Source organism: Felis catus, chromosome B3, assembly GCF_018350175.1.
Source record: "Felis catus isolate Fca126 chromosome B3, F.catus_Fca126_mat1.0, whole genome shotgun sequence".
NCBI classification, from domain to species: domain Eukaryota; kingdom Metazoa; phylum Chordata; class Mammalia; order Carnivora; family Felidae; genus Felis; species Felis catus.
In genome coordinates, this window is record NC_058373.1 from 7901016 (window position 1) to 7973104 (window position 72089).

Genomic DNA, 72089 nt, shown 5'->3' on the forward strand with positions numbered 1-72089 from the left:
GTGGGTGATAGCCAAAGTCAGGTCCTGGGGACCAAAGCAGTGTAGGATGGTTTTTCATAGCAGTGGGAAGAGGGAAAGGCCAGGGTGGATATAAGTCACGTCCTAGAGAGCTCCAAGGATGAAAACCACAGAAGTAAATGTGTGTATATATATATATATATATATATATATATATATATATATATATATATATAATATGTATGTATATATATTATGTATATATATAATCTTTATGTATATATAATATATATTATATATACATATATATACATATACATATATATACATATATATATATCAATGAAAAATCAACAGCTGGGAGGAAGTCCTGTAAGCAAGACCTAGTAGAATGGGTCTGAAATGCTTACAGCAGTGGTGTTGGGCTGGGGCTGGTCTCTGAAGAGTTTTCCCCAGTAGCCAACTAATTGGATGTGGGTGGATCAACCTTATCTATAGACCAGGATTGAAACAGGCAGCTATTAAACCATATGCTGGTTTCCCAGACTGTGTCTATTCCCCCAAAGCTTCATCTCCCTCCCTCTGCTGCTTGTTTCTGTGTTAGAAATTATACATTTTTTGTGGCATATTCATTAATATGGACTATCTTAGCAGGCTGTTGGCACATGGTATGCTTTTGAGAAATGTCTGTTATCTATCCATGTCAGCATTTCTCTGTCTCTTCGTCTTTCCTCTCTTCCTGGGTTTGCTTCTTAGGGAGAAGGGTCCTTCCTCCTTGCCAACACTTAGTCTTCCTTCCTCTTAAAGTCTTGTTCCCCTTCTCTCCCAACGATTTCTCCCTCTCTTTCTTGCCTCCTGTTTTGCTTGCGGATTTGCTTACGTGCCCCCATCCCAATAGGTACAGGAAAGGCCAACCTCCCTCAACAAGGGAAAATTATGCTTCTGTTTGGTTGTTTCCCTTTTCATTACCTTCAAACTTCTCAAAAGAGAGGGGAGTTCAGACTCCCATGTAAATATTGTGCACATGTTCAGGAAACTCTTTCTGGCTGTTGCCCTACCACTATTTTAAACCTGCTCTCCCAGGACCATCATAATGTTCACTTCCAGTGATTTTCCTCAGTGGACAGACTATTGGTTAATAATATAATAATCAAATAATGGTGATTGGAATTTGTTGAACCCTTTGCTGCATACACAGTGTTTTCACATACACAATCTCCTTTTAAAGCAAATAGTAGAAATCTTATTTGTTGGTGAAGATATGAATTCTGTAAGAGAATAAGAGACAAGGTACCCAGGATAACACCATCAGCTACTTTGATCCCAAACTTTACTCCCCTTGCCTCACTGCCCCACCATTCCCCTACAGAGCTTGCTTTATTCTGATTCTCCTCCTACTTTTCTGTGACATCTCCTTGCCCATTTCTTGGATTTCTTCTCTCTCTCTCTCTCTCTCTCTCTCTCTTTTTTTTTTTTTTTGCTCTTGGATTTTGTCCTCACACTCTTCTCTTGGGATAGGGCCATCAGTTCCCATGGCTTCAACTTCTGTTTCTATGGCATACTTTTAAGTCTCTGCTCTACCACTGTGTGTTTTTGGACTAGTTACTTATATTCTTTGAGTCTCAGATTCTTCATTTGAAATATAAGAGCTCTGTGGTCGATGTATGCTTTTCTCCTCAGCTCCAACTTCACATGAAATGAAGAATGTTAAAGTAATTTTTAAAGAAAAATCAACACAGAAGTATGAGATCTAATGAATAAGTTTAGCAAGGTTGTAAAGTCAAGACCGATATACAAAAATCAATTGTATTTCTATACACTAACAATGAGAAAACCAAAAATGAGGTTAAGGAAATAGTTCCTCTTACAATGTCATTAAAAATGATAAAATATTTAGGAATAAATATAACAAGAGAGGCATAAGACATATATTTAAGACTGTAAAACACTGTGAAAAGAAATTAAAGATGATGTAAATAAATGGAAAGACATCCTATCCTCATGGATCATAAGATTTAATATTGTTAGGATGGCATTATTTCCCAAACTAATCTACAAATTCAACAATCCTTATCAAAATCTCAACTGACTTTTTTTGGAAAAGATTGGTAAGCTGATTTTAAGATTCATACACAAGACCCAGGGTAGCCAAAACAATCTAGAAAAGGAAAAAAAAGCTGAAGGGCTCACACTTCTTGATTTCAAAACTTATTACAGAAATAAAAACAGTGTGATAGTGACATAAAAATCAATGAAATAGAATTGATAGTCTAGAAATAAACCCATACATCTATGGCCATTGATTTTTTTACAAGTCTGCCAAGACAATTCAGTGGGTGAAAGAATTGTCTTTTCAACAAATGGTATTGAAACAATCTGATATCCACATGCGGAAGAATGAACTTGGACCTGTACTTCATATGATAACAAAAATTAACTCAAAATACATAAAAAAAAAAATAAGTGCATGAGCTAAAACTGTAAAGATGTTAGAAGAAAACACAGAGCCCATCTCAGGGACCTTGGGTTAGGCAGCAAAGTATAGATACAACAGAAAAAGTATAAGCAACAAAAGAAAAAAATAAATTGAACTTTATAAAACTTAAAAGCTTTTGTATGAAACAACACTATCAAGAGTAAACACATAACCTACAGAAAGGAATAAAATATTTGTAAGCCATTTATCTGATAAGAGGCTTATGTTCAGAAAAAAGAATGTATATATAAATATAATATATATTATAATTCAAAAATAAAAGGTAACCTGAATCAAAATGGGTAAAGGGTCTGAACAGGCATTTCTCAAAAGAAGACATACAAAAGGCCAATAGGCACATCAAAAGATATCACCATCATTAGTCATTAGGGAAATGTGAATCAAAATCTTAATGAGATTCTATTTTACATCTATTAGGATGGCTTTAATAAAAAGACAAATTGTGGATGAAGATGTGGGAAAATTGGAATCCTCATACATTGCTAACGGGAACGTTAAATGGTGCAGCCTCTTTGGATAACAGTTTGGCAGTTTCTCAAAAAGCGAAACAGAGTTACCATATGATCCCCAGTTCCACTCCAAGGTAGTCAAGAGAAATGAAACCATATGTCCACATAAAAGACATTTATAAGTGTTCATAGCATTATTTACAATGGCCCAAAGTGGTAATAACCCAAATGTCCATTTACGGATGAATACACAAATGAAATATGATGTATCCAAAATGTGAATATTATTTGACAGTAAAAAGTAGTGACATCCTGATACATGTTACAATGTGGATGAATCTTGAAAATATGCTAAGTCGGGGTGCCTGGGTGGCTCAGTAGGTTAAGCGGCCGACTTTGGCTCAGGTCATGATCTCGCGGTCCATGGGTTCGAGCCCCACATCGGGCTCTGTGCTGATAGCTCGGAGCCGGGAGCCTGTTTCAGATTCTGTGTACCCCTCTCTCTGACCCTCCCCCGTTCATGCTCTGTCTCTCTCTGTCTCAAAAATAAATAAACGTTAAAAAAAATATTATGCTAAGTCAAAGATCCAGTCACAAAAGATGATCTATTATGTGATTCCATTTATGTGAAATGATCATAATAGGCACATCAATAAAGAGAGAGTAGATCAGTAGTTGCCTAGGTTGGAGGTTGTGGGAAAATGTGAAGTGACCACTCAGTATTTGTTTTGGGTGATGAAACTGTTCTAAACTTAGATTGTGGTCGTGGTCACAAAACTCTGCGGAAGTACAAACACTGATTTGTATGCTTTAAATGGGTGAATTGTATGGCATGGGAATTATATCTCATTGAAGCTCAAAAATCACTGTATAAAGATGATGGTTGATATCATTATTATTCAGACAATTATCCTCATGTGTATGTAATTTTGGAGTGAGAGGTATCTCTTCCTAGAAGTTAGTGGTTTGCCTGGGAATTATTTCTATGCACCGCCGAGAATACATGGTGCACAGTCACCACATCACAATATGTTCTAGAGCAAAAAGACCTGGGTTTAAATCTCCACTCTGCTACCCTCCAGCTGGGTGATACCAGACAATTTTGAGCCTTTCTGTGTCTCAATTTCCCTGCTTTCCACAAACAAAGACAACAATACTGTCTGAACAATGCTAAACCAAGGGATATACTTAGAACTGTTTTAACAAAAAGCCTGGGGTGTTATATCTGCACAATAAATGCCATTTCCATCTTTTGTTTCAGAAAAGCTCCCCCAGCTTTGCCACCCTGAATGGGGCAGATAATAACTACTGCCTGGGGTTATGTGGCCAAAGCTTTGGGTAGAGGAGAGGCTGGAATGGCCCAGATTTCCTCCTATGAGGTGTGTTCGTGTCTTTAAAGCTCTCCAGGAGTGATGAAAGATGCCATCAAGAGCTAAGAGCTTTCTCAACTGATTGCTTATTCTATAAAAAATTAATTAGGGGCGCCTGGGTGGCTTAGTCGGTTGAGTGTCCGACTTCGGCTCAGGTCACGATCTCACGGTTCGTGAGTTCGAGCCCCATGTCAGGCTCTGGGCTGATGGCTCAGAGCCTGGAGCCTGCTTCCAATTCTGTGTCTCCCTCTCTCTCTGCCCCTCCCCCATTCATGCTCTGTCTCTCTCTGTCTCAAAAATAAATAAACATTAAAAAAAATTTTTTTTAAATTAATTAAATGGACATCATGGAATCTTTTTCAAAGCCTGAAACTTTTCTTTTCAGAAGCTCTGGAGGGTTAGAACAAAGGGTTTTCCCAGGAGGAGTGTACAGGGTCAGAAGAGCCCAGGGGTGAGGTGCGCTCATTGACAAGCATTTTGTTCCTGACTTTGTTCCCTCAGTGACGTAATGTGGTCTGAAAGCAGTTATGTTGACCCTGGAGCTCAGTTTTCCTTTCTACTAAATGGGGATTCAACTTCCCCACAGCCTCTTTCCCTCTGGGAGAGTGACGCCGGGAAACCGTCTAAAAACACTCTGACCTGTTTGGAAAAAAGGCCTCACATGGAAGCAAGGTTTCATTAGCAGCATTACTGTTTTCTACCTCTAATTTCTGTAATTTGGTGGTACTGTATAATTATAGCATAAAGACATAATTATTTAGGCTTTGCCTGGCAAGTCACATGGCCATTCCATTTGGATATAAGTACAATATCATTGCATAACAACCCACAGAAATCTGCATTTAATTGTGGTGGCGACTTGTCTCTTGTCACCCCGCCCCTCTGTTCAGCCTGAACTCTGGTGGGGACCATTTCTCGGTCTCTCTGCTCCTGCTGTCTGGATGCCCAGGCTCCATGACCCCAGGGCTGTGGTGGGAAGGGCTGGATCTACACGAGGCACATGGATTAGAGCAAGCGTTGTAACTGTAGGCCCTGGGGTCAGAAGCTATCTGCACCTGCAAGGATTCGACAAAGACATACAAAGCTGCTGCTGTGCGATAGTGCTATTCCAGGCTCTGCGGATGCAGCCCCGGGGGCAAAAAAGTCAGAAACCCTCTTTCTCATGTATGCGTGTGAGGTATGGGGGAGTGGGATGGGGAGTCAGACAGGACACTCAATAGGAAGTCAAATGTATACTATGTTAGTGGCAATGAGTGCTAGGGAAAAAAATTAACTAGGGGAGGGAGATCGGGAAGCCTCATTGGAAAATCACATTTGACTGACAAGCGAAGGAAGTGAGGTTGCCACTCGAAGGAAATATGCCGAAAAGGGAAATACAGGCAGAAGGTCCGGAGACGAGGAGACCCTGGGATGCGAGCATTCTGGGGACCAGTGTGGCTATAGTGGAGTGAGCCGAGAGGTTGGTGGTAGGGATGAGACCAGGGAAGTGACAGGGGTAGGACTGAGGTTGTATGATGCAGGGATTGGTAAATTATGCACCACTGGCCTACTCTGACCTGCCAATTGTTTTCATAAGGAGAGTTTATGAGAACACAGCCACGCCCATTTGCTTGCATGTTCTTTAAGGCAGAGTGGTGACGTGGCCTGAAAAGCCTAAAACATTTACTGTGTGGCCCTTTGCAGAAGAGGTTTGCTGGTCCTTGGAATCGGGCCTTGCAGGCATAATACCCTATCTCCTCTGTGTCAGACAGTATACTTGGGATTCAGAGGTAAAAGAGTATAGTCCCTGCCCTCAGGGTGTCAACAGGGTAGGAGAGAGACAGGTGTCTACACGGGCAATTAAGACACAACTCCACACTGTCACGAAGTGGTGTAGAATGGGACAACTACTTTGAAAAAGTGTCTCCATCTACTGAAGCTAAATACAATTATGTACTATAACCCAACACTGCCGTTCCCGAGTTTATACCCAGGGCTTATGTCTACTAAATTGTACATTACATCTACCAGAAAGCGTATATGGGAAGTTCCCTTGAAATTTTATTTGTGACAGCCTCCAAATGGAAACACACCCGCAAATCCATCACCATTTGGATGGATAAATACACTGTGGTGTAGTGATACAATGGAATACTATACACCAATGAAAAAGAACCAATCTGCTACGCACAAATACATGAGGGAATTTCCCAAACCTAATGTTGGATGAAAACTTCAGACATGGAATCATACCTATTGAATGATTTCATTTCATGGATATGAATTCCAAAAATCAGGCCTGATGGATCTATTCAGGTAGAAGTCAGAATAGTGGTTATCTTTGGTTATCTAGCTGGGAGGAGCAGAAGGCAGACTTCTGGGAGGCTAAAAATCTTCTGTATTTTGACTTGAATGGTCACATGACTGTATACACACACACACACACATACACATATATAAATTTATTGAGCTCTGCACTTAAGATTTGTCTACTTCACCAAATGTAAATTATGCCTTAATTAGCACGTAAAAATATGCCTTAATTAATATGTTAAAAAGGAGTATACAGACCCACTGCCACAGAAGCTGGTACTAAGTGCTACAATTATGCAGGAAAATGAGGGGCTAAATGCCTGGCAGAGAGGTAGGAATGCTTCATACTGGAGTCGGAGTTTGAGCTCAAAGAGTTATGTTTTCCCAGGGCAGATCAGAGTGGAAAGAATGTCCTTGGGAGAGGAAATAGCATATGAAAAGTCTGCAAAAACAAAACTTATGCAGGGAACTTGTAGAAGGGCAGTGTTCCTAATCAAATACAAAACATTTCTGTCCCTCTAATCTTCTTCTTTTCCTCCTGCCCTCCTCTTCAACTTTCTCTTTGTTTGTTTGTATTTTATTTCCATTTCATTCAGTTGTACTTTCCCACTCAAGACTTTCTGTTTGATTCCGTTTTATATTTTTATAGAAATAGATTCACATGCCATGTCTCTCCTTCTCACAATTCAGTCATTTTAGTATATTCCCAAGCTTGTGCCCCCACCACCTCTTTCTAATTCCAAAATACTCTCACGCTTCAAAAACAAATCCTCTATTACTAGACACTCTCGGTTCTCTGCTCCCCCAGCTGTTGGCAACTACTAACCTGCTTTCTCCCTCTGGATTTGTCTATAGTAGACATTTCACATAAAGTGAATTATACAATATGTGACCTATTATGTCTGCTCCTTTTCAAGGCTCATGCGTGTTTTAACATGACTGGGTGGTATTCCATTTTAAAGATGTATCACCTTTTGTTTACCCGTCGTTGGGTGGTGGACCTTGGGTGGTGTCCACTGTTGGCCGTTGTGAATAATGCTGTTATGTGTACTTATGTACAAGTTCCTGTGTAGTCATATGTTTTTAATTCTTTGGCGTATGTGTCCAGGCGTGGAGTTACTATGTCATATGGTAATCCTATATTTAATTTATTGAGGAACTACCAAGCTTCTTTCCACAGTGGCTGTACAATGTACATTTCCATCAGCAATGCATGGGGCTCCAACTTCTCAAGATACTGCCAGGACTTATTATTGTCTGTCTTTTTTATTATATGCATCCTAGTGGATATGAAGTAGGATCTCCCTGTGGTTTTGATTTGCAGTTCCCTAATGACTAAAGATGTTGACCATCTTTTGATGTACTTATTGGCCATTTTTTATATCATCCTGGGAGAAATCTTTATTTGGGCCCTTTTCCAATTAATAAAAAAAGGGCTTTTTTGTCTTTTTATTGTTGAATTTTAAGAGTTCTTTGTATACTCCAGATACTAGACCTGAAGTAGATATGTATGTTGCAAATCTTTCTCCCATTTTGCAGGTTGTTTTTTCACTTTCTTTATTATGTCTCTTTATGCACAATAGTTTTTAATTTTGATGAAGTTCAATTTCTCTATTTTTTTTTTGTTATTGTTGTTCTGTGTGCTTGTAGTGTCACAGCTAAGAAAGCATGGCCTAACCCAAGGTTTCAGTGATTTACTCCTATGTTTTTTTCCTAAGGGCTTTACAGTTATAGCTCTTACTTTTAGGCCTTTGATTGATTTTGAGGTAATTTTTGTATATGGTGTGAGGTAGGGATCCGGGTTCATATTTTTGCACGTCGATTTCCATTTGCCTCAACATGGTTTGTTGAAAAGACTATTCTTTCCTCATGGAATTGTCTTAGAAGACTTGTAAAAAAATCAATGACCATAGATGTATGGGTTTATTTATTGACCATCCGTTATATTCCATTGATCTAATGTCTAGTTTTATGTCACTATTACACTGTTTTTATTCCTGTAATGTTTTAAAATTGGGAGATGCGTATCGTGTAAATTTATTCTTTTTCTAGATTGTTTTGGCTATTCTGGGTCCTTTGCAATTCTGTATAAATTTTAGAATCATCTTGTCAATTTCTATGAAATAAAAGTCATAAAAGTTGGATAAGCACCCAACTTCGGCTCAGGTCATGATCTCACAGTTTGTGGGTTCGAGCCCTGTGATGGGCTCTGTGCTGATAGCTTGGAGCCTGGAGCCTGGAGCCTGCTTTGGATTCTGTGTCTCCCTTTCTCTCTGCCCTTCCCCTGCTCACACACACACACTCTCTCTCTCAAAAATGAATAAACAAACATTAAAAAAAAAGTCATTTGGATTTTGATAAGACTTATGTTAAATTTGTAGATCAATTTGGTGAATAATGCCACCCTAACGTTGTTAAATCTCCTGATGCATGGCCATCAGATGTATCTCCATTTATTTAATTCTTCTTTAGTTTCTTTCCAGATATTTCTCTAGTTATCAGTGTACAAGTCTTATTTTGTTCAATCTATTCCTAAGTTATTCTTTTTGGTGATCTTACAATTGGAAGTCCTTTCTTAATTTCATTTACAGATTTTTCATTTCTAGAAACAAAACTGATTTTTGTCCTCAACACTTTGTCCTCACCAATAAATATTATAGCCTTTTACAGTTGTCTTTTAAATTATATAGGAAAAAAAGAATTACAAACATTGTGTAGTGCCCTTTCATTTCAGCTTGAAAGACTCACTCTAGTATTTCTTGTAAGTCAGATCTGTTAGCAGCAAATTCTCACAGTCTTGGTTTATCCAGTAATGTCTTAATTTATCCTTCACTTTTATAGAATAGTTTTGCTGGATATAGAATTCCTGGTTGACTTTTTTTTTTTTTTAATTTCAATACTTCAGATATGTTACCTCACTGTTTTCTGGCCTCCATGGTTTCTGACTAGAAATTGGGTGTTTCCCTCATTGAGGATGAGTCGTATGTTTCTCGTTGCTTTAAAAGTTTGTTCATTGTCTTTAAAAAAAAAACTTTGATTATGATATGTCTATGGATGGATATCTGAGTTTATTCTACCTGAAGTTACTTCAATATGTAGATTAGGCTTGCCTGGTTGGCTCAGTCGGCAGTGTATGCAATCCTTGATTTTGGGATTTTAAGTTCAATCAAGCCCCACATTGGATATAGAGATTACTTAAAAATAAAAAAAAAATCTTAAAAAAAAGAATAAGCTATGTAGAGTAAAATTTTTCATCATATTTCAGAAGTTTCAATGCGTCATTGCTTCAGATATTCTTTCTGTTTATTCCTTTCTCTCCTCTCTTTCTGGGACACCCATTATTCATGCGTTGATGTCCCAGATGTCTCTGAAACACTGTTAATTTCTTTCATTTTTTCCTTTCTGTTTCTCATATTGAATAATCTCAATGGACCTATTTTCAAGTTCTTTGTTTTTTGTTCTGCCAGCTAAAACCATTGTTTAAACTAGCGTGTACTTTCATTTCAGTTATTATACTTTTCAACTACAGAATTTGTTTCTTATAATTGCTATCTCTTTATTGATATTCTGTTAGATGAGATATTGTTTTTATACAATCTTTTAGTTCTTTACATATAGCTTCTTTTAACTCTTTAAAAATATTTATGGTAGCTGATTTGCAGTCTTTATCTGGCAAGTTCAATGGGCTTCCTCAGGGAGTTTCTATTGATTTTTTCCCCACCCCACCCCCCTGTCACCAATACAAGTGTATTATCTATGCATTCATGGTTTTTTTTCCTCTCATAATTTTTTCACTGAAAACTGGACATTTTAAATAACATAATGTGGTAATGCTGAAATCAGTTTGCCCTCCCCCCCCCCCCCAGGGTTTGCTGTTGCTGCTACTTTTTGTAGTTGGTATTGCTTCTTTGGTGACTTTTCTGAACTAATTCCATAAACTCTTTGTCATGTGTGGACACTTACATCTCTGCTTAGTTATCTTAGTGGTCAGCTAATGATTGGACAGAGGTTTCCTTAAATGCTGGAAACCAATCAATCTCTTAATTTTTGCATCGGGGCTCTGTGTGCATGTTGAGGCATGCCTTAAACACTCAGTCAGGTAGCTGAACACTCTGTGCCAGTCTCCAGTTCCTACTTGGGCAAGGTCTCAAGTTCAGTCAGAGACAAGAGCTTGGGTCCATCTCAGACCTTTCTTGATCCAGTTAATTGCTCTGGGCATGTGTACTTCCCTGGGCATGCACATGGCCTTCTAGATTCCAAGAACTATATCACTATATCAGACAATTTCAAAACCCTATGGACATTTTATTCCTGAGCTTTACCTTTTAAGTGTTTTGGTTCATCTGTTGTTTGCCCCAACTGTTTTCCACTGCCTCAGGCAGCTTCAAAGTTAATCACTTGCTTATAATTATTTTTTATAATCTCTCCTGGGGAAAAGTTTTCACAATTTTACATCTTTGAATCACATCAAATACAGACATCTTTGTGAGTAAGGTTTTTAAGGGAAATGACTGTACAGGTGATATAATAACTGTCCTCTGAGAATGAAGCTTTGAAAAAAACTAAAGACCCTTTTTCTCTCCTCATTTTGCTCCCCTCAGTGGCTTCTGGGCTATAGCTTTTCACTTGTCTCTGGTCAGTTATTCTTCAAACTGGCACAGAACTGGAAAGTGCAAAATGGGACTAGAATCAGAAGAAAAAAAATGCTAGAAACCAAATGTCCTTAGCGAGATTATGCCTTTTTTTGAAAAAAATTCATTTTGCATAAATATTCCCCAGATTGGTTCAAGTCTTTTATTAATTTCCAGAGTTCTGGAAAAGTTGATTTTTTCCCCAATTTTTGCTAGTTTTCCCATTGCTTTTATGGAAGACAGCATTTTCAGAGGGCTGTCCTCCACAAGTTTTTCTGGTGTCGTCAACTCGCCTGAACATATTTGTGGCACAGATGCTGAAACACGCCAATGGGAGCTTACGGTCTAGTTGGAGAGAGGAAGAATGTGTTTGAGTATTATAGATCAATGGAGAATGTTTTAGTGTCTTCCTACTAAATTGTTGTTCAAGGACCAGCATCACTGGTATCATTAGAAGCTTGTAAGAAATACAGAAACTCAGGTCCCTTTCCACATCTGTTGAATTTCAACATTGTAACAAGATCCTCAGATGATTCATATTCCCACTAAAGTTTGATAAACACTAATGTCATGGACTTCTTGTTAGGTTACATAATGCCAGCTGCTCCCAGAACACTCTACCCCAATCTTAGTAGCTTAGTATAACACTTTTATTTTTCACTCACACTATGTTCAGTGTGGATGGGTAGAGGCTGTCCCCATCTGGTGACACAAGGACTCAGGTTCTCTTCACTTTGCGACACCACCGTATAAACATGTGGCCTTCAAGGTTTTTACCCAAAGAAAGAAATGGAGCTAGCATGAGGTCTCTTAAATGCCGCAGCAAAGAAGTGACACGGAGAACTCACAGTCTGTTGGCATGAACTATTCACACAGCTCCAATCTAGTGGCAAGGAGGATGGAGGACGCAGAGATGGAGGGTGTGCAGTATTTTCACAGCACTGTCTCTGCCACTCACCTTCAGAGAAGTTCACATGGCTCAACAGGGAGTTTTGGAGGAAGAAAAAGACCATTTTTAGGAGAATCATAGAAATAGGCTATAAAGAAAGTCTATTTTTGGGTTGGGGCTTAGAAGATGGATTCAAGGTAACTGTTAAACCAGCAGAAAAAGATTGGATCTTAGACGAAGAACGAATGGAAAGTATTGGTTTAATACACACAATACAGTAGGAGAAGAACCGAGCACCAAAATTCATTCAGAGGGAAGGGTATGGTGGAGGTTTTCCATAAAATCATCTGCCCTCATTATAAACGTGAATAAAAAATGTTTCAGGACAGTTTCCTTGAGAGTTCGATTTGGGTGGATTCAATAATTAGAATTAGGAAGTCTGAAACTGTCTGCCATAATCAACTTACAGATCATTATAAGAATGAACATACATCCTTATCCATCTGCCCAGGGAAGAGCAATGGGATACAGAGTGGGCATTCAGAGACTATATTTCTAATCCCACCTCTGTTAGGCATTCAGTGTGTGATTTGGGGCCTGACTCTTAACCCTGCTGAAATTTAGGGGAGCATCAACCTAGAGTAGTTCATGGACCAGCGGTTTTCGATCTGGCTGAACATGAGAATCATTCATGAAGCTTTCAAAAAGTATGAGACCAAGTGAAACACTCTCTCGGGATGGGATCAAGACCCTTGCATAAAAGCTAGATTAAGAACCCCTGCCGTATCCTGATGGTCTTCAGACTTTAATGGGCATACAGATCACATGAAGATCTTGTTAACATGAAGATTATGAATCAGTGTGTCTGGGTGTGACCTGAGATCCTTCCTTCCTTCCTTCCTTTCTTTCTTTTCTTTCTTTCTTTCTTTCTTTCTTTCTTTCTTTCTTTCTTTCCTTCTTTCTTTTGTTCATTTTTTGAGAGAGAGAGAGAGAGACAAAGAGAGAGCATGAGCAGGGGAGGGGCAGAGAGAGAGGGAGAGAGAGAACCCTGAGAAGGCTCTGTGCTATCAGTGCAATGCCCAATGTGGGGCTTGAGTCCACAAATTGTGAGATCATGGCCTGAGCCAAAAGCAAGAGTCAGACGCCCAACTGACTGAGCCACCCAAGTGTCCCTGAGATTCTTTATTTCTGACAAGCTCGTAAGTGTTGCTGCTGTTGATAGCCCAGGATCCACCAAGGCCTGGATAATGTTTAGTAATTCATCAATTTTAGTCAAAAGACTGCTTTTCCCAACCTAACCGAATGGGCCAGTGATTTTTGCATTGTCTAAAAGCAAGCTGGGTGGGCTCAGGCAGGGGAGCCTCTGGAGGGAGAAGTGAAATGTTTGTACTCAGAGGCTAATCCATTGCCTGCTCCAGGGCATCGGCAAGATGTGTGAGCGGGCACCACCCCTCTCTCATGTCAACACCCCCCTTACACCGAGGGCAGGCAGTGCTGCCTCTGGGGACGCTAGTCAGACTGATGAAGGATCAGAAGGAGCCGCGGTTAGGCCATGAATCAACACAAGCTGTGCTGTGCCACTGGCAAATGAGGAAGGGAAGAAGGGGGAGAGTAGTAAAATCGCATGCAGTAAGCACCCAGGAATCCAGCCAGGCACTGCCTGTGCATTAAATCCTTTATTCTCTATGAAAATCCTCAAAGGCTGGCATTATTAACTGCATTTTCTAGATTAGAAATTGTGACTCAGAGAAGGTAAATTGCTTGTCAGCCTGGAAAGCATCTCCGTGACACCGAAATCTACCTTCCTTTCATTACAACACACTAAAGAGCATCTTATATTTTAAGTCATGCTGCTGGCGGGCAGAGGAACTGGGTGACATGTCTTCCATTTGTGAGTCAGTTTGTCATGGCCGTGATAGAAGTGTTGTCCATCTCGTGCTTCTCTGTAGCATTTTCCATCCTTTAGAGTTTATCTAAAGGTAAGAAGACAAGAAGAAACAACCTATAAATGGAGGTTGTGGGTAAGGAAGCAACGAAAGTTCAAGAATTGCTGGCACTTGTTTTCTGGGCTCTTCTCTTCCTCTGGTGTCTGTCATTATCAAGACCAGAGAAAAGAAAACCATATAATGCAATGCAATTTTGATAAATAAAATATTATGTATATTTTGTCTTACTCCTTGGCCCCCTCCATTCCAACTAGACTTTGCTAGCTAGAATTTTTTTTTTTACCCTTTCTTAAAAATGTTTATTTATTTTTGAGAGAGACAGAGCATGAGCAGGGGAGGGACAGAGAGAGAGAGGAGACGCAGAATCCAAAGCAGGCTCCAGGCTCTGAGCTGTCAGCACAGAGCCTGACATGGGGCTTGAACCCCCGGACCGCGAGATCATGACCTGAGCCAAAGTTGGACACTTAACCCCCTGAGCCACCCAGGTGCCCCACTAACTAGAATTTTTAAATAGGATAAACTGATTCCGTTGCTCAGGGCATTTATACTCTCTGTTCCCTCAGGTAATGCTATGTCTTTCTTTTCCCATCTTCCTTGGCCTTGATGACACCTCCTCAGAGAACATTTCTCTGACCAGATTGCCTGGAATGGTTTTCCCATGCCAGCCATCTCATGATTCTCAATCCTCTGACCTTGCTGTATTCGTATAGGATTCCTGACTCTTTGATCTTATATGTTATATCTTTTTATCTGATTACTACCTGTGCCACTCACCTGCTAGTACAATACTTGTCAAGCTTTTCCTTAAAGGGTCAAATTGGCCCTTCAGCCTTTGCATGCTGTCCAATCTCTGTTATAACTACTCAGGTCTGCTGTTGTGGAACCATCGGCAATTTGAGCATTGATTGGGTGTGGCTATGTTCCGCTAAAACGGCATTTACAAAAATAGGTAGTGGGCTAGACTTGGGCTGCATGCCACAGTTTGCTGATACCTGATCTAGAAAATAAGTTTCATGTAAACATTGTCTTTCTGGTCTCCCACAATGTGCCCAGTATTAAAACTCGGGGCTTAGCATCTAGTAGCATTTAAAATTTATTTTTGAATAAATGTGTGAATGCATGAGTGAACCCAATAGCTCAGGGAATGGGGGACACGTGGGAACTTAGACCACAAAATAAATAAATTACAGGATTTTAAAGCTGATATTCCCTCTCCTAAAGCAGGGTGATATCTCTGCTGCCATGACATGTCTTCATTCTTAAAAGAATAATTAAACAATTTTTTAAAGTAGGGTGAGAGCCAGATAACAATACAATTAATACTGGCATGATCTCTGTGAACGGGCTTTGCCCCCTGCCCCTTCTAAGCTGAGCATGACCAAGGGTTGGCGGGGAGGCGGGGTGTTGAGCAGAAATTCACAGAGAGCTTTGGGGATCTAAGAATAGAGCAGACCTGTTTCTCTGCCTCATCTGTACTTGAAGAGCTGAGGAAATGTCGAGCATGGCAAAGAAGGAATGAAGATGGAGATTGGATAGTGTGGTAGGGGGATTGTCATCCTTACAGAACTTGTACTTATGCCAACATGGCAGAGGTCAAGGATCAATGGCCACCATGCATCTAAAAGCAGCTTGACAGTGGTCTTGGGGTTGGACCTTTTAGATGTCAGCTAGGACCAATGATGTGTATCCTGGAGGGACTAAGACCTTCCTAGTAGATGTCGGCATACAGCAGATGCCTTTCCCCAGCCCAGTATCAAGGTGATATGAAAAACCTACCTCTTGGGCACACTATCTCTGCAATCTCACAGCATCATGCTTAGAAAGACCTCGTGCTTAGTTTAATGCAGTCTTGAAATTCTTAATAATTTTTTGAACGAGAGATTCCACATCTTCTTCTGGCATTGGGCACTGCAAACAACGTAGCTGGCCTGGCTTTGTGTAAATACACTAAACTTAGATCCAAATCCGAGGAGAGAAAGTGATGCTATTCTGTGATTGAATGGAGAAAACTTTTAATGGACTTGTTGAATTCAGTTTACCTTAAATTGTCGAAAGTTTAAAATTTTGTAAAGAAGGAGAATGCGATGACCTTGAAACAGATTCATTAAGATACAGAAAAATAAGTTGAAACTCTTGCCAAACGTGCATTTGTGGGCTAAGATTCTGGTCTCTATTGACAGGTAGAAAACGAACTAAACATAGATCATTTTCTAGCAGATTAATTAAAGTCCCCACTGGATTTTAATTCATTGTGAAAATACTAGGGAACTGAATTTTCAGTCTCCGAGAACCTTTTCCAGAACTATCCTGTTATCATGGGAGGGTTGTTTTGGAACACAGGGGAAATGGTCTAATTCTTATTCCTCACATAGTCCTTATGAATTAAGCAAAAGCCGTATATATTCAAGAACTCAAAGCTCTAGGTCTAAGATCAAAAATTAGCTTGTGTTGAATAAGCAGACTGCACAGTACAAGCTGCCTCCCAAGAGAGAGGAAATGAGAACAGTCTGGAGCCACGAGGAGGATGTAAGGATAAGGGGACAGGACCAGGGGCAGCTAGCAGATCATTTTATGTTGAGGGTAACTCTCATCCATGTCCACTCTGGCTGATCTCTGTCCATCTCTCTAGGTGACTGGAAAAGGGCATAGAAATAAAGTCAGGCCTTGTAATGATGCTATTTTTATGAGGCTATATAGTCCCCGCTCATGAGACTCACATCCACATAACAATTCAGTCACCAAGAATTCTGAAAAATCACAGACGCCTAACACATCTTTGTTTTCATGTAAAATAGGGGGATTTTCTTAGGCTCTTTCGATAGTACATCTTAGGGCTGTCATGATAATATGGCATTTATTTGTAGGAACACACCCTGTATCAAGGAAAGGGCATCTTGTGACATAATGATGTTCTTCCAAGTACAAGGAGTCTGTGGACCTGTACGGCCCTCTAGGAGCCTAGTATAAGCAAGGAAGGGCAGGTAGCGTATGTCATGGGCGAATGTCCACATTGAATTTCTGCAAATTAACTCTTGGAGGAATTGCTATAAGTTCTTCAAAAACAGTAATCTCTCTAAAATGCATACTTGATCTTGGCACGAGCTGATGCTGACCTTCAATGTTTCCTGGTTGAGTAATGTATCAATTTAGAGCCCTCAGCTTGGCCACTGGGCCCCACTGTGGCCCAACCCCCACTAATTCTCTACTTTCACCTCTCAGCTTGCTGTTTTCTGCCTCTCAACCTTTGCTTGTGCTGTTTTCTCTGCCTGAACTATCTCTCTCTCCTCTTTCTGCTTGTGATTATGTCTTCATTTTCTTCTCCTCTGTAAAATCCCACTAATGCCTCCAAGTAAAAGTGTTACCTCCCTCCTTTGGACCAACATTAAAGCCCATAAGGGCCTTTATTAGTGCCCTATTCTCACTCTGCTGTCTGGAGTACAATCTGGGAGCCCCTTCAGGGCAAGGACTGGGGAAGTTGTTCACCACCACCTGGTCTGTTGCATGATAAGCTCTTAATAAATATTTGTTGAATAAATGAATGAATGAGTGAGTGAGTGAATAAATGGACCCTTGCTAGACTGTGAGCTCTCAGCGGACAAAGGGCTATGCTTTTTCACTCATGCATTACCTGAATATTACGCAGTAGTTAGGAAAAGTGCAGTTATTGCTTATTTATAAAATAAATACGCCATTGAAAGGCAAATCTTTCTGATAGCAGAAGAGGCTGCACACTCAGTGGAGAGTAGCTGCTTTGGGAAGAAACACTGAGAAACCACAAGACAACACCCCCAACCAATGTGAACACAAGACCTTTTTGGAATTCCTTAATTCATCATCAGCCTTTAATTTCATAGAAAGAAATTTGTTATGGGTAGGGTGATTATACATCCTGTTAGCCTGGGGCCATATTGGTTAATGCGTGTCATCTTAGAGTAATTTTTGGTTGACCCCCTTTTATTCACCAAAGTGCCCTAGTTTGGAAGATAAATTATAGGGCCACCCTAGCTGTGTGCTAAGTAATATGCATACATTACAGGTCTCAGGTTATTAATGCTTCCATAAAGCCTAAAATGTGATACCATCTGAAGAAGCTTGCAGTGGAGTAAGAAGGATGAGGGAAATACTCACAAATTAAAATGCACCCAACACATCACTAGGTGAATTGAAGAGGTTGCACAATGAACAATATCCATGTGTTTGGCAGTTCTGGGAAAGGTTTATAAGAGAACTTGGCACTGGACAAAAGCCCTGAAGAATGAAGAAAGGGTCCTTCTTTCAGAAACGGAGGTCTCTTATATTTTCCTGGAAGCATCTAGAGCAATCTTGCCCTGGCTTGTACTGGTGTTTTCTCCTGCTCCCCCCCAACCCCAATTTTGCTGGCAGTTGCCCACACCTTCTAAAATGCCTTCCCTCCTTTTATGCACTTATCTGAGGGTTACTCATTCTTCATGACCCAAGTTGAGCCTGCACCATTCAGGGTATGCCCAATTCACCATGATTCCTACATATCTGAACTCCTATAGATCTTATGCTCTTCATCTCTTCCACTGATTTGCCATTTGCCATATGGTGTCTTCTAGAATTTCTTTCCATTTGAAGCATTTACCCTTAGCTCCAAGTAAAAGAGCAAACCTGCTGGTGAGAATCAGACAGGTTTGGCTGAAGGAGCAGAGACTGAAAGCCAGTCACCCTGGAGTGACTGTGGCAGAGGAAGGTAAGGGACTGAGTTCTAGGACCAGGTATCAGCCAAGAGGAGCAGAAACTGTCTGTGGGAAAACGTCTGCCTCAGCCTAGAGCAGTATGAGTGGCTCTTTACTTGGGACTTGGGACACAGGGATCCCTACAGATATATATGGAGAAGGGAAGAAGCAGCAAAAAGTTCAAAGGTAGACTTGTCCAGTCACTGGGGGTGAGCAGAGGTTGAGCAAGTGGCTCCAAATAATGGCGGAACAAGCCTCTTCCTGTTGGTGACATGGGTTCTTCCAGGTCTCGCTGATGCCTAAGCTTTGCCCAAGGTAGGGAGGTCTGGAGAGGATAGGCTGTCCACAAGGCACAGGGGCAGTCATGGAAGGAGCAGCGAGTAGACTTTTCAGGCTGTTGACAGATTTTAGGAGTAGGGCACTCTGTTTCCATGAGGCCCATGGATTCTTCAGGAAGCAAGAAACAAGCAGTAAGGGACAAGAGCACAACAACCTGGGACTGTAAGACCACACAGGACAGAAAGAAACACCTCAAGAATAATTTTCCTGTATTGATTCAGAAAGAATTTCTGTAGGAGCTGAGATACCAAATAATTGTGCTGAAAGAAATGAGCAAATTGATGTGAGTTCTAACCTGGTCATCTGGGAAACACCTAATACATGCCTTCCTTTACTATTTTTCTTTCGTCTTTCCTTCCTTCCCTTCCTTTCCTCCTTCCTTCCCTCCATTCTTAAGCACAGTATTTAGCCTGATGCCCTGAACCTGGAAGGTCATAAGTGCTTGATAAATATTATGACTGAATGACTGTTTAAGAATGTTCATGGAACATAGGCATTTGAATCACTCTTGAAACTCACATATCAGTCATTAGCAACGTCCTTGGCTACTTGGTTATTTATTTTGGAAATACCCTTTTAAGATCCATCCTGTGGGCACTATCTCTTGGTGTCTGTACGGTTCCATGCTCAGATAGTTTGACTTTAACGTTCTTAACCTGCTTGCTGAATTTGGGTAATGGTGGATGCCATAAGGAGGGGAAACAACATAACTAGAAGTCAAGTTCTGGAACCCAAATGGTCTGAACAGAGGAGAACAGCAAGAGCTATGATGCTGGTTGGGCACAGAATGGTTTACAGGAGCAGAGCACAGAATCCACAAGGTGATCATTGGCTCTCTGGCCAGCCCCAAAGTAGACAGTCCAGAAATTTAGAAGAAAAAGAATTAAGACAGGATAGCTCTTTGTGAAGTGGCTAAGGAATTTGCTGAGTCAGTAAGGGTCTCTACATTCTCTTGACTTTATTTTGTGCCTGAATTGGGGGATGGTGGCAGAAACTTCTGTTTGGGGTTCGGCTCATTCTCGCCCACTTTGACCAGTATCCAAACCTCTTCCTATTTCTGCTGCCTTTTGTAAGGCTCTCTCTCGTCACCGCATGCTCCATGATCCTCTCAGTTCAGCCCTTTAGGTGCTTTTCAAGTTCAGATGCAATCTTGGACTCCAGAAAGCACGAATATACAGATGGCCTGTCCTTTGTTTCTTTCTGACACTTCAATGTATGGAATTTCACACTTACCACAACTTTTGCCAAAGATTGGCTGACTTTTTCCACCCAAGAAAGGGTGGCCTTGGCTCAGAATTGCTGGTGGACCAAAATGCTGACTCTCAGGTCTGCGGGGCAGTGGAGCTTCTTGACTGATCTCCAGGGTCATGTTAGGAAGCATTTATATAAAGGTTTAGTTTAGGAGCAACATCCTTAGGAAACTCTAATCCCAAAGAGCCTGACATCTTTTTTTTTTCAAAAATGAAGAAGAAACGCACCAAACGACTCTTTTTCAGGGCTCCAGGAGACTGTCTGAGAAGCACTGCTTGCTCTGGACAAAGATTAACGCTGCACAAATCATCAATTACTCTTCAGGGCAATCATCATAAGCTCTTCTAATCCCCTTACTTGGCCACTCTTTGCCTGCCTTGATGTCTTTGCCTCTGTGTTTTTGAACTCCTGCTGCCCAGAAAGTTCTTCCTCCCCTGGATGACCTATCAAATGCCTAACTTGTCTTTCCAGAAGCACCCAGCTCAGAATCATCGCCTCTGAGAAGCCTTCCATGATTTCCCCAGGCAAATGTGGGAGCTGTTTGTGTGGGTCTACTAGATTACTTTCTATTACTCTATTTGAGTACTCAATTTCATAATAAAAAAAAATGATTGCCATAGGCCAAGAACTCTGCTCAGAACTGGGAAAAAATAGTAATAAAAGGTGGGTAGACATAGAATGTTCTCATCCAAATTCTTACACTCTGTCTCTTGTCACATTGGTGAAATGATGTGCTTGTATATGGGCTCTGTGCATACGGAAAGCACAGTCTCTGAAATAAAGCTGTCTGGGCTCATACCCTGGCTCTGCTAAGGTATCTAACCTTAGTTAGGGTATCTAACTAAGCTGTGGGACTGGGAGCACTCTAAATTCTCTGTGCCTCAGTTCCCTTATCTGTAAAATAGGGATATTAGTATTACCTCACAGGGTTATCATGAGAGGTACATGAATGAACATTTATAGAGTGCTTAGAACAGGGCTTGGAATTTAGCAAGCTCTCTTTAAATTGTAGTCATTATTTCACTAGACTCTTTTCCCTCTGGAGTAGGTCCCCAATTTTATTTTTTGTGTATTCTAAACATTTGATGTAATATGTAGCACACAATGAGTGCTTAATAAATATTTGTTGAATGAATGAACCATTATACAACAGATTAGTTTTAAAAAGAAAAGACTCTAATTCATACATCTCCTCCAAGGCAGAGAATTCACTATTTGTTCCCTTAAGACATTCAGCTTTGACAGCCATGCATGAAACCATATTAAGCCTGGAGAATTTTCCATCCGCTCTGGTGGCTGCTATTGATTTTACCTACTGAGATATTTGGTGCCTTCATAAAATGAAAAATTATTCACAAACAAAACAGGAAAACAGTCTTTAAATGCTTATATCTGCAATTCACATGTGATTTAACATTTTCCCTTTTGGAGAGGAATGAAAAATATCTCTCCGTTTTGGATGAGAGTAAAAAATGGCTCCAAATCAATTGATTATTTGGTCTATAGTCATTTCAGAAGATGTATGGGGAAACAGAAAGTAATTTTGTAAACTGATTTTGCCTGGAAACAGCAGAAGATCGGATTTCCTTTTTGGCTCAGCCAGAAACCGAGATTTTACGTACTGGAGTTTGTTGTGACGGAATCTGCCAGTTAAGTGGGTCAAACATTTATTTTGAATCACCTGTCTGCTCTGCCTAATGCTTACTTGAGTAAACTGGCTCGCCCAATTGTCCTTGTTTGGAATGGGAAGGGAGCTGTGGTACAAGAGCAATGCCACGCTTTGCAGGGACCTGGGTGCCCTCTCTGCCTTTTTATCAGGTAATTTTATTCCTTTTGGGATCAAAGTCTTTTGACAATCCAGTATAAGCCCGTCACTCTTCCAGTTTTCCCCCAAAGTTCACCAGGAGCCTGATCTGAGATCTAATATAGACTCATCCTTCCCTCTCCTCTTTATTAATGTCAAAGTATGTTACCAATTACTTACCACCTTTCACGTGTCAGGTTCTTTACGTGCATGATCTCCCCTAGTCCCCATAATGGTGGCACGTAATAGTCTTCGTGATGGTCTCAGTGGCTTCCCACACTACCGTTTTATGGTCTACCTCAGTCACATGCTTCCGGGGTCGTCTCCTTCAGTGTGATTTAGGATCCAGGCTTCATTGATCTGGTGACTGCCTCCCCCCCCTCCCAGGACATTGGAATGCTCCACTGGACCCTCTCCATCCATTGGGACACTGGAGAATAGTGTAATGGGATGAACTATGTCCTCCAAGAAGGCCTGTTCAAGTCTCAACTCCTTGGACCTGTGCATGTGACCTTATTTGGAAATAGGGTTTTCGCAGATATGATGAAGACATAAGTTAAGATGATGTCATTCTGGAGTAAGGCAGGTCCTACCTAAATCCAATGACTCGTGTCTTTGCAAGGGAAGAAATATTTGAAGACCCGGGGAAGAAGACCACATAGTGGTGTAGACAGAGACTGGAGTGATATGTCTATAAGCCGGGGGTTACTCTCAACCACCAGAAGCTAGGAGGGAAGCCTGGAACAGATTCTCCCTCAGAGATTCCAGCAGGAACCAACCCTACTGTCACCTTGGTTTCAGACTTCTGGCCGCCAGAACTGTGAGAGAGTAAATGTCAGTTGTTTTAAGCCACACAGTTTGTGGTAAGTTTTATAGTAGCCTTAGGAAACAAATACTCCAAAGTAGGAGAGTACACAGAAGTCTTCCTTACTGTGGATGCTTTTAGCACTTTAGATGTTGCTCCACTGGCTTCTTGCTGTTTCCAGTGAGAGAAATCTAGTGTCTGTTTTATTTTTGTTCTTTTGTACATGATGTGGCTTTCTCTGGCTGCTTTACAAATTTTCTTTTTGTCATTGGTTACATTTTTTTAACTTAAATCTGAGTTGGTTAACATATAGCGTCATACTGGTTTCAGGAGTAGAATTTAGTGGTTCATCACTTACATATAACACCCAGTGCTCATCCCAATAAGTGCTCTCCTTAATGCCCATCATCCATTTAGCCCATCTCCCCCCCAATATCCCTTCACAACTCCTAGTTTATTCTCTGTATTTGAGAGTCTCTATGAATTGCCTCCTTCTCTGTTTTTATCTTATTTTTGCTTCCCTTCCCCTATATTCATCTGTTGTGTTTATTAAATTACACATATGAGTGAAATCGTATGGTATTTGTTTTTCTCTGACCGACTTATTTCATTTCACCTAATACCCTCCAGTTCCATTCATGTTGTTGCAAATGGCAAGAATTCATTCTTTTTGATTGCCAAGTAATATTCCATTATGTATGTGTATAAATACACATATATACATATATATATATATATATATATATATATATATATATATATATAATATCTTCCTTATCCATTCATCAGTCGATGGGTATTTGGGTTCTTTCCATAATTTGGCTATTGTTGATAGTGTTTCTATAAACATTGGGGTTCATGTGCTCCTTCAAATTAGCATTTTTGTATCCTTTGGATCAATACCTAGTAGTGCAAATACTGGGTTATATGGTAGCTCTATTTTTAATTTTTTGAGGAACCTCCCTACTGTTCTCCAGACTGCACTAGTTTGCTTTCCCACAAACAGTGAACAAGTGTTCCCCTTTCTCTGCATCCTCGCCAACACCTGTTATTTCCTGAGTTGTTAATTTTAGCCATTCTGACAGGGGTGATGAGGTATCTCATTGTGGTTTTGATTTGTATTTCCCTGATGATGAGCAATGTTGAGCGTTTTTTCATGTGTCGGTTGGCCATCTGGATGTCTTCTTTGGAAAAGTCTGTTCATGTATTTTGCCCATTTCTCCACTGAGTTTTTTGGGTGTTGAGTTTGATAAGCTCTTTATAGATTTTGGATACTAACCCTTTATCTGATATGTCATTTGCGAGTATCTTCCCCCATTCCATCAGTTGCCTTTTAGTTTTGCTGATTGTTTCCTTTGCTGTGTGGAAGCTTTCGATCTTGATGAGGTCCTAATAATTCATTAAATTTTTTAAAATGTTTTTTGTTTATTTATTTGTTTATTTATTTATCTGAGAGATACAGAGAGAGAAAGCTGGGAAGGGGCAGAGAGAGATGGAGAGAGAAATCCCAAGCAGGCTCTGTGCTATTAGCACAGAGCCAGATGTAGGGCTTGAACTCATGAACCATGAGTTTATGACCTGAGCCAAAACCAAGAGTCAGACACTTAACAGACTGAGCCTCCTAATAGTTCATTTTTGTTTTTGTTCCCTTGCCTCTAGAGACATGTCTAGTAAGCAGCTGCTTAAGCTGAGGTCAAAGAAATTGCTGCCCGTTTTCTCTACTGTCAACACTGTTATTCCACATAGTACTGGAAGTCCTCGCATCAGCAATCAGACAACGAAAATAACTAAAAGGCATTCAAATTGGTAAGGGAGAAGTCCAATTTTCACTTGTCTCAGAGGACATGATACTCTACATGGAAAACCTTAAAGACCCCACCAAAGAACTGCAAAAACTGATACATGAATTCAGCAAGTCACAGGATGTAAAATGAAGCAGCAGAAGGAGAAATCAAGAAGTCAACCCCACTTACAATTGCACCAAGACCCATAAAATACCTAGGAATAAACCTAACCGAAGAGGTAAAAGATCTGTACCCTGAAAACTATGGAAAACTTATGAAAGAAATTGAAGAAGACACAAACAAGTGGAAAAACATCTCATGCTCATGAATTGGAAGAAGATATGTTGTTAAAATGTCTATACTATCCAAAGCACGCTACACATTCAATGCAATCCCTATCAAAATAAAACCAACACTCTTCACGGAGCTAGACAAACAATTCTTAAATTTGTATGGAACCAGAAACCAGAAACCAGACCCCTTTCCCTTGAAAAAGAAAACCAAAGCTGGAGGCATTACAATTCTGGACTTCAAGCTGTATTACAAAACTGTAGTTATCAAGACAGTATGGTATGGGCACAAAACAGACAGAGATCAATGGAACACAGTAGAGAACCCAGAAATGGATGCACAAGTGTATTGCCAACTACTTTTTGACAAAGCAGGAAAGAATATCCAATGGATAAAAGATAGGGTGCCTGGGTGGTTCAGTCAGTGAAGTGCTGACTTCAGCTCAGGTCATGATCTCTCAGTTCATGAGAGAGTTCAGTTGATGAGTTTGAGCCCTCTCTGTGCTGGCAGCTCAGAGCCTGGAACCTACTTCAGATTCTGTGTCTCCTCTCTCTGACCCTCCCCAACTTGTGCTCTGTCTCTGTCTCTCTGTCTCAAAAATAAATAAACTTAAAAAACATAAAAAAAAATTGATGGTCTCTTAAGCAAATGGTGTTGGGAAAACTTGACAGTGATATGTAGAAGAATGAACCTGGACCACTTTCTTACGCCATACACAAAAGTAAACTCAAAATGTATATAAGACCTAAATGTGAGACAGGAAACCATCAAAATTTTTATCACTGGTTTTAAGCAATTTGATGATGATTTGCCTTAGAGTAATTTTCTGCTTCTGTTTGAGGTTCATTGAGCTTTTTGGATAGTGGGTTTACAGTGTTCTTCAAATTCACAGATGCTTTGTTTATTTTTACATTTTTTTTCGCTTTGTGTGGAGTTTTGAATAGTTTCTCTTGCTATGTCTCTAGCTTTACTAAGAATTTTCTTCTGAGAGTTCCTATAATCTTCTGTGAATCCCTCCCATGGTATTTTTCACCTCAGATATTGTACTTTTCATCTCTATAAATTTGATCTCATTACATTTTAAAATAGTTTTCTTATATCTACTTAACATGTTCAATCTTTCCTGCAGCTTCTTGAATATATGTAATACAGTTATTATAACTATTTTAATGTCCATGTCTACTAATTCAATCATTTATGTCATTTCTGGGTCAGTTTTTATTGATTGAATTTTCCGATTTGGAGTTGATTTTCCTGCTTCTTTGCATGCCTGGTAATTCTTGATCATGTGCTACACATCATTATTGCCATTACTTTCCTGGTTGTGGGATATTTTTGCATTCTTGTAAATAAATTTTAGTTTTGTTATAGGACATGGTTAAATTATTTGGAGACACTTTGACGCTTTATAGTGTTTCTTTTAAGCTTTTCTGGGTGGGATCAGAGAATTTAGTGTAAGGCTAATTTTCCCCACCTCTGAGGCAAGATATTTCTTAGCCCTTTAAATTATGAGGTTTTTCACTGTGACATGTGGGAACTGGCACTATTCCTGGTCTTCCATGAGCTCCAGACTCTGTTCTTGCTAATCCTTTCAGGTGATTCTTTCTTTGAATCTTTGGGGTCAGAGAACTTTTTTCCTCCACATGCCTGTTCTGATCAGTATGCAGCTAAATGTGTAATGGGGACTTCCTGCAGATATCTAGAGCACTCTCTGTTTGCAGCTTTCTCTTCCTCTGTATTCTTCCCTGCACTCTCCAGCTGCCTTAGCCTTTTCAGACTCTGTCTCCTCAATTATCAGAGAAAGTCTAGACTCTTCTTGGGTTTCCCTCCCTGTACTGTGACCTGGAAACTTCCACCAGGCTGTAAATTGGGATGATCTTAGGGCTCAGCTTTTTGTTTCTACCCTTGGGAATTGCTAGCCTTCATTGCCTCTTTCCACTGTTTTGGATAATGTCGGTTCATATGTTTATTCAGTTTTCAGTTGTTTTACGTAAGAGGTTAATCTGGCCCTATTTTTCAGTGTTGACTGGAACACTGTGGTGGATTGAACAGGGGCAGAAATTCCTTGACACTCTTCCCATCAAGAAGTATGGTTTATGTCTACTCCCTTTGCATACAGGCAGGATGTATGGCTGATCAAGAGAATACAGGAGAAGTAACACTGTGCTAGCTTCTGAGTACAGACTTTAAGAGACTCACAAAGTCCTCTTCTTGTGTCTTAGAATTCTATTACCAGAGTGGAAGGGAACCCATCACCCCATAGAGAATCTTATGTGAGAGAAATGGAGGCACCAACTCATCAGCCATATGAGAGAGTGATCTTGGAAGTAGATCTAACTCCCATAAAGCTGTCCCAGCAGATGCCACATGGGAAAGAGACAATCTATCCCTCAGCTCTGCCCAAATTGCCAATTCATGAGCAGAGCCAATGGTTGTTATTGTTTTAAGTTGCTGAGTTTTGAGGAAGTTTTATTTATTTGTTTATTTGTATTTATTTATTTATTTATTTATGTATTTATTTTCTACAGCAATAGATATCTAGAACACCCATTCTTAACAGGCAGGAGCCCACCATTTGACTCACTCACTGAAAGGAGCTGGAAGACAGTTTCTTCTGAAAGAAGAAAACATGAATTTTCTTAGTGCATACTATTATCTCCTCACACTAATGAAGTAGGTTTATGACCGTCCTGGATACTCTGGAAAACAAAGGGTTGGAGAGGGCACACAAGATGTCCAAAGTCACAGCAAATTAGTGAAAGTGTCAAGATTTTTCTCTGTTTCTTTTGCTGTTGTTGTTGTTGGTGGTGGTGGTGGTATTTACTCCTTCCTCCTTTCCCTTCCATGGATCCTTCATCCATCTGAGCAGCTAGACCCCTGCACATTCATAAATCCCTCCTCTTTGTGAATCTTCCTCCTCTCCTAGAGGAGCTTTGACAAATGACTGGAGTTAGTGTACATGGTTGGAGCTGAGAGAAGGAGACCCAGAAGTTAAGTGAAATGGACCCCATAATAGGGGTACATGTGACACTGAGGGTCACATGGGAAATCAATCCCAGAGTCTAGTAAGAAGATCCTGAATGCATCACCAAAATATCAGGAAATTTAACATGTAGGGTGCAGGGAGTAGAGACGAAGTTTTAGGCGGTCTTCGGAAAATGCCTTGAAGCAACATCGTGATTAGCTCAGGACCAGCTAGTTTTGAAAGCTCCCACCTGGGGCTGCCATTTGCTGTGCAGTGAGGGGGCTCATTTAGGCTGGTATGGATTTAAAAAGGAGGGCTCCCAAGCAACAGCTTATTGATTTTGACCCTGGGATGATTAACATGTCAGCCTGGCTGGGCTACGATACCCAGTTATTCAACCAAACCCTAATCTAGGTGTTGCTATAAAGGTATTTTGTATAGGTGGTTAATATCTCCTTTAGCTGACTTCATAGAAAAGAGATTATCCTTGAGTGCTTGGATGGCTCAGTCAGTTAAGCATCCAGCTCTTGACTTCAGCTCAAGTCATGATCTTGTGGTTCATGAGATCAAGCCCTACATCAGGCTCTGTGCTGAGCATGGTGCCTGCTTGGGATTCTCTCTCCCTCTCTCTCTCTCTCTCTCTCTCTCTCTCTCTCTCTCTGCCCCTCCCCTGCTCATGCTCTCTCTTTCAAAAATAAATACATAAAAATTAAAAAAAGAGATTATCCTTGATAATGTGCATGAACCTCCTCTAATCAGTTGAAAGGCCTTAAGAGCAAAACTGAGCAACAAGGAATGAGAAATTTTGCTTCTAGAAACTGGAAGTTTCTAGACTTCCAGTCTACCCTATGGATTTCAGGCTTGCCATTCTTTACAATTGTGTAAGTCAATTCCCTGAAATAAATTTTCACACACACACACATCCTACTGGTTCTGCTTCTCTGGAGAACCCTGCCTGATGCAGACTCTATGAGGGGCGCATGAAATCCAGACAAATTACCATTCCGATACCGTATTTGAGCCCTTTGCTAAAATATCTGAGAATATAGGTGTTAGCATTACGACTCAGTTGTAAATATTCAGAGAGAAGCAGGGGCTACCACCAACTTGACCTGATCTTGGTGGCATCAATTACACCCTTGAAAGAGATGAGCAAGTTCCCCACACTCTGATCTCCATTGCTCAGCAAATCAATGCAATGCTCATCTTGGAAAGCTGACTTATTGCCCTAGAAATCCAGGAGCCTCTCAAGTGGCAGAGTGGCCTCTCCTATCAAACATTTACCCTTAAACTTGGGCTCAAGCACTGTGGGGAGCAGCGCTGCTTTAAGGAATTTCTCTGAGAGGCAGTTATCTGCATTGCACAACGAGGCTTAGGCAATGCTTACTGGAAGGCAGCAATTTAAACTCTATGCACACACCAGTGGCCTCTGAATTAACTGCAATATCTGTGTTAAAAGGAGAGAAAGAGGTAAAAAAAAAAAAATGGAAAGAAAGAATGTGAGATCTATAGCCAGTGTCATCATTACGGGCCGTTCAATGAAGACATCTACTCCATGCTCGGTGGCCGTCAGAGCTGCCACAAGACACATGACCGTGTGATGGGGTTGGGGAATGAGATGCGGAAATATTACGCCATTCAATAAATCAGCGGCCCATCCTCTCTCTGAACGCAACAGCCAAGGCCAGCTGTCTTATCTCAATGAGGAGATAAATGAGAGGTTGAAAGGCCAGCAAAGGGCAGTGTGGCTGATGAGAGGCATCAGGAGTGGGACGTGGGACGGGAGGCAGAGGCGAAGGGACATGCGGATGATCAGAGCTCTGGATTTCAGAGATGCGTGGAGCCCTAAGAGCACTGGCACAGGTACCTGAAGTCATGAGGGGCTCCCCAAAGGCCGAGTGGGTGTTCCTATGTATCCTGCCTCATCAAATTCCATGGCAACAGATAAAAGGACATCTCTCTCAACGCACAGGTCCTTGGTTTTCAGCTGAGTGTATGGGAGGCTGCCTGGCACATGGAAAAGAGTGTGAGGGGTTTAGGTCGAGGTGAAAACGCACAGTCCCTGGCCTCCCTGAGGTGGGCGTGTCTGGCCCAGCAGCTACCCCTGTGGCTTGGAGAGGACTTTCCAGCCTGGAAGGTCCCTGATTGTCTGCATCTACCTGGCCGTGAGCTCAGGGAGTCCCGGGATGATGCTGTGGGCTGCATCCTTCCCTCAGGCATGCCCCCGACTGGGAAAGGAAGGGAAGAGGCAGGCTGGGGAATGGAGGGACCAAAGGCAGGGACTTCCGTGGGCAGGTGGGTTGGTGGGGGGGGGGGCAGGTGGGTTGGTGGGGGGGGGAGGGCGGGGGGCGTCTTCACAGCATTTGATTGCAGAAGCCTGAAATGCTAACAGTATGGAATATGTTTCAAGATAAATTAAAAGCTCTCCTAGATAAATTAAAACCGCTTTTTGGATCCCCGAATGATCCCAGTTCATACTTAACGGGCTTTTTGACTGAAGTGAATTACCAAATTGCTTATCTTCTCTGAAGCTCTGTTTCTTTGTCTTTAAAATGGGGATAACGTGATCACCTCCGTTTCGCATAACACCGATAAGGGGCTTAGCCACACACGCAGTGTTTAGCGAAGAAAAGCTATCACCAAAGCTACTATTAAAAAGATGGATAAAAACCCACTAGTAGTTTGAGAAATCAAACAGGTAATTAGTGGTAGATTCTAGACTCCAATGCCCATCCATTGTCATTGGAAATATGTGCTTTTTTTTACCAGATCACACTGCCTTTAGTTGAGGGCAAGAGCTGTTCACGGTCCAAGGCAGCCTGTGATTAGTGCCATATGTTTGAGGCAGGTAAAGAGCACTATAAGAGGTCAGGGAAGGGGAAAGCTAAGTAGGATAAGTTGGGTGGTCCTGGAAAGCTTCCTGGAGGAGGGGCCATTCGAAATGGGTCTTAGCAAAGTAGAAGACTAAAGCGGAAGCCACAGGGGCAGTCACAGTAGGAGACGGTGTGTGAGCACTTCAGAGGCCAGCTGGATCCTGGGAAACACCCCTGCCTTCCTGGGATTGAGGGTGGTGGTGATGGAAAATGGCAGGTGACAAAGGGCTTAGGAGGGCTGGCTTATTTTGAACGTTTTCCAAAGGAAGTTGAGGAGCCATCAAAGGCTTGTGAATTCGAATGGGGCAAAACTCACTAAAGTGTGTTTGGGAAGATCCGTCCTGCAGCTGCGTCCAGGGTGGAGGAGGGAGATGGGGTCCAGCGGCTGGCCACTGTCCTGGCAGAAAATTCTGAGAGATAGGATAAGGACAGTGGCAGTGGGGACCAAGGCAGGCATGGCGAGTGTGGCGGGAAAGAATGAGGGCGTAGCAGCAACCATCAGTGCCGCCTCTCAAGGACTTGCTGCGTGCTGGGCTATCTTGGGGGGTCTCCACAGCCGCGCCAAGAGGCTGGTCCTGGGAGGCTCTGCCGGCTTTGAAGCAGAAAGACCTACTCCCGCATTTACCCAGCAAGCCACTGGGCCAGTGACCACACCAAATCTCAGTTTGCTCTTTAAAAACATAATTAACATTTATATATTATTGAGAGAGAGAGAGAGAGAGAGAGAGAGAGAGAGAGCACACGCACAAGTTGGGGAGGGGCAGAGAGAGGGAGACCCAGAATCCAAAGGAGGCTCCAGGCTCTGAGCTGTCAGCACACAGCCCGAGTTGGGGCTCGAACCCACGAACTGTGAGCTCATGACCGGAGCCGAAGTCGGATGCTTAACCGACAGAGCCACCCAGGCGCCCCTCGGTTCGCTCGTTTTTAAAATGGGATAATAATATCCATATTACCGAGTTGTTTGGGGGACTAATGATAACATAGGAAACACACCTAAGGAGCATGTGCAAATGGATGCTACTGTTCCCATGTTTATTTTTAAAGGACAGCTCAAAAGAATTTTAAGGCCTGGATGTGAGGAGATGGCATGAATATTCAAGGGGTCAAAGATGACTCCAGAGTTCCAAGTATCAGAGCCTGAGAAAATCCTGTTAACACTCACATAAAGTAGGAGCACTGGCTTTGGGGGAAATGTGAGAAGCTTGGTTTGATTTCAGGGTGGTGACCGAGTACCCAAGCAGAAAAGTTTGACAGGCCATTGGAAGCAGAAAGTCAGATCCTGGGCAAGACATCAGCCGTTTATAAGAAAATTGAATAATTTATCAAGTGTCTAAATATCTTGCCCACATAATGACAAACATCCAGATTTTGGGAAACTTTTTGACATGGATTTAAATTTCAACTTTGTATCTCAATGCTTGGCTGCGTTGCCTTGTACACAAAGACCTCTTGTTTTTCTCTGGATTTTGAATCCATTTTTTTTTTGCCAAGATCCACAGGCCCCAGATCAGCATTTATTTCTTTGCCCCTTGGCAGGAAACCACGAAGGGGTTAAACCAGAAGTTTACTTCTATTTTAGCTCTCGGTTCTTGGTTTCTTTATTATTCACACCTCAACAAATCTTATTCCATTACGTTTTTGAAATTGCAGTATAATTTTGGTGATTAACTTTAAATTGGGGATAATACACTGACAGGCATTAACATAATGTCAAAACATTTTCTTACAATGATTCCTTAACCTCCATCAAATCACCCTTTCCCCGCGGACCTTTATTAATATAATATGGACAACACACCAGAACTCAAAGCCGTGGAAAGGAAAAGTGATTACCGAGAGCATTTATCAGAAATGATCAAGGCTAGTAAAAGACAGTGAGGCAGAACTTCGCATCCCTGCATTTCCCTGCCCAGGAGCAGACGTGAGGAGATGCGTTCTGGAAGCAGCTCCTGGGATGTTTGGGTTAGAACGTGGCTGGTGGGAGTTTTGTTCCCATTGTCACATCTGTTGCCATTACCCAAATGGAGCACGCATTCTGGTGAAAAACGAAAACAGCTTGGCAGGCCAAAAATAGTAGCTCAGCCCCACGTGGAGAGACTTCAGGAACCAGACAGTGCCTGCTAGAAGAAGAAGTGGAAATAATAGGATAGAAAGCAAGGGCGTCTTAAGAGGTTTCAAAACATTTTCGCTTACGTGATCTACTTTGGGAATCCCGGCCACGCGGTGAGAGCCGGCAAGGTCAATATGGATCGTCCTCCTTCGATGGAAACTCAGACATTGTGAGCACCTTGCCTCCCATCATTCGGTGAGGATGAAGAAGTGGAGCGTGTTGATAATTGCTTGTGCTTTGGAGTCAGGGAGGCCCGAGCTCCGATACAGCCTGCGTCCCACCACTTACCAGCTCTGCAGGCCTGGAAAGCAACTTAATTTCCCAGGGTTTCAGTTTCCTCATTAGTAAGTGGAAGACGATAGCAGTGCATTCCTCCTACGGGGAAATTCACACAGAAAGTTCTCAATAACTGGTGGCTATTAGTATTATTATCAAGAGGCTAATAGCGGAATCCGATAAACCTGGTGTTAGGACGTAAGCATGCTGTCTTGCTTTTCCCCCTATATCTGCACGATGCAGGGACAGACAAAACAAAAAGGAAAAGAAAGTGGGGCAGAGGTAGACGCTGGGGCTGTCCGGCCCCGTGCCTACTCCTTCAGCCTTGCAACCCCCAGGCTGCTATGCCGGGCGAGGTGGGGGGCGCTGTATGGCCTTCAGTGGCTCTTTGCAAACTTCATCCCCTTGCTAAGCCCCACTGAGCTTGAACAAAACATTGCGTCCCTACGGCTTGCTTCATCCAAGGGGAGGTTATTTAAATTAAAATGTTACTAGTGGAAAATTCTAGTTTTCAAGGAAATGAGCCTCTCAGAATATAAAAGGGGAACTTAAAAACAACAACAACACAGAAATACAATGTTGGCTACATTTTTCAGGTCCCATGGCGGCTGGCATTTAGCTGGCTTCTGACCATGGAAGTCTCAGGAGAAGATGGGGTCTGGGAGGAAGGGAGAAGCCGAGATATTTCTCCTCCTCTCTCTGTTTGCCTTTGGTGGCATTTCTAGCAGGGGCTCCAGTGCCCAGTAAGAAGTTAGAACCATTCACTGTGGGTCTAATTGGTCCCGGCTAATCCCAGCCCCGGGGCTCCACCTTTGTCCCTGCAGCCTGGGGTAGTCGTGGGCCCTGCTGTCTAATCTCCACGCTGCCTCCAGTCTCTGGCTGGCTCTAGGCCTTCCCTTTGTCAGTGTGCATAATCAGCTCTAGTTTGTCTTTTCCTGGTGTGTTCGGATTAGTGTGCCCTCTGAGTGCCTTTCACTTTGCCTGTTTGCTACACACACCATTCATGTTTGTAGGATGGATGGTGCTGCCCAAACACAACCATAGAAGGGTCTACGGAAATTCGGGAAGAACTATGATAAAAATTAAGAAATTAACGTGCTGGGTGAGGGTTCTGGCAAATTGTAAGAGAAGTGGAGAAAGAGACCAAAGCTAGGAAATGGGAAATAACATCACTAGTGGTGCCTTTAATATAGTTTATGACAGAGCTTAGTAATTATACTTCCCAATGCTATCAACGTTTGTCTAAAGGACCGGCATAGGAATTAAAGAGTACTTGAAATGATTTACTTATGTCTGAAGCACGGGAAACTTCATTTTATAAAAAGATTTCTCTTGGGGATAGTTTCCTGCTTATAAAAGCCATCAAGAACAAAGCAGAGGTCAGGGACAGGTAGAGTAATATTTGGGGGAATTTCATGATGTTTTCCTTTGACGTTCGGTGGCCCTCCGCTGGCCAAGACCTTCCATCCAAGAGTCGCCCTGTTTGCAGGTTCTAGGGCCATGCTTCAGTGCGTGAGCATCTGTCGGGATGCACCGGTTCCTCTAGAACTCCATCCGGCAAATTGACCAGGGTAAAGAAAATCCTGATGGGGAAGCCATAGGAATTTGTGGGCTGGGGATAGGCTGCGGGGATGTGAGGAAGGGGTTGATGTATAAGCCCTACCCTTTATCAGCACTGTGATGCTCAGCAAGTTAGCCAAATTCTTGAGCTATCCTCAGTTTCCTCATCTACAAAATGGGAATGCTGATGTTTGATCTGTAGTATTTGTGAAAACTACAGAGGTTAACATTTATAAAGTGCCACCAACACAGAGTAGAGAAGCAATCCATGGTAGCTGCTGTCACTGGCACTATATTCATCCCCATCGGCATGCTCAGTATTCAAATAGATACTGACCTTACTTGGTCCTTCTTTCCGGTAGCCTCATTATACAGAGTTGGTATTTTGAAGGACAGTTTCCCAAACCATGTTCCATGGAGCACTAGCCTCCCTGCTATCACAATTAGTCTTACAGAGATGATAAAATATTCAGCTTCCTTCTATTTTCTTGATCATAAACTCTTGTTAAGCACAATATCCAAATACCCTAGGATATAGTTTGTTAGACAGCGGAGCAGTGGCCTCAACCCTGTCCTTGGGGGAAACAGACAGATTTCTGCTCTAATCCTAGCCCCATTATTCATGGTTGCACGACCCAAAACACATTTATTACTGTTTTTGAGCTCGATTTCCCAATATGTAGTGGTGGTCATGGTAGTATTTACTTTGTTGTTGTATTGAAGGTTTAATAAACTCGGACTCTTTGCATCTGTTCCTGAATTAATTCCCAGTCAAGAAGGGAAAAGGGGTAGACTTAACTGGTATTAACAGTCATCCAGTAGTATCTCTTTCTAAGAACAGGAGATTCTTGGTCTGCCCACTGCATATTCGTCACAGGTAGGAAGTACACATAACACTTCTAAAACTGGAAAACTTGATTCTGAATCCGTGAGGTATGTAGGCTAGACTTGACATAATTCTGGGCCCCTCCACGCAAGAAGCCTGTTTACCAGTCTTGCTTATGGAGAACCATTGCTCTTAAACTTGAGCCCCTCCCCTGAGACTCCTTGCCACCCCAGACATACTGGTTCTGCCCGAGGGCACAATCTCACCTTGTCCATGGCCCCAGCTCAGGACAGTGGCTGGGCATCTGAGGTCATAGGTATTGTCTCCAGGCCCTTCAACTTTTGAATGATTGGATTTGGAAACTTTTAGTTTACATTGTACGATTTTAGCCTCTGGTCAAAATTGCACTGGCCAGTCTACATGACTGATAGTTTTGTTCTTTCCTGAGAGAAGTTAATTCTGTTTATTTTTCATTGAGGCAGATACAACCTTATCACTCTTTCTTCCTTTCCTCTATGAGGACTGGCCAGTGGGAGAGTGTTAGCCCAAGGAGAAGAGATAAGAAAATAGCATTTAGACTCTAACAAGGAGCCCTTGGGATCAGAGGGAGAGGCCCAGGAATGGATTAAATGCATCCTCATGATGCTACTGTTTCTTGCCACCATGTGGGGCCCAATATTTTGGGTTCTACTGATGACAGAAGGTGTTTGGTTGGTGGGCAGCATGAAAGCTTCGAAGCAGGAGTCAGATGAGGAAGACTGGGTTGGTAGAGAGCCTCAGGGGGGCAGGCAAGGTGAAGGAGACTGGGGTCCTGGTGGAATATATAAGGCTTTTCCAGGGAGATGGGTTATCGAGGCCAGAGGGTAATTTCCCAGCTTGTTTTAGCCACCAAAGCGGCCGTGGAAAGAGTGAACATGCAGCAGTGGAACATAACTCGAAAGGCAAGAACAACTCAGGGCCTAAAGAAATCAATAAAATTGACTAATAAAACACTTTACCTCAATATAGGGACTTACGAGAGTGGCTGCTATTGTTTTCTAGAAATAAACGTGTGATTTGTAAAAGACCATGTTGTTCCTATATGAAAGCTGTCTCCTGGTCAATACATGAGAAAAATGGAGAATTCAGGAGTAGGACCTGGTCAGAAGTCGGGGGATCTGAGCTTGTTGCAAATCAGATTTCCTGTACTGGTGTTCTCCTTCTCCCTCTCCCCCTCCCTCCTCCTCCTCCTCCTCCTCCTCCTCCTCCTCCTCCTCCTCTTCCTTCTTCTTCTTCTTCTTCTTCTTCTTCTTCTTCTTCTTCTTCCTCTTCCTCTTCCTCTTCCTGGTCTCCTTAAGACTGACCAGGGGTTAGAAGCAAAGCCAGGATTAGGACAAGCCTGTTTATCCACTCACATTTCTGATGTGTGCCAGTGTGATCACAGTTTCCTGTTGGAGCCCGAGTGTCTAAATCCCCTGATGCTGGAGGGCTGGCATTTGGAACATGCTCTTATTGCCTAGAGGGTATAGACCAGGACGGAAGGACATTGGCAGAATTGTGCTTGAGAAGAAAACATAATAATAATATCATCAATATAACAAAGTGGAGGGAGTTGTCCCAGCCAATGGCCTGGAAACTTAAGAAATTTAAGAAGCATCCTGGCCCAATGAGCTGTAACTGCTCAGAGTATTTAGGCTGATGGAAGTCAGCCACCAGGGCAAGATGGCCCAGAATAGCACATAATGTGGGAGGTAGAAATGGGTAAGAACAGAAAGCCCAGTTATTGTGAAACCACGCAAATTAAAAGCTGAAGCAACAGTTCATTGGGTAGCATCGCGCCTGTGTGTTACAGTGAAATATTCTGAATCGACAGGCTAACAGAGCAGTCTGTTTGAGGTCAGAAGTGGGAAGGCACGGTCCTGCAGACTGTATCTGGAATGAACAATATGAGGCTTGAGGCTTCCAGGAGACTAGAAATTGTACCAGTGAACAAAGATAGAAATTACCGTCACTGTTTATTGAGCACTGACTCTCCTGGTGTGTCAAATATTCATTTTATACTCATATTAACCTTTGAGCAACTATGGAAGGTGGTGATTTTAATAACACTTAAAAAGGTTAGTTTACTCGTCCAGAAACAGTGGCCGCTTTGTGTTTTGAACCCAGACTTATTTGGCCTCAAAGCCTGGTTTTGCACTGTGGATCATTTTATCGCTCTACAAGCCAGTCTGTTCGTAGAGCAGATGATCGCATCTGCCTTCTAGAGGGGCATGGCCGAACTTCTAAGTGATACCTGTCAGATCCTGCAGCCCTCTCAGCCCTTCCCAGCTGTGACTTATTAAGATCTGTGACTCACAACCAGCCCCTTGCGTTGCCACATTGGTCTTGACCGGAGAAAGGATGTCGACTGCCTTCTTCCATCAGTACATCCAGGCTTGAATTCATCTGGCTGTCTTAAGACCCACATTTCCTCACGCCTATCGGTGGGTCCTGGGTGCACCCAGACCTAGTGAGCTATATCCATCCCCGCATCCTCGCCCACTTTGCATGACAAGCTTCTCTGTTTAACTTGACTCCCCAGGGTCTAGAAAGTCGCCTGAACCCCAGCTGGATCCTGTTCACTTCTGCTGGGAGGTCTGCCGTTGAGCCCAGCCATGGCCCCAAACCATGCTGCTATACCGCCACATAGCTGGTGCTGTCCCGTGCCTCCTGGACTCCTACGAGTGCCCACTGTGGCAGCCGTATGGTGTCACGGAAATCGTCCAGCCTGAGCTTCAAAAGCTGGCCGTTATTTACTATCTGTGAAGCCATGCAACTTAATTTATCTGAGTCTCAGTTACCTCATCTGTGAAAAGGGGATAACATAGAGCTTGCCATGACAGTTTCGGGAGCACCTATCACGATGCTGTCTTTTGTTACATTATCCCATTCCAGCTCACAATAGCCCCACAATCCAGTTCCCTTCTTTCTTGGCTGAGTAGGACTCTTCTGTTCTGATGCCTTGTCTGATAAAAGTAGAAGTTTATTGTGTTCTTTGGTTACTGTGTATTGATGACCGAACTGCCCTTACAACGACTACCCGACGTAGCCTGGTTACTTTCTCTAGTTTCTCTCGTTCCCAGGTTCAAACTCCTCCCCCTTGTCACCAGCCATGTTGTTGAGCTACCAACCTCACAACTAAGACACGTAGGGGGCAGGTCACAGAGGTCCCTTTGGGCCGAGCTGAGCAGATTAGATGTTACCCAGCAAACAGTGACCGCCGTCACGTGTCGAGGGATGGTGGGTTGTTTGGGAAGGGTAATTTACCTCGTGGGATGCAGGCCCCGCCAGAAGGTGCACTTGTTATCAGCGGAACTGCTGCATCGCTGCTCTAGATTACAGCACGGGGGTGATGGCACACTTGTGCACCCCCAGTGAGTCCCCAAGCGTGAGCCCATTAAATAAATTAAATAAGAGGATAAGTATGAATCAAAATGTGCTCACGAACAGCTGCTCTACGATGTGTGAGCACAGATTTTATAATTCTGTGCCGCTGACAAGGTATTCTGGTACTTGATAAACTTAATAAAACACTGCAGTCGATTGATGTTGCTGTACCACTAAGCACAAGACTCCCAGAACATATGCAGAGAATGAAAAGAAATGTTCAGGCCTGAGACTAAAAGAAAACAACGAGGGGTCATTCAGTGGTGTGGCAGGCACATTCCCCTCCAATACATTGACGTAAACTTACGTGGATGGGTTATTTCCAAGAGTTGGGACGGTAACCGGCTCACCTAAGTTAGCATCTTAGGCAAGACTGCAAACTGCTGTTCTTTGCTAAATGCATTTTATTCTTTCTTTAAAGGTTCTGTTTGGGAAAGTTTTAAACATACTTAAAGGGAGAGGGATTAGTATAGTGAAAGCTCATGTATCCAGCAGCAAATATTAGGATTTTGTTAATCCTTTTTTTCTCCTCTGGAATAATTTGAAGCAAACACCAAATAGATTGTGCCCCACAAGTATTTCAGGGGCCAACGTACTTTATTATTTTTTTTTAATTATTAAAAAATTTTTTTAGTGTTTTTATTCATTTTTGAGAGAGAGAGAAAGAGAGAGAGAGCATGAGCAGGGGAGGGGCAGAGAGAGACAAGACACAGAATCCGAAGCAGGCTCCAAGCTCTGAGCTGTCAGCACAGAACCCGACGCAGGGCTCAAACTCAGGGACTGTGAGATCATGACCTGAGCCGAAGTCGGACGCTCAACCGACTGAGCCACCCAGGCGCCCCATGGGGCCAACGTACTTTAAAAGATGCCCTGATATGATACTTTTCTCTTTCGGTAAAGGGGAAAATGAAGTGCTGTGTGTAGTTTTTTCATTTACTAGGCTCATCTCTTAGTTTAAAAATGAACCTACGATTTCTCTTCATTGAACGTTGACAACATAATGCAACATACATTGGATTTCTACTGCGGCCAGAAACTGTGTGTAATTAGGAAATAAATATTTAATTTACTCTCCTTGCCCTCAACACTAGAGGTACAAGCAAAGAAGATAAAGTGGGTGGGGTTTGGAGAACCATCTCTTGAGTCCAAGAGAACTCACTGGTGGTGTGACTGTTGTCACTTAGTTTCACTACCCCCAGTCTCATGTCCCTTTTCTCTAAAATGAGGCTGTGTGTCACTTACCTATTGCTGTAATAATGCATAAGAAATGACCCAACACACAGGGGCTTAAAGCAATAAGCATTTATCTGCTCATGAGTTTGCAGTTCAGAAATTTAAGTCTAGAGCTGGCCATTTCTTCTGCTTTGTTTGTTTGTTTGTTTATTTTCTTTTTTCTTGTTCTGGGCTTACTGACATAGCTGAGGGTCTGCTGGTTGTGGGCGTATCTAGGGCGGCCTCACACTAGGATGACTGTGACGCATCAGCTCTGTTCCAGTCACATCTCACGTACGTGTCAGGGGAGCCGGAGAATGAGCAGAAATGCAAAAGCCCTTTTTCAAGTCTCTCCTTGTTTCCTGTCTGCTAATGTTCTCTAACCGATTGCACGTGAGCCCACCTGCATGAATGAGCCAGCAGTGAGGTGATGTCCCGCCCACAGGGGGAGGTAGGGTGCTGCAAAGTTACAAGGCACAGGGTGCTGCGGATTCAGGGAGGGATAAGGAAAGGGGTTCATTTGTGCAATCAGCGGATCACAGGATTCTCACAGGACCTGCTGCATAGGATCATCATGGGGATTAAGGGAAACAACGTTTGCAAAGAGCACGGTGTGTGGCATGTTGTAAGTCCTCCACAGACGTCGCCTATTCATTGTTGTTATTATAATTATTGTCCTATTATTATTGTTAACGTTTCCAGGTGATAATAAAGGGCAAGGAAAGTTCTAGAGGGACATGGGAAATGGAGAGACTCGTTCTAATCTGGAATAAGGAGGAAGATGGCCGAGGGAAATAGCATTGGAATAAGATATAGAGGGATGGGAAAACAACAAACAACAAACACACAAATGCAAGACAGACATTCCTTCAAAAGCCCACACATTCTGTTAGGTTGGACTGGACGGGCATCTGACTACCTGAACAACTCGAAGGATTCCAAGAAGCTTCCCAACCCCTATCACTTCCATTGCCTCGTTCAAAATCCTTCCTGGGAGAATTATTGTTCTGGATAAGACAATACCATCATCCTGAAGGACATGGGGCCCAGTCCTGTCACCTGTACCCTGCTATGGTTCTCGGTAGCAGTGACATAAAGCACAGTCCTCGTGGGGGCGGAGCCAGGCCAGTGGGGACCCGTCTGGGTCACGTGATGATGCTGTCTTCCAAGGTCAGGCTCTGAGCAGCTTCCACAGAGTGACTCCCAGGGCGTAGACACTGAAAAGTTAGTCCTGTGTGGGAAGGTGCTGATGGAGAAAGAGTAAGATGATCCTGGCAAAATAATCATCCTAGACTGGGCTTCTCCCAAAGCGGATCCTGAGTATGGATGGCTGATCCCGGAAACATTGGTAGGAGAAGTGAGGCAGGACAGTGAAGGGGTGTCAATGGATAGGGTACTACGGTGAGCCACTGGGGCGCAGGCCCCCTTCAGGGTGGGAAGCGTAGGGTATGCGTCAGGCCTGTCACACCCAGGTGGGGGGGAAGCCGGGGTAGTTTCCAGCTCCAGTCCATCCACGGTGCCGGGCTGCTCCCATGGGCAGGAGTTCCCTGGCACTTGCATCTTGCCCCTCACACTGTCCAAGCATATTCCGGTAGCCAATGGCAGAGTGATAAGTGTGCACAGGGCGGCACATTTGAGTGAGCTTGGGAAGCACGCATGTGAAGGGCGCACGAATGACGCACCAATGGCAAGTTCATCCATGACCACAGATGGGATTTCAGTGTTGCCGTAAACCAGCCCTCCTCATGGGCTGGTCTTTCTCTTCTGCACCATTTCCCATAAGGTATATTTATATTTCAGAGATAGGAAATATGGTGTGGGGGAACGGTGTAGAACTCCCCTCTCCTTATGCTTTTCAAAGTGGATGCTAAACATTTCCTGTCATCTGGTGCAGTGAACGAGGGAGGGGGATGTGAGCCAAGACAGGGGGAGGTGTGAACATGACAGTAAACTATAAGAGCTCATTATTCCCCCCGACCAACGCTGACGCTTTTGATTATGACTGAAAGGCATAACTAGGGGTAAAGAGCAAGCGGAAACTGTCAAAAAATAATCAGTCCTCTTTAAACAGGCTCACATTCTTGTGATCTTCACTTTTATTGGTTTTGGATTTACTCTACAACGTAAATCATTAGAACTACATAAAGTGGATCAATCTATTTATTTACAAAATATTTAGAGATAGCAGTTTGTGTGCAAGGAGGGGAGGGGAGCAGAGGCAGAGAGACACGTGAGTTTTTTCCAGTGAGACTCTCTCAGCCATAATCAAATATATCCACTTGAAAAACAAGCAAGAAAAAAAAAAACCTGCAGAGATTACTGTGTATTAAAACAAGGGAATTGTTCGCAGGGGCAAAGTAGGGATAAAGCATGAATCATCATGAAACATATGAGAGATGTTAAGAACAGACTAAAAATAGTCTCTTTGTCATCTATTTTCTGTTGTGTTCTCTTCTCTTTGTCCAAGCTGGCAACTCTCTTCCTAGTGAAAGAAGAGAGAGGGTCATCAGTGTGAACGCAAGTCGGGGGGCAGTGAGTCAGGCAAAGGATTGAGAATTATAGACATGCTATAACCTTAGCACTTTACAGTCTTTAACTTTTTCAACAGATGCTAATTTATTGGGTTGTTGTCAATAGTCTTGGGGCAGAGCAGCTGGTAAGATGCCGATTTTGTGAATAAAGTAACTGAGGCTCAGATGGGTTGTATGACTAGTTCAAATCACACAGCTAGACAAAGGCAAGGAACCAGGGAAGGGCCCAGGCAGTACTTATGACATTACGTCTATAAGCCATGGATGTGTATCTACTCCTACTCCTGGGGACTCACAGCCTGATATCTTAAGGTGACCATTTTCTGATGAATCCTATCCCCATACAAAGGAAACAACAGGGAACAAAGCATAATTCTTTTCCCCGTGAAGCTTCTGACACCTAGCTCATGAGAGCTACACGGTAGCTGGCCAGAGTCCATGGGCAGGGCAATCCGTCCGAAGGGTAGTCCTGTAGGAAGTGAGGGAGTAATACTGATATATTCAGTTATCTTTTTTTCTCATTCCTTTTTCTTTTCTTCTTTTCTTTTCCTTTTTCCAGTTTTCTTCTCCTGTTTCATAATGTGATCCATCACTGTGTCCCAGGGTAGATAAAGCAAGTTCAGATAATTGACTGCTCTTTGGTGTGGATGGAGTAAAAGAAATCAGGGTGTTGGGGATTTTAAAGTCCCGAAAATGGGAAAAATGATTAGGCAATCTATCTGTTGCTAGTGAGAATCCAATTCCCCAGCTGGGATTTTAAGGAAGGCTTATGAAGCCTCGGGAGGGAGACAGAGAGACATAAGTAAGTCAGGGTTCTCCTCTTTAAAGAGAAATCACAGGATGAGACAGGGTATGAGCCAGTGACTTTAAACTGAGTTGTACTGTGGTAGGGTCTTGAGACTCTGGACTTGAATGAAGTGACAGGTAGTGATGGTGGGGGGGGCGGGCAGTGATAGGGTTACTACTTGAGGAACAATGCCAAGGCCAATAATTAGCCATAGGATGCCATGATTTAGGGCCAGTTTTTCCATAAGGGAAACCTGGGCCACAAGAGTAGATAGAGGCAATGGGGTAGGGGTTCTATGGAAGGGATGAGGCCAAAGTATGAGTGTTAGTCTTTCCTGAATCACCTAGTATGGGAGCCAAGAGCAGGAAATGCTAGAATGGGTCAGAATTTCTGCCCAGAGTTATGTTCATGATCCTACTCATTCCTTACAAAAGCCCTATAAGATAGGCTTTGTTAACTCTGCTTTCAATGAGGAATCTGAGGCTCAGAGAGATCATGTAATTATCCTTGGGACACTGCTAATAAGTGGCAGAGTTGGAATGAGGATTCTCCTGTCTAGTGACAGGAATCCCAATAAGTCTAGTCCATTGTACCATTTGATAATAAAGACAGTGAATTCAGAGGTGGGGTGACAAGTGAGCCAGCTGAGGGGTGCTGTGAAGGGCCAGGCAAGGTGGTCTGGGTGTGGGGAAGGGGACAGATGGCTCATCTGGGGCTTTCTGTCTTTACTAGTATCACCATGTTCCAAGCAGTTGCATTTCCTAGTCACAAACCAGCGGTCAACAAAGATGCATCTGTGTCTTTGAGCCATTGCTAGGTCACAAAATGAGAGGTGGACGGACAGTTTGAATGAATTGGGCAAATCTGCCCATCCCAGTTACAACCCTGGGCTCTGACTGAATTTGCGTGTGGCACAAGCAGGTTGGCATGGTTAAGAGCAGAAGAATATTTTACTTAGAGTTTCTCTTTTACCCCAAACGTTGTGCCAATGGATTGATACAACCGTATGCTGTGCTGTATTAGCCCCATTTTACAGATGGTGCTCATCACAGCATAATTGTCCAATGGTAAAAAAAACAACTTAAAAGTTCAACATTAGAGGAAAATTAAGTAGTTTGAATTCATTCATATAATTGCGTGGGTCATTTATTAAAATGCTATCTATCAGGAGTATTTATTTTTAATAATGCATGAAGATGTACAGGCTATGGTAATAGATGTAAACACATTTGGCTTCTAATAGGTGATTTAAGATATGGGACAGAATCAACTCATTGAGCACCCAACATATATAAGGTATCTCCACAAATATCCTATCACCTAATTCATGCAAAACCCCCGTGTCTTAGGTAGTAACATCGGTATCATTCAGACAGGGAATCTGAGGCTTGTTTTTTTAAGGGTTGTTCCCAAGTTCACACCTCGAGTACCTGGAAGTAATATCTTCAGTCCTGCCTCCTGTCCCCAAAGCCTCTGGAGCGGTCTGCTGCTTCTGTGTGAGAAGAGGCAGTAGGTTCCCGGAGTCTGGAACACTGGTCACCTTAGTGAGATGCAGAAAGGACCCAATCATGAAGAATAATGAACAGAATGGAGGTCTTATATTTTTACCCTAATCGTTATATTCGCATTGTTTCAGTATCGGGTTCAAAGTTTTCTTCCTTTAGGGGGCACATGGGTGGCTCAGTTAGTTGAGCGGCCGACTCTTGATTTCGGCTCAGGTCGTGATCCCAGGGTTGTGGGACTGAGCCCTGTGTTGGGCTCTGTGCTGAGCTTGGAGTGTGCTTGGAATTCTGTCTCTGTCTCCCTTTGCTCCTCTCCCAAGCTCACATGCTCTCTCTCTCCCAAGGACAAAACAAAACAACAAAACAACTGTTCTTCCTTTATAAATTCAGCCTTTCAACAATAACATTCCTCTTAATTCTCAGTTAATCAATAAGTTGAAAATAAACCCTTCTCTTTCCTCTTATCAGTGTCTGGGTCTCCAATCCTAAATTAGTCCTGGGCTGGGTTTTCTCAAGGGATGGCAAAAGCTTGTCACTCCTTTGCTGTTTTCAGAAACTTCTTTCCACTCGTGATGATACATATAACAATAGATGAAAACTGGTTTCTTTTTTTTTTTTATTTTCTAAGTTTATTTATTTATTTTGAGAGGGAGAGCAAGTGGGGTAGGGGTAGAGAAAGAGGGGAGAGAGAGAATCCCAAGCAGGGTCTGCACTGTTAATGCAGAGCCCGATATGGGGCTTGAACTCACAAACCGTGATATCATGACCAGAGCTGAAATCAAGAGTCAGATGCTTAACCAACTGAGCCACCCAGACACCCTGATGAAAACTGGTTTCTAATGAACAATAGAAGACATGGAACAGAATCAGAAGAGGAAAAAAAAAAAACCCCACTATTCAGATATTACTGCTATTGGTTATAATAATTACAGTAATTAAACAAAGTAATAATAACTCCTAGCAGATAACTAAAATACTAAAACTATGTAATATTCTAACAATAAAACACTAAATACTGAATATATACTAAACAGTATTAAATAATAAAGTGGATGATAAAATATTACAAAAATAATACAAATAATGGCTTAATTTGTATGTCTCATGTAATGTACAATTTCACTTACTATATATCATTTTATTATGATGATTTTTAAATTTTACGATATATCATTTTAATCTACTCTGTTGGATATAGGCAGGTCCCTGGTTTACATCCCAGACACTTTGTAAAAAAAAATTTCCAAAGGTATTAGGCTGACTTTATGGTAAGGTTAACACACTGTATAATCAAAAAAGTAAGAGCCTCTAATGATTAATCCATTCCAGATATTTTTCAATTTATATCCAGAAAATTAAATGCAGTCGACAAACATACCTTGGGGATCATGTTAGGCGCTGATGGGGAAAATGAAGACAAACGAGTTGGAGTTCCAGCCTGCGAGGGGCCTCAGTCTTCTGGGAGAGATGAGACTTCAGCTCTCAGAAAGAAGAATGGTTATGAATGATACGCGTGATAGTTCAAAGCTGCTCTAGATGAGATGCTTCCAGGAACTCACCCACTTGGCTGGAGAATATGGACTCTTCCTGACAAGCTGGGTCCCATGTTCTCCAGACAGACACAGTAGAACATCTTCCTTTTGCTGGAGTCCGACGGGCTGAAGTTCGAGTCCATTTAATCACTTACTGACCGGATGGTCTGGGACAATTTACTCACTTCTCTGAACCTCCCTGGCTCATCCCTTAACATGTATGCAGCTGGGATGAAAGCGAGCCGGCCATGTCCAGCACGGCCGGCCAGTAGGCCCTCTGCAGGCTGGAGTCCTGTGTCTCAGCCTCCCCTCGTCAGGTGGGGTCACAGGTAAGCAGGCTAAGGTGAGGAAACAGCACACATCATATGAAGACATCCAGGGCACTTATTTGGGTTAGATTATTATACATGTTTTCTGAGAGCTGAGAGGCTCCTGAGGGGAGCAGAGGGAGATAAGGAAAGAGCATGGACGGTGTGTGCACTAAGAAGAAGGGGGGTGAGCCGCTTCTCGGCAGCCCACTGTTTGCACGTGACTTCTCATAGGCATCTATTTACCTGAGGGGAAGGGGCCATGTAGGAAGCGGTGACCGGCAGGCATGTCGGGGCAGGGCTCCCCTGGGGGACACCTGATGTACCTCCAGCTAAGGTCCAAGAACTAGTGTCTGAGCCTTCAGCCAAGGGTGCAGACAGAGGCCAAGGGAATCGAGTTTGAAGAGATCCTCTGAATTATGGGAACAAAGGGCCATGAGTGTCACTGCCTCAGGGACCCTGTAGCTCTACCCAACATGACTGACAAAACACAGATCTCTTTCATTCACAGCAATGGCCGCACAGCTCTGGTGTCTTGAGGGCTCCAGGGAGAGGTGCCAGTTTTCGGTGGGCTCGGACCCTGATGGGCACCCGTCAGGTCTCACGATGCCTTGGGGAGCAGCAGTCCTGCTGGTAGAACTGGACTGCTTTGCAGGTACAAAGTGGGAGCCAGACACACCTCTGGTTATCTGTGGAGTGTCTTCCAGAGTGCAGAGGGCTGGTGGATTAGGATTTTTATTATTATGTTTCCATTTGATGCTACTAGTAGACGATGCGTGGAAAAAGTCAGATCACCCAGACCACAGTGGCACAAGTGAAGGCCCAGGAAGGCCCTGGAGACTTCCCCTCCAGTACCATTCCCCAGGACACACAGATGGGCACATGCATTTTCTTGGCTTATCAGCTGGAGTCCCCCGAAAGGTGGAAACCACGTGCTAGATATCCAGGTCCGGTGAGGTAAGCAGGCCATGGTTGCCAGGTGCTACAAACAGAGATATCCTCAGTTCCAGGAGGAAAAAAAAAAACATCACTGGACTATATTTGTTTTGAAAATGTTGGGGGTGCTGGGTGGTTCAGTTGGTTAAGTGTCAGACTTTGGCCTAAGTCATGATCTCATGGTTCATGCATTTGAACACTTCGTCTGGCTCTGTGCTGACAGCTCAGAGCCTGGAGCCTGCTTGGGATTCTGTGTCTCCCTCTCTCTCTGCCCCTCCCTTGCTCTCACTCTGTCTCTGTTTCTCAAAAAGGAATCGTCGTTAAAAAAAAAAATGTTAAAAAAGAGAAAATGTTTAGTGGTCTCAAACAGGTCAAGGGAGGTGAATGCTGCCCTAAAAGTGATGAAGAGCAGTGATTTCTTTCTTTTGTTTTATTTAAATTTTAGGGTGTTTTTCTTTTCTTCTTTTGGGTAAAAATAACCCATGTCTATCATAAATAATTAAAAAGTACAGAAATTACAGAATTAAATAAAGAAAACATCATCCTAAATCCCAGCACGGCCATCTTGATGCACCTTCTTCTGTGCATATATAACCATATGTACAATTTTACACAAATGATGGCCTACTGTTGTGTACTGGTTTTCCCCACCATTCACCAGTATGAAAGAATATTTCTCTGTGTCATAAATAGAAATCTGCATCACTTTTCATGGAAGCTTATTTTTCCACTTGTACACCCTATAATGTACATCCTATAATTTATTTTAACCCAATCCTATTCTTAGGAAACATTTAGTTAGCCTTATAAAATTTTCAGGGTTATGGACAAAGACGAGATGAACATCGTGGGCACCATTCTTTGGCTCTTGTTTGTTTTATTATGCTATAGTCTTAGAAGTAAGATTGCTGCATGAAAGGCTATGCACATTATTGGGGCCTCCGGACGTGACAGGACCAGTCTGTGCGCAGAGCCTCTGAAGAGGTGCCTGGGTACAACCAGAAGGAATGGAAGCCGGACGGGATGGGGAGCCAAAACCTCAGGTCCTCCACTTCTCAACTAGAGATGATCCAGTTTCATCACTTAACGTTATAGCTTGGGCTCTGTGTAAAATGTTGCTTGAAGAAATATTTTCTTGGATTAAAAATATATTTATAGGGGCTCCTGGGTGGCTCAGCCGGTTAAGCGTCCGACTTCGGCTCAGGTCATGATCTCGCGGTCCGTGAGTTCGAGCCCCGCATCTGGGCTCTGTGCTGACAGCTCAGAGCCTGGAGCCTGTTTCAGATTCTGTGTCTCCCTCTCTCTCTGCCCCTCCCCCGTTCATGCTCTGTCTCTCTCTGTCTCAAAAATAAATAAACATTGAAAAAAATTAAAAAACATATGCATATTTATAAAGTGTGAAAACCACAGAGAAAGTCACCTTACCAACGATTGCAACTTGGTCTCACAAATGTGTCCAGTGAATGCTTGCTTCAACCTGTGTGCCCTCGAACTGGTTATGTTGTTGATTTTTCAGTGACTTAGGGAAATTACGGTCTCAATTATCATAATAATGATCATGATTTTCATTGAGGTAGGAGGCCCAATTTGGATTTTTTTTTTTTTTTTTATCAAGAGCTGAGGAAATGCCTTTAAGGGAAAGACTGGTGGAGCCTCTGAGAATAGGACTGAAATTTCAAGATCTCCCACCAACTGATAACATCTTGTTCCTATCAGAAGGGTTGAGGTAAGGGCAAAAGGCAGTCGCTTGCCCCATTCTTTCTTTCCATCCCTTGCCCCATTTCTGCACGAGCAAATGCACAAGTGCACACACACTCACACACAGGAAGCCATGACCTATTCCTCAGGGAAGATGGTCAACAGTGTTGAGGGTCTACCAACCACCTGAGCACTAGGGGTTTTTTAAGGCATTTCCAGGTTGAAGTCAGAGCTTCTGGCCAGCCCTGGCGAGGAACCCAGAATGGCTCATCAACGTTCCTATCCTTCGGAGAAGGAAAGGCTTTCAGATCTTTAGTCAAAGTGAGGGAACAAGAGTTCTGCCTAACTAGTCAATTTTCCTAATGAGCTATTAGAAGCTGTTTTTGTGCTGAACACTCTGTCCTCATTATAACTGCGCTTCCCAGAAGCAAAGCTCTCTCTGCCTATTGTAATGAGCAGAACGCCAGAGTGAAACACAGTTTTAATGAGTTACAGCATGGATGTAAAGTGGAACAAGTTACATCTGAGAGGAGAGCACCTCAGAGTAAGCTAGGGCCGGTGGGTAATTTACAGCAGTGGAGTAAACCACAAGGAGGTGACTTCTCCCATCAGTCAGGCTGGAAGAAACCAAGTGATCTTTATAGTAAAGTGCACCGTGACTGACAGATGTTAGGAAGGGAGACCTGGGGAGTCCTCTTAGGGCAAAAGAAGGAGAACTTATTGTGATCTCGAGAAATAGAAAGATTAAAGTCTTAGACACGGCAGTATTTATGTTACTCTGTAATGTACCATATTGCCCCAGAGCACGCTGGGAGTGCAAGTGAGCAGAGCTGAGAAAGGAGGGGCTCATTAGCTGGGCAGAGTATGAGTAGGGGTCCAATTGAGACAAAAGAGACTAGTGGATGCTGGATCTAATTCATACCAACCAACGAAAGCTCCCTGCTAAATTTTTAGGAAGTTTGCAAAGTGGTTATTACATACAGTCATTCTTGAAACTTAAATAGTATGAGCTGACAATTCTAAGTACATTGTTTTTTTTTAAAAAGCTACTAAATACTCAAAACCCATCACTTCCTAATTATTTTACAACATTTAACTATTAACTGTGCTCTGTAAGTTATTTATGTCTATTGTATCCTTAAGATAGAAATGCAGAAATATACAATGTTGTCCTCATTTCTTCCCAACTTGATATTCAATGATCTTTTGTTTTGGTAGCTTGAAACTGCCATGGTGGGAGCATTAACAGGATGGAAATCAACAAACCCCATAAACCAGGGCTTGATGTATTGTTTTCTGGATTGTTGCTGGGGGAGGTCATCAAGAAGGCGTTGATCGCTAGTTGACCCTTGAGCTGGCCCCAGGCACCTAGAGGCCCCTCCCTCCCTCTCCCGTCCTTGGAATGTGGGCGTCCCTTGCCTTTCCTGCTCCCAAAGGTTGCTCCGAAGACGCGGCCCTGAGATGGCAATGTGGGGCTGAGAACACCCCATGGGTACACACAACCGAACCCAGTTAAGACTGCTTTATAAACTTTTAAGATGTGGCGCGTCCGTGCGGGGATCCACTCGTCTTGTAGCCGCCGCCCAAGACAAGCCTCGTAAGTAAATTCCCTTTGCTTATTAAACCCTCCACCTTCCAACCTAGAATGGCTGCCACTTTATTCGGGATCGGTTTCAGATTATACCCAGGGCGCTTACCAGAGGTTTATGAGCCAACAATTGTCTACATAGAAAGGGATGGAAAAATGTAAATAATGCATATTGAATTAGAAATGTGTCACCTTCTAGCCATTATTTTGTGAACAGAGCACACACGCCAAACAATGTAAGGAAATACCACGTGAAAACTATTATCCGGTTTGGCAAAGAATTCAATCATGTCATTGATCAATGGGTGAAGTTCCCTTTTCAACTTACTTATTGATTATAAACAAAAAATATCTACCAACATTCACACTGGAACTACACTCATTTATCAGTTGAAACCATAGGTTGGTTACAGACATGAGAGTTTGACAAAACTCATGACACACATTCAGTAAGAATCAGTTGGCTCTGTAGAAATTTCAGTGAAGTGCACCTGGGTGGCTCAGTGAGTTAAGCATCTGACTCTTGATTTCAGCTCAGGCCACGATCTGACGGTTTGAGAGTTTGAGCCCTGCATCGGGCTCTGCATTTTCAGCGTGCACTGTGCTTGGGATTCTCTCTCTCTGTCCCTCCTCAGCTCTCCCTCTCTCTCTCAAAATATGTCAATAAGATTAAAAAAAAAAGGAATTTCAGTGAGGAGTTGTGTGTAATGTAATATTTCCATAGTATATGCTATATATCTTTTGTATCAGCAAAATTTATAATAAATGCATAAGATGTGTGTATATATGTGTGTGTCTGTGTATATATGTGCATACATACCCAAATATCTCATGTATATCTACTTTTTTTTTTTTTGGCTACATGGTTGTTAAATTTTTACTAGAACAGGGGCACCTGGGTGGCTCAGTCAGTTAAGCGTCCCACTTCGGCACAGGTCATGACCTCACAGTCCACTGTCTGTGGGTTTGAGCCCCGCATCAGGCTCCATGCTGATAGCTCAGAGCCTGGAGCCTACTTTGGATTCTGTGATTCCCTCTCTCTGCCTCTCTCTTGCTCATGCTCTGTCTCTCTCTCTCTCAAAAATAAATAAACATCAAAAAAATTAAAAAAAACATTTTTTTTTTACTAGAACATCATTGAAGAGACCACTCCCTCTCCCAGCGCCTGTGTGCCTGAGCATCTTTGCATGTAGGGTGCAGACTGAAAGTTTTGGACCCAGGTTGGAATATGGGTCCTGGGTCTGACTGTTTTGTGGTGTTAGATAATCACTCTCACTGAATTTTAGTTTACTTGTTGAAATGGAGACATTAATACCCACCTTAAGGGCTATAGTAATAGGAGATGAGACCAAGTGTTGCATTAGAATAGGACCTGACACTTAGCAGGCTGATATTCTTAATTTATGACTGATTATGATTATGATTATTTGTAAACAAAAATGTTGCAGATCTAGTTCAGTTCCAGACATGCTGAAAGATCTGAGCTTCTAGTTCAGTTCCAGACATGCTGAAAGATGCTCTGATGTGTGGGGAGAAGAGAGACACAACCTTAGAAGCCTTTAAAAGGGCTGCTGTCCAATGTCACCAGTGCGTACTTGGCAATTCAGCTCGACTTGAAGATCAGGAAGCAGATTCATGAGCATCTATCATTTGCCAAGTTCTTTGATATACAGTCTTATTTCAGCTTCCTGACAATTTTGTAAAGGAATGTGGACGGTCTTATTTTCCCGTGATGGCTGACATAATATTTCCCTTCCCATATTGAACTTTGCCATCCCGCCATCAAGAGGTAGAGGCTAATTCCTCTCCCCTTGAATCTGGGCAGGCTTGTGGTTAGCGTATAGCCAGCCAAACACATCAGGGGTGGAAGAACACGATTTGCAAGGTGATGGAGTTTCCGTCTCATTGAGGTTGCTCACCTTTGGAGCCATCATATAAGAAGTCCAACTATCCGGTCCACTGTACTGTAAGGAACCCACACTTCTGGAGGGGCTATCTTTTGGTACCCTGGCTCATGATCTTAAATTTCATGTTCTCCTAATTCAGACTCCAGACACATAAGTAAAGGAGACTTTAGATGATTTCAGGCCTCCGCTGTCAACTCCCTCCCAGCCTTAGATCTTCCCACGTGAGGCCGCAGACATTCATGGGCAGAGACAAGCTGTCCCGATGTGTCCTTTCCAGATTATCGACCTTCAGAATCTGTGAACATTATCAAATGGTTGTTTTATACCATTAGGTTTGAGGTGTTTATTGTGCAGCGATAATTATTAGAATCAAAGCTATCCTCATACACATTTTGCAGACAGGGAAATTGATGCTTAGAGAGGATAATTATCTTTTATAGTCACACAGCTGGTCATTGGTCATTCACACTTGCTAACTGGACATTCCATGCACTGTATACTAGGCTGCATTGCCCTGCGCATGGTGGGTGTTGGGAACATCTGCTCTAATGACCAGATGGATCCTGGTGGGCCAGGGTGAAGTGGGGAGGAGAAGGCAGGAGCTAGTCACTGTAGAGAATCTGAGGGCATCCGGGCTCTTGTTGGACACAGTTGGCTGGAGTGGTCAGGGGAGCTGACCATTTCGAGAGTGGGGGGCAAGGGGGCTGGGTTCAGACTCTGAAAGCAATTCTCTCTCCTCTTAACAAAAACAAAATGAAACCAAATCCCATTCCTGATGTTTTCATGTTTACAGCTGCTTATTTTATAAATGCAACACATTTCCACCTGGAGATTGAACTTATGAATCTATTTGACCGCATCTTCTGGGGTTATAATTACACGAGGTCTAGGTATCAGACCACACAGGGACTTGCCTCACCTCAGCCCTACTCCTGTGTATCAGGAGATGGCATGTAGCTGGGGGTCCCTCTGAGGTTTCTGGGGCTCACGGGGGGAGAGCAGGCCTCCAGTCCAGGTACGAAGCAGCTGTGTGAACAAGTCCAGGACTGGCTGTAGGCAGTAGGTAGAGTGATTGGCATTCTTCGCTTTTTCCCTCAGGTCCCCCGTGAGTACCTTGGAGCATTTGGTCCAGTCTAGAGCTGGTCTTTGGGTTGAGGAATCCTCACAAGTTTCTTCCCTTCCTTTGAGGTTCGTTTCTCGCTTAACTGACACCATGCAGTCATCGCTGACTCCCCTGGACACATTTGTGAGACTCTTCCTTGCTTTCCTCCAGAGCCAGGTACATAATTCTCTTAAGGCATCTATTCCATTGTGTTGTTCATTTATTCACGCAGCTCAGTGCTACTAGATTCAGTCCCTTCGGGGACAGGGAATATATTTTCTTCACCCTCAATATCTACAACACCTGGCCCAGAGGAGGAACTCGGAAAGTTCACTCATGCAACCAATTTTAATTGGGCATCTACTTCTCGATCCTTTATATATATCAACTCGTTCCTCAAAAACAACCCTGTGGAATAGGTTCTACTGTATCCTGTGATGGTATATTTTATGTGTCAAGTTGACTGGGTGTCAGTGCCCCGATATTTGGTGAAACATTATTCTGGTTATTTCTGTAAAGGTAATTTGGGGTCAGATTTACATTTAAATTGATGGACTTTGAGTAAAGCAGATTACCCTTTCATGATGTGAGTCTAATCCAGTCGCTTAAGTCTTCAATAGAACAAAAGACTGGCCTTTCTCAAGCAAGAAGGAATTCAGCCAACAGAGGGCTTTTGGGCTTGGACTGCAACATTGACTCTTTCTGAGTCTTCAGCTGGTTGGCCCACCGTGCAAATTCTGGACTTGTCAGGACTTGATTGAGCCAATTTATTTTATTAAGATAAATCTTTGTCTCTCTATACACATCCTATCTGTTCTGTTTTTCTAGAGAACCCTAATACATATCCCCATCTATGTATGGGGAAACTCAGGCACAGAAAGGGTTAGCTAGTTACTTATTAGCTGTGTGTCCTGGGTTAACAGTGAATAAATGGAAGGACTAGGACTTGAACCCAAGGAGTTCTGGCTCTAGAGTCTGTGTCCCAAACTTCCTGCGTATTGCCAGACAGTTCTCAGTCTTGGAAAGAATAGTGGCAAGAAGACAAAGTTTACGCTAGAGTGGAGCCTGTATTTGAATGGGGGCAAGGCCAGCTTCTGCAAATATTTGCAAAGGGACATGCCTGCTAGCTTCATCCTGGCTTGCAGGAGACAGGTTTAGGGAGAAGAGGAGTTCAAAGAGTAAAAAGAAGAATGAAAGAGGTCCAAGGGAAGGGGTTGAAGGTTCTGGAGCCCAGAGGCCAGTTCATGCTAGATTATGTGCCCCAGCACGGGTGCCAGTTGAGCTCAGAAAGCCCCAGTGTCAAAGAGTGATAACTGATTGATCGGATAAGGACGATCGGAGACAGGAGGTTGCCCATATTGGTCTGGTTGGGAGCAGCAGCTTTCCGTATCTGAGTGTGGATGTAATGATAGGCGATGGCGATAGCGCCTACACCTCTGCTTTTGCTAAATCAGCTTCCCCACGGGCAGGGCTATCTTCTCTTTCCAACCTTGGATGTTCCATGGTTTCTAAGTAAAGTGGAGGACCAGTCAAGGTAAATAAGACTGAACAAGGAATCTTCAGCATCGAATGCCCTGGGTGGAGGCACACAGGAGACACAATCCTCATGTTTCCCAGGCAGGCAAGTACCCCTGGCCCTGTTTCTTGAGGCTCAGACACTGCTGACAAGGAGGACCAAGATGGCCCTGTGGCAGCCTATGCCTTTTGGTGGCTGAGGTGCTGTGGGAGGAGAGGAGACTGTTGGAGGCTGTGAAGAGGGTGAGGAGAAAGGGAAGAGCCTGTCAGTCAGCATGTCAGCTTGCGCCGAGGGTGTCCGTGCAAGACCTCGAGCTCTGGCTAGGTGAGGGGCTGGGGGGCTGGAGCTGTGTGTGGCTGTTGCACGGATTGCATGACTTAATGGGTCTAAAGTGCTTAGAATAGGGCCAGGCACAATGTACATGCTCAATACACATGGGTTGTTATCATCCCCACTGAACCCCTTCTGTTATACAAGACAATACATCCTCTTTGGGGCCCAAATTGGTTTGAACAGGATGTCTGCTACTTTCTACCAAAAGAATTCTCACTAATAAAAATGCATTTTGAGGATACCTGGAATGCTAGGATGACTCACATGCCTCTCCAGGGAGAACAGAGAAGAGGATATGGTGGCCATAGAGGTGAGGATATGTTGGGCATGTGATTGGTTAAGAAGAAGGATTTGAACAAGAGTTTATGGCTAGAATCAGTGGTTGTCAAACTTGAATGTGCACTTGGAGGGCTCCTTAGGACAGACTGCTGGGCCCCACCCTAGCATTTCTGGTTTAAAAAAGTCTGGGGTAGGGTCTCAGGAATGTGCATTTCTAACAAATTTCTAGGTGATGCGGAGGTGTATGGTCTCAACACTAGGAGAACCATGAGATGAGATGAAAGGCAATGATATTTATTTAGTATTATTTAACAAAGTCTTAGCTTGTGCCTACTGTGTTCAAGATGCTGCTCAAAGTGCTTTACAAACACTACCATTTAATATTTTTTAAGTTTATTTATCCACTTGGAGAGGGGGAAAGGGCAGAGAGAGAAGGAGAGAGAGAATCCCAAGCAAGCTCCGCACTGCCAGCTCCCAGACCCTGATGGGGGGCTCAGACTCATGAACCACGAGATCATGACCTGAGCCGAAACCACGAAGTGGATGTTTAACCCACTGAGCCACCCAGGCACCCTGGCATTTGATTTTCACAACAGCTTTTTGATATACTGACTGTCACCATTTTTCTTTTTTTAAAAAAAAATTTTTTTTTTTAACGTTTATTTATTTTTGAGACAGAGAGAGAGAGCATGAACGGGGGAGGGTCAGAGAAAGAAGGAGACACAGAATCTGAAACAGGCTCCAGGCTCCGAGCCATCAGCCCAGAGTCCGATGCGGGGCTCGAACTCACGGACCGTGAGACCATGACCTGAGCCGAAGTCGGACGCTTAACCGACTGAGCCACCCAGGCGCCCCACTGTCACCATTTTTCAAGTGAGGAGACTGAGCTCAAAGGAAATGCCTGAAGGTTGTTGGTAGAGAACCAGGGGACGTACCCAGGCAGTGTGCGGTGTTCCTAACCTGTATTTCAGGCTACCTCTCTCACTATTTTATGCTACTGAGGAAATGAATGAATTTGAAAAAGGAAGATGCTTGAATCCCACCCTCAGATGGTGGTTCTTTAGGTTGGAGGGTGGGGGCCTGGGTCTAGGTAGCCCTGCCAGGTTTACAACGGCTCGGATACCTCTGATCCTAGCTCCTGGGTCCCTCCCCCGGTCTGGATTCCCTCAAGAAGGGCCTTTTCTCTGCAGTGTTCTTGGGCACCAGGAAGGTCTGGGGAGGAGAAAGCTCATGTCCGTGGCAGCTATTGGGAGAGCTGGGGGAGCAGCCGCCAGGAGCCAGAGGTTAAATGATACCTCGAGTAGGAACCGATAAGATCTTGAGCAACAATTAGCACCTCTTAGCGCCTTCCAGCAGCAGTTCCTTGTGCTTTACACTCCCCTCGCTCCCCCCTGTTCTGTTCTGAATCAGCGAGGAAGGCCCAGACCAGGCTGAGCAAAGCAGGGCCAGTGCCCAGGATGGCATTTCCATGGGTTTCCATGGGTGTGTTGATTTATTCTCAGAAAAGGGAGACCAGGAGTGAAACAGCTGCCCCTTATACTGTAAGGTGCTTGCGTGTCCTATTGAACGAACTCAGTTTCTAGAACTGGAAGGGAGCTATGGAGATAATCCAGTCCCATCTTGTCCCCCTCACTTCCAAGCCACCATGGCTTCCGTCCTGCAAAGAGGGGACTTTTGTGGTGCAGAGGGCAGAAGCTCTCAGAGAACGGGATTAAAACCAGAGTGCAGAGGGAAACGCTTTGTAATGAGTGACAATCCCAAGGTCGATCTCTACACGAGTCTAGGTTTGAAGCAGAGCTCTTAACCTGTTTTGAGTGAGTCGAGGCATACCACCTCGATTTCCCCGTGACCTTTACAAAGTACAGTTTTCCCTTCACGGGTATTACAAAGTCATTTTGGTCATTGGGACTAAAATAACAAAAATAACTGAGCAGAGGCATTGGCTTTTGCTTTGAGTTTGTTTTTGTTTAAAATGCCACAATTTCATGTCTCAGGAAGCAGTTCAGACAAACTTGAAATAGTAATGGAATTTTCTTCTATGTGCGTGTTTGTTCATTCTTTCGTTCATCTCTGGTTTGTCGGGTGAGACGTCCTCTGCAGAGAGAGAAAGAGAAGGATGTCCAAACCATAAGCATTACTTCTGGAGTTTACAAAATAGTGGGGGGAGGGGCAATATCTTTAAGGCAGCATACAGTAAATTCGACAGAAGGGGTGGGGGACTAGAATCAGCATTTATTATGAACAGTAACTGCATTAGATGTTTTCTATATGTTAGGTTATTTAATCTTCCCTAAAACTCTGTGGTATAAACATAACAGATGAAGAAACTGAGACCTAGGCAGGTGAGGTAAAGTTCCCAAGATCAGAGTCAGTTAGTGACAGAGCCAGGCTCTAACCCTGTTTACTTAGGTTCAGTGTTTGTGTTATATCTGCTCTGCCATGAGGTGTGGGGCACACAGGTGTGTGAGTTAGTAGGTAGATATTGACATACAGAAGCACACATACACATATGTCACAAAGAGGGTGCTTTGACAGGGTGCCTGGTAAAGGACCCATAGGAGAGGCTGTGTTTGGTAGATCAGCAGAGAGGTGAGAATTCCAAGTGGGGGATAAAAAAAAGACAATGATGTGATGGACATCAGAAGGCACAAGTCGGTAGGATCATGGGCAGTTCTGTTTGCCAGGGAGACATGGATTGTGTGGGGAAATAATGGGAAATAAGGAGGAAGAAGAAATTTGTGGGAAAATACCAGAAAAAGTTGAATGCTGAGCTCAGGATCCTCAACTCTGGGTGCTGTGGCTGTTGGGTGCTGATAGATGGCCATCTGTCACGATTTCACGCAAGCCTGCCACTCTCTTACCCAGGGCCTGGTAGGACTCAGTGTGACCCATTGACTTGCTTCAGATTGCTGACATGGCCCAATTTTTATGGAGTGATGTCAGCAGCACAAGCTCTTTGTCAATTCCGTTTCAGCCATAATAAGCATTAACACTGGGAAGAAAACCCAAACAGTCTTGAAACTGCCCCCTTGGTCCCTTCTTTCCAGGTAACCTGATCCCAGAACATCCCCCACAATACTGAGCATCACTGAGGGCCTTGCAAAGACCCGCACCAGTGCCACCAAAGGATCTTTTTGACATCCTGCCTGTTCCGACTGCTAGGTTCCCCTCACTCTCCACCTCCTCTACCCATGCCTTGTAACATCCCCAGGGATTCCCCTCCAACCCATTCTTCCCCACCTTCTCTCTGCTTAAAGACAGTGCCCCTTCCCTTCTCTGGCCACCTTGTGAAGGTCACTCACCCTGGCATCGATTCATTAATCCTCATGCTATGTACTTGCTTAGTTTGCTTAGTTTAATTCATGAGATTTGTTCAGTGTTGTTATCTGCAGTAAATTCTTTAGCAAGAAAGAGGATTAAAGAAAAATCGCCTGGTGTGTTCCTCATACTGATTGTAATGCCCACCCCTTGGTGTTTTCTTTAGGCAAAGTATGATTGAGTGGAACATATAGGTAAGACTTTAAAGAGAATAGGAAAAGAAGATGTCACTAAAGGCAACAGCCTTATGGGTAAGTGTGGAAGGGAAGGGGAGAGGTATAGTGAGTGTGTGTGTGTTGGCTGATCCCTGTGCACAGCCCCATATTGCCTTGATTTTAACTGAATGGACACCTTGGGTCCTTTTAATGCCAGCTGGTGGGCTGACTTCTTTGTCCAAAATACTTCCTGTACCCTGTTGGAGATCTACTTTACGTCTTTTTATTTAAAAAAAAAAAAATGATTCCGCTGTGAACCAAATGCATTGGGAGAAGTGCTTCACAAGACGTCGGCTCCACAATGAAAGGAAAATCTGTTGTCGTCAGATGGCAGAAGGATAATTGAAATATCATCGGATACATGCAGTGGGGACAGAGAAAAGGACAATGAACGATGCCTGTGTGGGATAGGATTAGGCAAGATTTAGGAAGGACTGCGTAGTAATGCTGACATTTGAGCTTGACCCTAAAGGACTTATAGGGTTTAATCAGAAACAATAGTGAATGGTGGAAAAGGAGAAGGGACTGGAGGATATTCCAAGTAGAAGGAATAGAGAGCATGTACGAAGGCATCAAGACCAGGAAGAACAAAACACACAGGGAATGGTAGGAAGGTCATTACGGCTGACGTTATGTATAAGAAGAAAAGGGATGAAAGGCAACAGTATTCTCCTTGTCTGCCTTCCAGCTTGTTGGCTGTGCTGCTGCGACTGCAAGGTCATCCTTCTCTTCCTGGTCATTAGGGCTTAAAGTCCTCAAGCCTTGATCCTGGATCTGCTTTTCTTCCACTCTGTCTTCCTCCTGTGTAACCTCGTCCATGCCCTGTTTGAGAGTGACATGTGAGAATGACATAGGAGTTCATATTTCTAATTCAGAGTCTGACTTCTAGCTTAGACCCTTAGGCCCCCATATACCATGTGGAAGTCTCGAAGGCACCACATTTGGTTAAACACTGAGCCCATCATCTTACTCTCTCCACCTGTTTGCTCCTTCAGCGACCAGCACCACATCTAACTTGTTACCCAGATTGAACAGTATCCCGACCATCGTCCCGAACACCTCTCTTCAACTTCCACATTCAATTCGCCACAGCTAGTGCTGATTTTACTTCTTCAATATCTCTCAAAACCATCTCCTACTCTCCACTTCTATCAAGTCCGTGGCAGTTGAAATTTCAATTTCTTGCCTACACTATTCTAACAAGTCCTGACGTGTCCTCCTGTTCCTACTCTTAATCTCACTATAACTTAAACTCTCCAGTTCAGATTAAGGGAAACCTTAAAAAATAGGAATCTGAACACAATGGTGGATTAGAGGTCATAGACATTTCTCCCAGCATACAACTACAAGCGCTACATAAATATGGCATGGCTGATCTGGGGGAAAGGAAAATAAGGGAGTTCTGTGGGGACGAGGCATTAAGTAAGAGTGCAGATCTGCAGATCTGGCATCTGCCGTGGTGGTTTATACTCTGGGTTTCAATGGACCATGTATCCCAGAAAAATAAATCAAAGACTGCCCCAACACAGGACAGGAAAAAAAAAACAAACGACAAAAACAAAACAGAGATAGCCAGAATAAAGCTGAGACTTATAAAGAGTGACATCTGATGATACAAACTAGGAAAAAAAATTCTTCTACTGAGTAAGACAGTAGGAATACATGCAGAGTTTTTCACTGACCACTCAAAGAGTAGGGAAAAAAAGTATCCTTGAAGTATTACCATTTTCAGGTCTTTATTCAAAGCTTGTGGCCTACAGAAACAAAACCCAAGCTTAAATATACATATTTAAATAATTCAAGGTTAGTCATTCCCAGGTGACTTGCAAAAGCAAACCAAATGCTATGTGGAGGAACAAAAACCCAGGCTTCAAAGGATTTCCACAGATAAAAAGAACATAACTTACATAAAAGATAAATTAAAACACATGAAGAGGAGAAGTCAAGATGAGCAAGATTAAGCAACAAAACAAGACAAAAAACAAATTCATAAACAGACCCATAAAGACTGCGTGTATTAGAATTTAGATAACAGAATATCAAGAGGAACTTTAAGAAATATGAAGAAATTAAGAAAGGAAGTATGGGGAAAGAGTCTTTCAAGGTTGATGTGATGCATAGGAAGAAGAAACAAGTTGAACATTCTAGAAATGCATACCTTAATAATGTACAATAAGCTATATCATAGTTTAGACACAGGTGAATAGAGAATTAGTATAATGGAGGACACTAGAGAATGAACTGCAATCTAAAACACAGAAATTATTGAGGATATAAACAAAAGGTCGGAGAGATGGAAAATATCAAAAAATTAAGAGATATTGAAGATACAGTGAGAAGATGCAATACATATCTGATGGGAATCTCAAAGAGAGAAAATAGAATGAAGGAAAGTCAATACTTCCATTGCTAATGGTTAGGCTCCATATTAGTTACATATATCAATCATTAAGTACAGACAGCCCACATTTAAAATCAATGAATGAATGAATCAATCAATCAGACCTAAAATAAATTAAATTTGTTCTTAAACGCGTTTCAGTGAAACACAGTGTAAAATGCAACTTCTACATGGAGATTACATGGACATGGAGAAGTTCTGAAAAGCAGTTAGAAAAAAGACAGATGGCCTACAATGAAATGGCCATTAATATCTGATTTCACAGAAGTAGCAGTGGAATCAAGGAGAAGGTGAAATTTTATCTTCATAGTTAAAATATTTTTCCTTTTAAAATATCTCTTCTAGGATCAATAAAGTAGGAAGATCTTTTCAGACAAATAGAAACTGAAAGAATTTACTACAAGTAAACTTCTGTAGAAGGAATCTCAGGAGGAAAAAAAATGTTACCAAGAGGAAGGGAGAGAAAGGTACCAGTAAATAGATAGGTAAATGTAAACAAATATCAATGGTTTAAAACAATAGAGCAATGTATATTTTGTGTGGTTAAAAAGAAATATTAAGCTAAAATACAAACAAACAAACAAACAACAAAATAAGTCAGTCCAGGGTTAGTTGTTAAAAATTAAAGCATTCGAAAGTACCGGTGTTGTTTGAGAAAAGGGTAAACACACTGGCGAACTTTAGATTTTATATTAAATATACATGTTAAAATTTCTAGACAGCACTTGTCAAGTAGAGTTTTTAGTGATGTTGAAAATGTTCCATAGGTCTGCAGTATTAAAAACAGCTATAAGGCAGATGTGGCTATCGAAGACTTGACATGTGGCTAGTTGTGACTGAGGAACTTACTTTTAAATCTTATTTAATTTCAGTTAATTTAAAATTAAACTTACGTGACTAGAGGCTACACTATTAAACAACATGATTCTAAAGCAACTGTATATTTTTTAACTCAGTATAGAGGGAAACTAAGGATGTAGTTTACAATCAGATAATCCCAAAGAGGGCAATTGAGAAGGAAAATAAAACAAAAGCAAAAACGAATACCACTTAAACCAAAGATGCAGAGCTAGTAAGTAGTGGGACCAGGATTTGGATCTTGATTTCTGCAGTTCTAAATAGCATGCTCTTAGTCACAACAATGCCGTTCCATGTGTTGATAGGTTGATTAAAGACCACTAGGAAGAAAGAATACTAATCAGAGAGGTAGGCAGGGCTTTTATAGCATCCCATGTCTATATTGCATAGCAGCTTGCCTGCCTTTCGGATATGACCACTATTAGTACATGTGTCCCTTTCTCTCATGTGATAGTTCCTGAGGAGCAGGGATGGTGCTTATCCACTCTGTGTGCATCCCCTCCACTCGGAGCTCGGTGCCTACCAGTGAGAACTGAACCGCAAAGCTGTATGTTAGGGAAAGTCATTGAGGGGATGTGACCACCAGTGGACAGGTGAGCTGGACCCAAGCTCTTGGAGGCTCCTCACCTCAACCTCTGTCCTTGGAATGCGTGTTCTGATTGCCTTCCTTGCTCCCAGAAGCTGCCTCAAGGACACGGCCTTAAGATAGATGCGTGGTGTTGAGATCTTCTGAGAATCAGTTAAGACCTCTATATAATTTGTTTAGATTTGTTATAATTTGTTTAGATTTGGTGGGTGAGTGAGGAGATCTCGCAGCTGCCCATGACAAGCATCATAGGTATGCTGTCTTTACTTTCCACTCTCTAATGCACTCCTACCTGTCTTTAGGTTTTACACCCCAGGCAAGTCTTTCCTGATATCTTTCAGTTGAGCCATATCCCCTATTACATGCTCTTAAGGCATTAGGTGCCTCTCTGTCTCTCTTTTAAAATATAATTAAACTCAGGGTGCCTGGGTGGCTCAGTCAGTTAGGCGTCTGACTTCGGCTCAGGTCATGATCTCACAGCTCGTGGGTTCGAGCCCCACACTGGGCTCTGAGCTGACAGCTAGGAACCTGGAGCCTGCTTAGGACTCTGTGTCTCCCTCTCTCTCTGCCCCTCCCCTGTACACACTCTGTCTCTCTCTCCTTCAAAAATAAATAAACATTAAAAAAAATATATAATTAAACTATTTTGGAAATAATTGTACATTCACATGCAATTTAAGAAATACTACAGAGATCTCACATTCCCTCTACCCAGTTTTTCTCATTGTAATGCCTTTCAACGCTATCATACAGTATTACAACCAGGATATTCTTAGTAATACAGTCAAGGTAGAGACAGACCACTTTCCTCCTCTCCCACCCCTTGGTCCTTAATCAGCAGCAACCGCTAATCTGTCCCTGCTTCTGCAATTTTGTCATTGCAATAGAGTTGTATAAATGAAATCATACAGTATGTAACCTTTTGATATGGCTTGTTTCAATCCACATAATTCTTCGGAGATTCGACCAGTTGTTGCTTGTCTCAGCAGGCCACGGCCTTTAATTGCCGAACAGTATTCCGTGATACAGATGTAAGCACAGATCGGGAAGCATTCATTCCCTGAAGAACATCTGTGTTGTTTCCAGTTTGCAACAAATGAGCTGCTTTAAGCATTTGTGGAGGCAGTGAGCATGTGTGTGTACGTGTGTACATAGAGCTTCATTTTTGTAAGGTAAATGTTCAGGGTGCAAGTGCTGAGTTGCATGGTAGTTGTACCTTTGGTGTTTTTCTGTCACAATAGTTTTTCAGAATGTGGTTCCATCTTACATCTAACCTGTAATATATGAATAGCCCAGTTTCTCTACATCTTCATCAGCATTTGGTAGTGTCACTATTTTGTATTTTAGCCATTCTGATAGATACATCATGATATCACATTGTGGTTGTAGTTTGCATTGTATAACGGCTAACGATGTTAATTATATATTCATACATTTACTTGACATCTGAGTATCCTCTTCAGTGAAATGCCTTCTTACGTCTTTTTCCATTTTTTAAATGGACTGTTTTTTACAATGAGGTGGAAAGTTCTTTATATATTGTAGATACTAGTCCTTTGTTAGATATTTGGTTTGCAAATATTTTTCTCCATCTGTATCATGTCTGTTCATCCTCTTAACAGTCTTTGGCAGAGCTTAAGTTTTTGTTTTTAATATATATATATTTTAATGTTTATTTATTTTTGGAGAGAGAGAAAGTCAGAGAGAGAAACAGAGACAGAGAGAGAGGGAGACACAGAATTCGAAGCAGGCTCCAGGCTCTGAGCTGTCAGCACAGAGCCTGACATGGGGTTTAAACTCATGAATGGTGAGATCAGGACCTGAGCTGAAGTCAGATGCTTAACCTACTGAGCCACCCAGGTGCCCCTTAAATTCTTGTTTTTGATGAGATCTGATTTATTATTTTTTCCTTTCATGTATCATACTTTTGGTGTCAAGTCTAAGAACTCTTTCCCTAGCCTTGTATTCTGAAGATCTTTCTCCAACATTTTTTTCTAAAAGTTGAATACATTTGCCTTCTATATTTAAGCCTATGATCAGTTTTGACAATTTCTATAGCAAGTTGAGGTTGATTTTTCTTTATGAATATCCAGTTTCTCTAGGAAGGCTAGCTTTCCTCTATTGATTTGCTTTTGTACTCTTTTCAACACCCACTGGACATTTTTCTATGGGTCTATTTCCCTGATTTCTATTATTTTCTGTTGATCAATACATCTATCCATCAATCAATATCACACAGTCTTGATTATTGTAGCTATATAGTAAGTCTTGATGTAGAGTAGATTGATTTCTCCCAGCTTATTCTTATTTCTCAAAATTGTTTTAGCTATTCTAGCCCCTTTTACTTATATATTTCAGAATAAGCATACTTATATCTACAGATCTTCTTGCTGGACATTTGACAGGAACTGTGTTAAAGCCATATACCTATCTTGGGAGAAATGACATCTCTATTATATCCATGAACAATCCATCCATGAACATGAGATAGCCCTCCCTTTATTCAGCTCACTTTTGATTTCCTTTATCAGCATTTTGTGATTTTCAGCATATACGTGCTGCCCATGTCTTGTGAACTTTACACCTAATATTCCTTTATTTTATTCAATTATAAATGGCAATACATTTTATATTTTGGTGTCTATGTTTTCTTTGTTAGTATATAGAAATGCAGCTTATTTTTATGTTTAGTTTGTATTCTGAGAAAGTACAGAAATCATTATTATTTCTGAGAGTTCTTTTGTAGATTCTTTGGGATTTTCTACATACAAAATTATGCCATCTGCAAATAGGGGCAATTTTCTTTCTTTCTTTCTGATCTGTGTGCCTTTTATTTCCCTTTCTTTCATTACTTCATTGGTTAGAATGTGTAGCAATATTTTGAATAAGGGTGAAGAGAGCACATAATTCCTTCCCCATTCAAGATCTTAGGTGGGGGGCGGGGGAAGTATTCAGTGTTGCACTATTAAGCAAAGTGTTAGTTGTAGGCCTTTTCGTGGATGCTCTTTATGAAGTTGAGGATGTTCTCCTCTATTCTTATTTTTCTGAGTGTTTTTAATCACTAACAGATGTCAAATTTTCCCAAAGATGTTATTCTACATTGACTGATGTGAACATGTGATTTTTCTTCTCCAGCCGATTAATAGGCTGGATTACAGTGATTTACTTTCAAATACTAAGCCATCCTTACATCCCTGGAATAAACTTCACTTAGTCATGGTGTATAATTGCTTTTACATATTTCTGAATCTTATTTGCTAGTATTTTATTAAGGATGTTTAGGTTTATATTCATGAGGTCATTGACTTGTAGTTTTCTCTTTTGTACGATCTCTGTCTAGTTTGGGTACCACATTAATATGAGCTTCATAAAATGACTTGGGAAGTACTCCCTTTTCTTCTATTTTCTGGAAGAGATTTGTGTACAATTGGCATTATTTATTCTTTAAATATATGGTAGAATTCTCCAGAAAAGCTGTCTGGAACTGGAGATTTCTTTTTGGGAGTTAAATTCATATTATGAATTTGAAGTCTTAATAGTTATATGGCTATTAAATTTATATATATTTCATTTTCTGCAAGTTACAATTTTAACCATTTTAGGGTTTATAATGTAGTATTTTTTTATCGTATTTTCAAGGTTGTGCAACAATAACCACCATCTAATTCCAGAACATTTTCATTCACATTAAAAACAAACCTTCTAGGAGTGCCTGGGTGGCTCAGTCAGTTGAGCGTCCAACTTTGGCTCAGGTCACGATCTCATGGTTGTGAGTTTGAGCCCCATGTTGGGCTCTGTGCTGACAGCTCAGAGCCTGGAGCCTGCTTCGCATTCTGTGTCTCCCCTTCTCTCCGACTCTCCCCAGCTCGTGCTCTCTCTCTCTCTCTCTCTCTCTCTCTCAAAAATAAATAAACATCAAAACAAACAAGCAAACAAACAAAACAAAACTTCTGCAATGAGCAATGATTAATTATTCCTCACTGTTCCTGTCCTTGCCATCACGAGTATACTTTCTGTCTCTGTGGATTTATCTATTCTGAGTTATTTCCTATAAATGACATCATATGATATGTGACCATTGCTTTCACTTAGCATAGCGTTTCTGAGTTTCATCCATGTTGTGGCATGTACCAGTATTTCATTATTTATACCTGAATAATATCCCATTGTATGGAATATATTTTGTGTAGCCATTCATCAGTTGATAGATATGGGCTATTTTCACTTCTGGGCTATTATGAATAATGGTGCTTTGAATATTCATTTAGAAGAGTTTTCATAAGTGTATGTTGGTAATTCTCTGGTATGTACCTAGGAGTAGAATTTCTGGGCCCTATGATAACTTTAGGTTTAATTTTTTGAGGAACTGTCAAAATGTTTTCCAGAACGACAGCATCATTTTCATTTCCTTCAGCAATGTATAAGGATTCCAATTTCTCCTTACCAGTTGACACATCATTGTTGATAACTTTTTAAAATTTTAAAAAATATTTATTTGTTTTTGACAGACACAGAGACACAAAGTGTGAGTGGAGGAGGGCAGAGATAGGAGGGGACACAGAATCCAAAGTAGGCTGCAGGCTCTGAGCTGTCAGCACAGAGCCCGAGGCGAGGCTTGAACTCACGAACTGTGAGATCATGATCTGAGTTGAAGTCAAACGCTTCACCGACTAGCCACCCAGGCACCCCAATAATTTTTTACTGTAGTATCTTAGTCAGTATGAAGTAGGATCTTCTTGTGGTTTCTATTTTCATTTGTCTAATGACTAGTGATGTTGATGTATTGGCATGTGCTTATTGGCCATTTGTGTATATTCTTCAGAGAAATGTCTGTTCAAATTGTCTGGCAATTTGTTAATTTGTCTTTTTATCGGTCATTCAAAAGAATTCCATATATATTTTAGATACTAGAACTTTATCAAATACATGATTTACAAATAATTCTCTTCTTTTGGGGGTTTTCTTCTTACTTTCTTGATAGGGTTGATTGAAGTAGCACATGATTTTTAAATTTTGATTATGTCCAATTTATCTTCTTGTGTTTGTTTGTTTGGTGTGCTTTAGGCATCTTATTTAAGAAACCATTGCCTTGTCCAAGGTGATGAAGATGCACCTTACGTTTTCTTGTAAGGGTTTAGAGTTTTAGATCTCATATTTAGCTCTCAATCCATTTTGAGTTAGTTATTGTACAGGGGGTGTGGTACTCGTCCAACTTCATTGTGTTGTGTGTGGATATCCAATGGTTTCATTGAGTTGTCTTAGCACCGTTGTTGTTAAGCATAAATTGCTTAAAAATGTATAAATTTATTTTTGAACTCTGAATTCTAATAGATAGATAGATAGAGAGATATAGAGAGATATATTCTCAATACCATGCAGCAGTCTTGACACTAAAACTGTAGTAAGTTTAGAAACCAGTAAGTGTCAGCCCTTCAAATTTGCTCTTCTTTTCTTTTTCAAGATTTTTATCTATTCTGAGTCCTTTCCATTTCCATACAAATTTAGGATCAGGTCATCCATGTCCACAAAAATATGTCTGGATTTTGGTAGATATTACATGGAGACTGTAGATCAATTTGAGCGTGATGAGCTCAGTGTGACCAGGTGGCAGTCTTAACTTCTAGTTCTTAACAATATTTAATCTTCCATTCAATGAACACAATTTATTTAGGTGTCCTTTGATTTCTTCCAACGATGCTTCTACAGTTTTCTATGTACAAGTCCTGCGCCTTAAAAAAAAAAAATTATTGCTATGGATTTTATTCCTTTTGTTGCGTTGTAAATGTAACTGTTTTCTTAATTACATTTTTTACTTGTTTATTTCAAGTTTATATAAATGCAATTGATTTTTTTATGTATTAACAGATGATATGTTTTCTGAACTGGTTTATTAGCTCGGACAATTGCTTTTTAGATTCCTTGGTATTTTCTATATACAAAATCAATTCGTCTGCAAATAGAAATAGTTTTTCTAGGGGCGCCTGGGTGGCTCAGTCAGTTAAGCATCTGACTTCAGCTCAGGTCATGATCTCACAGCTCATAGGTTCCAGCCCCGTGTCGGGCTCTGTGCTGACAGCTCAGAGCCTGAAGCCTGCTTCGGATTCTGTGTTTCCTTCTCTCTCTGCCCCTCCTTCACGCATGCTCTGTCTCTCTGTCTCTCTCTCTCTCACAAAAATAAATAAAAACATTAAATAAATAAATAAATAAGAAGTAGTTTTTCTTTTTTTTTTTCTTCCTTTCCTATCTGGATGGCTTTTATTTCTCTTTCTTTTTTACTTACCTTGGCTAGAACCTCCAGTACAATGTTGAGTTGAAGTGTTGAGAATAGATTGTTTCTTGATCCTGATCCAAGGAAGAAAACTTTCAGTCTTTCAACATTAACTGTTACGTGGTCTATAGGTTTTACATAGATACTCATTCTTAGGATAAGGTAGTTCTCTTCATTTCTTATTTTGTTGACTGTTTTTATCATGAAAGATGTTGGGTTTTGTGAAGTTTGTTTATTTATTTTGAGAAGAGAGAGCATGCAAAAGTGAGTGGGGAGGGTCAGAGAGAGAGAGAGAGAGAGAGGGAGGGAGGGAGGAAGGGAGAGAATCTCAAGCAAGCTCCGCACTGTTAGCACAGCCTGATGCGGGTCTTGGTCTCATGGCCATGAGACCACATGACCTGAGCCAAAATTAAGAGTCAGACACTCAACCGATGGAGCCACCCAAGCATCCCAAAAAATGTTGGATTTTTGTCAAATGCTTTTTCTTCATCCATGGAGATGGTCATGGGTTTTGTACTTTATTGTTATTACTGTGGCTTATTATAGTATTTATTTATGTAAAGCTCACCTTCCCTTCCTGGTGTAAGTTTCACTCAGTCATGCTGTATATTCCCTTTTCTATGTTGCTAGATGTTTCTACTACTGTATTTTTGTGCCTATATTCATAAGGGATATTGTTGTCTAGGTGTCTTTTCTTGTGCTAGGTTCTTTTCTTTGTCTGGTTTTGGTATCAGAGTCATACTAGCTTTGTAAAATGACCTGGGGAGTGTTCTCTCCTCATCTACATTTTTGAAGAGTCTGTGAAGGATTGGTATTACTCTTTTAAATGTTTGGTAGAATTTACCAGAAAGTCTGTTTCTGAGCATTTCCTCATGGGTAGTGTTTTGATTAGTAATTCAATCTCTTTTCTTATTATAGTTTTCTTCAGATTTTCCATTTCCTCTTGAGCCACTTTTAGTAGTCTGTGTTTTTCCAGACATCTGTTTATTTCATCTAATTATATTGTATGTTGACATACAGTTATTCATGGCATTCCCATATACTCTTTTTCATTTTTCTAAGAACAATAATAATAATATCCCTCTTTCATTATTAACTTTAGTAATTTTAGTGCTCTCTTGTTTTCTCGTGTTTGGTGTGTTTAAAGGCTTGCCAATTTTATTGACCTCTTCGTAGAAACACCTTTTAATTTTGTTTATAGTGTTTTTCAAGTCTCTTCTTGTTGATTGTTTCTTTAGTTGTTCTGTTAGAAAAAAGAGAGGTGTTGAAGTCTCCAACCATTGTTGTTGAACTGTTCGTTTCTCCCCTCAGTTCTCACAGTTCTTGCTTCATGTATCATAGGGCTTTGTTATTAAGTCCATAAATACCTACAGTTGTTAAATCTTCTTGATTGATTGTCCTTTTTATTATTAAGAATGTTCTTCATTCCCTCTAGTCCCAATTTTTGTCTTAAAGTCTAGTATGGTAATTAGAGCACCTTAACTTCTTTTGTTATTGTTTGCATTTTATATGTTTTTTTGTCTTTTTCACTTTCAAAAAAATTTTTTTATAGAAGCATTGGAAGTTCACATTTGAAGATCGCATGTAGTTGAATTATGTTTATTTTATTCATTCTGTAAATTTCTATCTTTTAATGGAGTGCTTAACCCATTTACATTTAATGTAATTATTGGTAAGATATGATTTATGTTTGCCATTGGCTATTAGGTCTTCTACATCTTATATTTTTGTTCCTGTATTCCTTTATTACTATCGTCTTTTGTGTCACATAGATATTTTCCAGCGTATCATTTATCTTTGTCATTTCTTTTACCTAAGTTTTGAGTTATTTTCTTAGTGGTTGCACTGAAGAATACTATTAGCATCTTAATTTATAAAAAATTAGTTTGGATTAATAACAACTTAATTTCAATAGCATAACAAAAACTTGCTCCATTCCCTCTGTTCTTTGTGTTTTCATGTCATAAAAATTAAATGCTTACGCATTGTGAGTCCATCAGCACAGTTATAATTATTACTTTGTGCAGTTTATTTTTAAATTAGGAGAAAATATTCATAAAATTAAAATATATTAATATTCTTTTGAATATATTTATATAGTTACCTCTATAATTACTCTGAATATTTTCATGTGGAGTCAAGTTACTCTTTTTATTTTTCATTATTTATTTATTTACTTATTTATTATTTC

General features: G+C 41.9%; 1 long non-coding RNA gene across 1 annotated transcript; it reads right to left on the reverse strand.

The window, feature by feature from the left end:
• Positions 1–13730: 13730 nt before the first annotated feature.
• LOC123386320 lies at positions 13731–33310 on the reverse strand. The gene is made up of 2 exons (XR_006600101.1): positions 33038–33310; positions 13731–14059 (listed from the first exon to the last, which is right to left on the reverse strand). It is a non-coding gene; the product is annotated as an uncharacterized LOC123386320 (long non-coding RNA).
• Between the last annotated feature and the right edge of the window lie 38779 nt (positions 33311–72089).